At 35.8% G+C, this 71488-nt stretch overlaps 6 protein-coding genes, 1 long non-coding RNA gene and 1 other non-coding gene across 19 annotated transcripts in view; 3 read left to right on the top strand and 5 right to left on the bottom strand.

Moving 5' to 3' along the window:
- Positions 1 to 30926: 30926 nt before the first annotated feature.
- LOC112284332 (uncharacterized) lies at positions 30927 to 32477 on the bottom strand. Its single transcript, XM_024524044.3, has 2 exons — positions 31701 to 32477; positions 30927 to 31446 (listed from the first exon to the last, which is right to left on the bottom strand). The coding sequence occupies exons 1-2, from the start codon at positions 32295 to 32297 to the stop codon at positions 31192 to 31194; spliced, it is 852 nt and encodes a 283-aa protein (XP_024379812.1). The 5' UTR covers positions 32298 to 32477; the 3' UTR covers positions 30927 to 31191.
- A 4339-nt stretch (positions 32478 to 36816) lies between these two features.
- On the top strand, positions 36817 to 40742 carry LOC149988532 (uncharacterized). The gene is made up of 2 exons (XR_016504140.1): positions 36817 to 39942; positions 40142 to 40742. It is a non-coding gene; the product is annotated as an uncharacterized LOC149988532 (long non-coding RNA).
- A 961-nt stretch (positions 40743 to 41703) lies between these two features.
- Positions 41704 to 48282, top strand: LOC112285060 (uncharacterized). The gene is made up of 2 exons (XM_024525563.3): positions 41704 to 44556; positions 46975 to 48282. The coding sequence occupies exons 1-2, from the start codon at positions 44164 to 44166 to the stop codon at positions 47425 to 47427; spliced, it is 846 nt and encodes a 281-aa protein (XP_024381331.1). The 5' UTR covers positions 41704 to 44163; the 3' UTR covers positions 47428 to 48282.
- Positions 48283 to 51940: 3658 nt separating this feature from the next.
- Positions 51941 to 52013, bottom strand: TRNAE-UUC (transfer RNA glutamic acid (anticodon UUC)). The gene has a single exon. It is a non-coding gene; the product is annotated as a tRNA-Glu (tRNA).
- A 4086-nt stretch (positions 52014 to 56099) lies between these two features.
- LOC112284949 (uncharacterized) lies at positions 56100 to 60387 on the bottom strand. The gene is made up of 9 exons (XM_024525353.3): positions 60109 to 60387; positions 59458 to 59581; positions 58932 to 59044; positions 58581 to 58706; positions 58043 to 58163; positions 57432 to 57516; positions 56971 to 57084; positions 56696 to 56735; positions 56100 to 56500 (listed from the first exon to the last, which is right to left on the bottom strand). Exons 1-9 carry the CDS (start codon positions 60274 to 60276, stop codon positions 56348 to 56350), a joined length of 1044 nt encoding a protein of 347 aa, XP_024381121.1. The 5' UTR covers positions 60277 to 60387; the 3' UTR covers positions 56100 to 56347.
- A 1643-nt stretch (positions 60388 to 62030) lies between these two features.
- LOC112284950 (CASP-like protein UU5) lies at positions 62031 to 63953 on the bottom strand. The gene is made up of 3 exons (XM_024525354.3): positions 63244 to 63953; positions 62648 to 62777; positions 62031 to 62528 (listed from the first exon to the last, which is right to left on the bottom strand). The coding sequence occupies exons 1-3, from the start codon at positions 63525 to 63527 to the stop codon at positions 62298 to 62300; spliced, it is 645 nt and encodes a 214-aa protein (XP_024381122.1). The 5' UTR covers positions 63528 to 63953; the 3' UTR covers positions 62031 to 62297.
- Positions 63954 to 64529: 576 nt separating this feature from the next.
- On the bottom strand, positions 64530 to 67634 carry LOC112284952 (uncharacterized). 12 transcript variants are annotated; one of them, XM_024525355.3, is made up of 7 exons: positions 67505 to 67634; positions 66997 to 67111; positions 66562 to 66757; positions 66176 to 66287; positions 65750 to 65821; positions 65368 to 65591; positions 64530 to 65023 (listed from the first exon to the last, which is right to left on the bottom strand). In XM_024525355.3, the coding sequence occupies exons 3-7, from the start codon at positions 66669 to 66671 to the stop codon at positions 64915 to 64917; spliced, it is 627 nt and encodes a 208-aa protein (XP_024381123.1). In that variant the 5' UTR covers positions 66672 to 66757; positions 66997 to 67111; positions 67505 to 67634; the 3' UTR covers positions 64530 to 64914. The 12 variants fall into 12 exon arrangements, with proteins under 12 accessions (XP_024381123.1, XP_024381126.1, XP_024381130.1 ...); XM_024525358.2 differs by having other exon boundaries at positions 66997 to 67049; XM_024525362.3 differs by having other exon boundaries at positions 66997 to 67046.
- A 167-nt stretch (positions 67635 to 67801) lies between these two features.
- Positions 67802 to 71488, top strand: part of LOC112284948 (uncharacterized) — a 5972-nt gene continuing 2285 nt past the window's right edge. The window contains exons 1-8 of the mRNA XM_024525352.3: positions 67802 to 67967; positions 68324 to 68434; positions 68553 to 68667; positions 68869 to 69827; positions 70094 to 70225; positions 70502 to 70594; positions 71006 to 71126; positions 71300 to 71488. The exon at positions 71300 to 71488 is cut by the window's right edge and continues 135 nt beyond it. Coding sequence (XP_024381120.1) covers positions 67954 to 67967; positions 68324 to 68434; positions 68553 to 68667; positions 68869 to 69827; positions 70094 to 70225; positions 70502 to 70594; positions 71006 to 71126; positions 71300 to 71488 — 1734 coding nt within the window. The 5' untranslated portion in view covers positions 67802 to 67953. The remainder of the gene's footprint in view (positions 67968 to 68323; positions 68435 to 68552; positions 68668 to 68868; positions 69828 to 70093; positions 70226 to 70501; positions 70595 to 71005; positions 71127 to 71299) is intronic.

Raw genomic sequence — 71488 nt, 5'->3', positions numbered from 1 at the left:
AAACTTGCTTCTTTTGATGCTTCTCCCATTTGTTCTTTAGAATCCTCTAGTAATGGTCCAGCAACAGGCTTTACCTTCTTATCTGCAGTTTTATATCTCGCCTCTACTGTGACTTCCGGTGCTTGAAAAGATTCAAGCATGGTATAAACCTGTCTCGAATGAATCTCAACAATCTTATCATTATCCCCTAACCCAATAGATGTAATCAATTCCAATGAATCTTCCAGTCCATTTTCTTCATAAACACTCAAAATCCTCTCATCATCTTGCAATGTACCTATCTTGCGTAATTGTCCTTCAATATTATATAATCTTTTTCTTTCTTTTCTTTTAAAATCATCAACTTTTTTATACATGATATTTCCATTCTCCAATATACCAATAAAACTCGCATCAAAGGCACCTTCATCTCGTGAGAGTACCTCCTCTTTTGTACCTCCATAATCTCGCTTTACAGTGGTACCTCCCCAAAATCCTTAAATCCTTCAACAATCTTTGGCAATGGTTTCTCCCTCAACTATCTCGATTCCGTTCATGGTTAAAAGGCACTGTTAGAAATTGTACAGCTTTCCTCCCATCTTCGCTCCGTACCATTGCATAAGCAGAACCATCGTCAAGTACTTTTGTTTCCATCCGTGTTGCCGTGATATAAGGTTGTCCTAAAATCAATGGATAAGACGTTGTATCTTGAACGAAGAAATGTTGCTCCATCGCAACATCCCCAATCCGAATTTTGACATCTGGACATGCTCTATATAATTCGCCCTGTGTGTTACTACCTGCTCGTATTGCCCATCCATGTTCCATATCAATTGGCCATTTTTGCTTCTTATAAAGATCTTTAGACATGAGATTTATTTCAGAACCATGGTCGACCAAAGCAACTATTGGTTCTTCTATATCTCCTACCTTCACCAATATCTCAGTAGTTGCCCTTGCCCAATGCTTTCGAGTATAATGGCTCAAAGTTTCCATTTCCTTGTCACTAGAATCTTCGAAACGTACTCGCTGATTATACCCATTCTTTTCATTTGTTGGTTGCTTGTAACCAATATCAACCTCTTCTTCATCTCTACATATTCTTGCATCAATAGCATGACTCATTCCAGTTTCACCCATTAATTGCCTCTTTCGCTTAATGCTGTCAATGATAACATCATGAAACTCCTTCTTTGCAATTTCCAAGACTTCTTTCAATGTGAATTCCACCTTAGAGTTTAATATACGTTCTTCCAACACCCCTTTCAAATTTGTTGCCGCTTCAATGTCAGAAAGTAGCTTATAAGCAATTGATAGGCCCTTATCTTTTGTCTCCGTTGTTTTTTCTCCCAATGATGCTGAGGTATCCTTTACAAGCAATTCTTGTGAAGCTGCCTCCTGAGCCTTGTCTCCTCGAGTTTGCCTCTTAAAAGAATTTCCTTCTCTAGTATCATCAAAATTTCCTCGTCTTTTTTCTTCCATCAAAGCTTCATGTTGGCTCTTAGCAATATATGCATGAACTGAAAGAGACTCAACAGGATCCTCCCAACCTGTTCTACCTCATATTGTAGCTGGAGTTCTCAATAACACTTCTCGAGGTAATTTCTCTTCTTGCATTGTAGAAACGGTAGAAGCCCAAAACTCACTAGTTTCCGTACTTCCACCAATTTCATCATCTACTCTAGCACCATAACTTGCACTTTCTCGTGCTACTGTTTCATGCTCTTTTAAGTAATCTTGAACCAATGCTCTCATTCCTCCCTTGCCAAAATTGGTTTGAAGAAGATCCTCTCTATTTTTCAATGCTATCTTCCCATCTTTCCAGCAAATAATTCCCTGCCGTATCATATTATTAAATTCATTGCAATCTTTTCTAGTGTGTGAAGCATCATCACACCAAATGCATCTTTGTACATATCCTTATTTTGAAACATTCTTCAAATTATTTATAGAAGTATTCTCTTCAAGTCTTGCCAATTTGATTTGAAGATCTCGCATTCCTCGTATAATTTCTTCCATATCCATATCTGCTTTCTTTGACAAGGATGTCGAAGGTTGAATTGTAGGCATTGTTGGTGGTGTTGTACGTACTGGAGCTTTGGGTGCTTGTACTATTTTTGGAATATTGCTCCTATCCTTCCTCCTTTCTTTTTTTGTAAGCAACCCCACCGCATCTTCAACGTTCTTCCACTTCGTTGTCAATCCTTCATCTTCTTCTTTGTCTTCAAGAAGGGGTTCTAATTTCTCTTGCAATTCTCCATCAGCAGCTTGAAGAAATAGATCAACTTTATTCGGCTCCAATGTCAATTTTTCTACCTTCGATAATTGAGAGTATTGCCTCTCAAATTCCCTTAGTAGCTCTGTTGCTTGCAAATTCTTATTAGGCCGTTCAATCCATTCCAAAAACAGCTTCTTAGAAATGTGATCAGAATCTTCCAAGAAATATTCGTCTTTCAATGCATGTGAAAAATCCTCCCATGAATTCCCATAACGATCCGTAATCGATGTAATGTGGTCCCTTATCTCCGGTATCGTGGCAAGTCCAAATAGTGCAACCATTTTCTTCTCAGAAACCCGATTTAATTCCATTTCACGAACATAACATCTTAAATACCTTGAAATATTCCTCCCATCAAATTGATCAATTTTATTGACCACTGCTTGCAATGCTTTGGTTGCCAAAGCTTCTTTTTGATCATTGCTTTGCTGTTACTGCATTGACAATGAGAAGGCTTGAAACAAACTAGCGATAGACAGATCCATGTGCATACCTTGTCCTTTAGAACACTCCCTACCAGAAACTCCTCCCAAAAATCCTTCAAAATTTTTATTTTCGTTTTCCATAAAAATAAAGATAAAATCAACCGAAATCCAATACCTTCCACCTCAAGCTTTCACGTCGGGTTCACCACTTCTTGTCGTATTACGTGCTTTCCTGCTCGAAAACGCGCCGGGCGTCTGGCTGTAGAAGGTAGTATGGAGATTCGCCGATAGTCAAGCAGTCTATTAGTCTTTGACTGCTGGAATATAAACGACTGCAACAATGTACTGTAAATCTATATGAGTGCTCTTCGACTGCTTGTCGAAGTCCTTTTTGCCCCAGCCGGTAGGTCTCTAGACATTACAGAGAACCCCGAACAACCCAAACTGTTAATCTTCAATACCGCTTTGTACTTACGATCTTGTATCCACTGACTGTCTTGTTAGATTAACCCAATAAATTTCATTCACTCCGCATACTCAATCCTATAGATGCTCTTTTAATCCTTCAATCATAGACATAACTCGATTTCACAAAACAGTCAAGAGTATTCAAACCCACTTCATTAAAAATCCCAATTCACCATTACAATACAAACTTCAGCAGCGATTGCCTCAGTCTTCTCAAAACTCTACGAAGAAGAAAAATCCAAATTCTATGTCTTTCCTTCTCCGACCCGAAGCATGAAGCTCCCCTCTCTAATCCCCCCCTTCAAAACTATATCCCCGCTAACCTTATCCTCTGAATTTCTTCAATCTTCCGTCTTAGATCCGGAATTGGCTCCCACCGTTAAGCTTGGATCCGAAATTGGCTCTCGCCGTCAGAGCTTTCTCCTCCGTTTTTACCTTTAAGAAATCCATTTACCGAAAACAACGTTCCCTGAAACGACACAGAGAACAAGACAGCCTGAAACAGAATCGAACCCCGTAATCGGGACCACATTGAGTCGCCCGACCAATTCAGGTCCCATAATGGGAAAGATGCCTGTAATAACCTGGATGTTCCCGTAATTGGGTCAAATTGGTCCTCGCATCAGATTGGCTAAGACCCGTAGTAAGACCTGGATTTCCCGTAATTAGACTGCATTGGATTGACCGGCCAATTCAGGTCTCATATTGGATAAGAGGACCCGGATTGGATTCTCGAAATTGGATCCAATTGGCTCTTCGAACCCGTCGTGTGAATTGGCCCTTCTCTTCCTGCTGACTCCCGTTATTAGAATCGAATGGAGCATTTCAGTATGCCCCGGCTGACTGTAACGGAGCGACTGAACTTGACCACTCAGTATTTGCACTGGAGTTGGTCGATGCTCCCAATATTCAAGGTAACTGAATATTAATAAAATTCCCCTTTCTTTTTATTTTCACTATATACTCGTGTTACAACACGACAACGTGGCGATGTCTTATAGGACCTTTAAAATATTTTGACTTTATAAGACATATATCTTAACTTATAGAGCAAGTTTTCTATATGTATGCCACATAATTATCTTGTTTTAAAAGCTACTAATATGTGATTTTTGATTAACAATATTTTATATTTTTTGACAAAATCTTTATCTATAAAACATGTTAAGGCTCTTGAATCTAACAAAGCTAAGACTTTGTGATTTTTTGGTCCTAAATAAACTTTTATTATAAAATAAGGTAAAGGATTTGAGAAGAAAATATGACCTTTACTAAGAATTATACAAGATTCCAGCCACATGGTGCCTATTGTAAGTGAAGAAACTTGTTTTTTGATACATTGTCTTCTTTGGCAACCATACTTCTCATTTTGTGGTTACATCATTTCTTTGGACAATATTAAGTAGTTTGTTTAGCTTTTTTACAATATAAATATAAACCTTCTTAATATTGTTGAGTCTTTTTTTGTTCCATGAGGAATTTAAAATATACCATATCAATTTGTATTGGTTTTGGCCTTGATGAATAAGTTTTTAAAAACTTGGAAGCTATTGTCATTATTTGATTTGTTCCTCTTCAACCAAGTCTTTATTCTTGACATCTCTAAAATATTCAATTATTACATGTAATGGCTTAAGTAATAAATTATTTGAGAGATTTTACCTTTGGTATTGTAAATAATTAATCTTTGATATTATCCTTCAATCCATATCAAAATTGATTGATAAGGGCTTTGTCATTCCATTCCATGCTACAAGCGGGGTTTTGGAATTCATCAATATATATAGTGACTCATTGTGATTCTTATTGAAAAAGTAAGAGCTTGATCTCTGCTACTTTTTTTGATCACTTTCTCTAAATGTGGTCGTAAATACTTCTAAAAATAAATTCAAATCATAAAAGAGTCGTAAATATTTTTCTATTAAATATGCAAATCAAGAAAGAATACTTATTAATAGAAATGTGCCTATGAATCCAACTTGTGTAAATCCATTAAGATATTAGAAGAGATGTAATCTTAGATAGAACTTGACTTGTTGTAGAAATCTTTGAAATTTTGATCTTGTTCCATCAAACTTCTCAAGTATATTAATCCTTATCCTTGTTATACTTGTAGTAATAAAATTTCTTGGATTTGGTTGTGAAATCAATCTACTTACTTCCTCCAACTTCACAACTTTTTGATGTGGACTCTAAACTTCTTGCATAAGAGTAGGAATAGTACTTCCATGATTCATATTAGAAATACATAAAATTTCTACTCTTAGAATATTAATAAGCTCATAAAGATCTACATTAATTTCAAATCTATTCTCACTTTTGTTGAAAGTAGCATCCATAATCTTTTCTTCTATAGACAACTCAAAAAAATTCAAAATATTAAATTAGAAGAGGATAATCTACAACTTCTAATATCAAATGAAAATTTAAACAAAGAAGGATAATCCTTTATCTTTTAGGAAAAGATCAGTGTTAAAAAATAAGATTGTTTTAATAAAGGTAGATAGTCCACAACCTTCAAAATACAACAATAGAAGTGAGATAATCTATTCACTTTTAAAATAAGACAAAAATAATAAGTTATCACTCTTGTCAAACTATAAAAGACATGAATCTTGAAAAAAAAATCTTTTCTTACACTCTTGTGATACTGAAAAGAACTAGAAAGTCATTCAAAGATGATATAATATTGAACTAGAATGGCTATTCTTAAATATAAGAAGACTAATAAGTCTTGAAACAAGACTAAGGATTAAAAAGGCATTGACAAGAATAAAGAAGATTCTACTCTTGCCTCTATATATACTCTTAACTAAGAACTATGTCGTCGAGTGGAGAGAGTTTGCCTCAAGAAAGCGCTGGGCTTTTGGTTGCCACTAAATGCTCAATCAAGTCTAAGATATTAAAGTTCTAAGTTTATATATATAATTTCTTCTTTTGAGGCAATTATATCAAAACATAAGCCTAAGTACAAAAAAAAAATCCAAATATATGATAAAATATCTTAAAACCTTATATATTCTTATAGAATTTTTTTTTTTCAAACTTCAACACTTCATATCTCACGATCTAACCATCCAAACAAACTAAAATTTTAATAAAGTACTGATATACTTTCAACAACTATCAAATCAAATTTCAACTAAAAATTCATTACAAATCTTGAAATATTGCCAAAATCCTAACAATAGCTTCAAATCCTTGCTTACATACACTTACATACAATTTTCTTTATATCTCACAAACTAAATACTAAAATACCATGAAAATTTGATATATAGCTTTTTAACCTAATAATACATACTTATAGAAATTTTGAGCTAAAAATTCGTCCAAAAACTCAAGATATGGCTCCAACCATTACTATTAATAAAACAAGCCACTTATTATCTTTGAATTACATATGCTATTTTCAACGCCTTATAACTCCTTCATCTAAACTTAGAATTCATCAAATAATATTTGAAAAGTGTAGCCAAAAAAGTGTTCTCTCCAATCTTAATTGTCAATCCTTTGATGCTCTCCATAAATGTATGTTATGATCCAAAGAGTAATAGTAGATATGAAATTGACACCTTAACTTTGAATACTTATAATTTCTTCATAATAACTCCAAATCACACAAAATTTACACCCAAACCATATCCGAAAATTCAAACTTATTAATTTTAGCCTCTAAAGCTCAAATGACCTTGAAAAAAAAACTTTAATTCCTAATAAGGCCTCGAGCAGCCTCTTTGAAGCCTATTAGACATGACATTTAACCAATAGGAATGAAGATTTTCATCCAATGCCTTCATCCAACCATACCTTGCTTTCATCCTACTCAATAAACCTCCTAATGGTTTAGACTTTCATCTTTAGATTCCAACCTTCTCTTAAGCTTTATACTAAATATCTAAATCCTATATAATATAAACACTATAATCAAAATAGATAAACCTCCAAATAAATATTCTTAAATCAACTCTCTTTAAATTTACTTACTAACCACTCTAATTCACATCAAGACTTACAAACATAATATATGTTTTAATTAATTTTTATATATTTTAAACAACTATAGTACGATAATGTAGTAATGTCCTATTGAACCTTCAAATCATATTGAAATTCTAAGACATGTATCTTAACTTATAAGACAAATTTTTTATATATATCCCACATAGTTATCTTGTTTTGTAAGCTATCAATACGTGGTTAATTTATTGACCAAGTTTCTAATCTATCAATCAACTACAAATACATATAGAACTAAAGCAGTGTCTATGAAGCTCTTAGAAAGCTTCTCTAGAAGGTATTATAAAATTAACCTAATCTTATCTATTTTAACCTATTTCAACTAAATCATATGGATATTTACTAAAATATGTATGTATATCCAAGATAATATCTCATATTTGTTCAAAGGCAGCATATGATTCTTTGGATGTATTAATAAACCATTCTATCAATTTGTATTATCCACTGAAGCATTTCTAACTATTACCACTTGAGGACAAATATTTTAGCAACTATACTAGAAATCGTCATTTAATTTGTGATAAAAGATTTTATGTATGTCAAATAAGGCTATCTACTTAAAAATAAGGCTAAATAAATAGCTAGTACTAGGTGGCATGGCTCAAAAATAGAATATTTTTACAAGAAAAGGTAGTAAATAAAAACTACTTATCAATCATATAGAAGCATGCAAATTATATTCTTTTTATATAGGTAGAACTTATTAGAATTTCTTTAGATAATTTTGAGAGCAAGTGACCATAGACCTCATTACATATTTACTATAGATGCTTCATAATCACACAATGGTTATTATCTTTATAGAACAACTTTCAAAGTAACTTCAATTAGTTGTGATATGATCTGATATTGATGTTCCAAGATGTATACATGTCTTCTTTTATACTATCTTTTGTTACCATGGATTACCTTGTATCATCATTTCAGATCAAGATTTGTACTTTATAGAGAATTTTTGGTAGGCCCTATTTAAGCTACTGGACATATAACTTGCCATGTCTACAATCTTATATCCTCAAACAAATGGGTAAATAGAGCATGCAAATTAAACTTTAGAAGATATACTATGGACATTTGTGGCAATCTACGATAATAACTGGGATGAATATTTGACACCCTTGGAATTTACATACTATGATAGTATTTAAGAAAATACTAATCATTCACCATTCTTTCTTAACATTCTTTAGCATTTGATTATACTAGCAACTTTCTATTGTCATATCAACACTAACAACCCAAAAATGAAAGAATTTATACAGTAGCTTACAATTGCCTCACAAGAAGCATGGTACTGCCTCCTTATTGCATAGAATCAATAGAAATAATATGCGGATAACCACCAGCAATATAAGACCTTCCAATTGAGTAACCAGATATGATTCTCTAATGCCAACTTTTAACTTGCTACATTAATTCAAGTCCATAAGCTAGTACCTTAATAGCTTTGATATTTTTACATTTCTGTAGTAATTTTTGATGTTGCATATTGCCTCCGGCTTTTGCCACATATTTGGTTCCATCTAGTCTTCCATATTTTGTATTTCAAGGAGTTTCATACTAAACCAAAGTACTTTTTAGACCAACACCAACCACCACCACCATAACTATTGGTTGTGATTGATAACCAATAAGAATATGAAGTAGATAGAATTTTGGAACATTACTACTTTTTTTGTGGCAATGGATGTCTACAACTTCAATACAAGATCCTCTAGAAAGGGTGTCTCATTTACGATGCAACGTGGAAACTTGTACAAAACCTCATCTATTATTAAGAAACAATCTGGAGATACCATTAGAAGCAAAACAAAGACATTTTACATTAATGGAGGAGGATTAAATGTAATAAGGTATGAATAAGATAATTAAATTATTGATATATAAAAATAGATAATTAGAGCTATTTTTAGAAAGTTTTTAGAAATTTTTATAATTAGGACCAGATTGGTGGTTTATGTAGAGCTTACTATAAAACATCTTAGAAGAATTAAAGGCAATTATCTAAATAGGATTCATTTCTAGAATCTTTTAAAAGAGTAGTTATCTTGGTGGAATCCACCATTAGAGACATTCTAGAAAGTTCTAGGATAATTGAATAAAATATTAATAGGACTAATTGAGGCTATTTGGAGCATTTGACTAGGTATGGCTTTGATTCTTTTTTCTCAGTAAAGTTTGATTTTTATTTTTTTTCTAATTTTTTTATTCAATTTTCTTTTATTCTATTTTATTTTTCATGTTCTATTATATTTAAATCTATTCAAAAAAAAATTGGTCTATTTTTTTTTATTTTGTGATGGAATTTATATTGTTATAGACTAGAAGGATTTTAGATCTTTAAGACAATTTAGTCCCATTTCACAATGTGTCAAAAAAAAGTCTATTTTACTATAATAATGATTATGTAACTAGAATCTTATACAACACTTAGTAAAAGTACTACTTTTTTGGATCTCTCCTCTTGATTTATAATTGTGAGTCCTACCAATGCATCCTAATTGATGAACTAGTTTAAAGTATAATTTTAAATTATTTAATTATATAAATATTAAGATTAAAAAGTCTATTTGATTATTTAATTATTTATTATAATTTATAATTATTTATAAATTATGAATATCTTATTAGCAGAAAAATTATAAAAATAGAATCTTAGTAAGTCTTAGAGGCAATTATTTTAGTTAATTTAGTATTTTTACTTATCATTAAGTATTAAAGATTAATTATTGAGACCAATGTCTTTATTATCCTCTTATCTATATTTTTTATTTATAAAAATCCTATCAATGATTAATTAGTAGTTAAATGAAGTATAAAGATAACTTCATGTCTTTTTAGTAATTCTTTAAAAATTAAGATTTTTAATAGATGTAATTGATTTTATTACTATAAAAAATTATCAAGATAGGTAAAAAATTTCTTAAATAGATATTATTATTATAAAAATATCATATTATTTTTAAAAATATATTTAGAATTTATTTAGAATTTTTTAGGAATTTTTATAGAAGATTTCAAGTACTTGGTAAAACTGAGTTTTACAACTTGGGAGCCATTATGAAGAAATAAAGTAAGATTCGAAGGTCATACATAGTTCTTAGTCTAAAGAGGTGTATTTAAATACCATAGTGAAGTCAAAAATGCAAGAAAATAGGAAGACCAATAGCTAGTCTAGTCCTTATAGGAAGGGAAGTGTACAAGTTCTACATGGGTTGTAGCACCTTGAGTATAGATAGGAAGATAAGACTAAGGCCTTAAGGCCTCTTTAGACATCCCATATACAGTACTTGCGAGCCTTGGTGAAGCTCGAACTCTTGATCTCTTAAGCAAGTTATCTTTGAGGTAAAAATCATTCACTTAATTTATCTATTATTTACATTCTATCTTTCATCTATCATAACTCATTCATAGTAACTTGGATTTACAAGTTTTTTATGTCATTGGAAAGATAAAAAAAAATACATTTATCTAAAAATATAATTTTTACTTTTTACTTTATATTTAATTGAATAAAAATCTAGTAAATAGATTGTGACTAGTTTATAGTGTACAATTACTTAATTACACTTGTTTCACTACTTTTATGTTGTTCTTCTTTTGTTCTTTGTTCTTGCTACTTCCTTTTTAGACCACCAATTACAAGCAACTCTTAATTGAGGCCATCTTGTAATTTGAATTGAAGGAAGAATATTATCCTCACAATAATAGATATTTTTTTAAAACCAAAAAAAATCCAAAGTCTTTACTTTAATATATTTAGGAGCCTTAGCTTATTTTATAAATAAAAAATTTCTAAAAATAGAAATTATATTTAGTCAAAAAAATAAATCTATGAATGTACAAATCATTTATTATTTTTAAAGATGTTACCCATAGAAATATTTTTTTAGATATAATAATTAATAAACATAATAGCTTAATAACATTTAATATTATTAAATTTACTTCTAAACTATATATTTTAAGATTTTTATAGCTACATAAGTATAATCTTAAAATAGATTAGATCTCATGTAACTTTTACTTTTTCTATAGCAAAATTCAAGCTTCTATTATCTAAATAGAAAGTAAAAAATTTAAATTCTTATTAACAGATATAAGAACTTTTATGCATACTATAAAAAAATCATCTTTTTTTATTTATGCTACATCCATTTTTTATAGTAAAAAGATTTGAAGTAGCATTTGAAGCCAATATCAAGATTATAAAGATATTTTTGAAAAAAAAAAATGCAAATATTTTTCTAGAATATCATCCTTATGATTTTTCAATTGGACTTCAAAAAAGAGCTCAAATATTATTTAGATCAATCTATAGCTTATCACAAAATGAATTGGTTACATTTAAGCAATACATTGATAAGAACATAGCTAAGTTCTTTATATGTCATTCAAAATCTCTAGCATAAGCTCCTATCTTGTTTGTGAAGATAAAAAATAAATTATTATAGATGTAAGTTGATTATCAAAGACTCAACAAGATCACTATCAAGAATAGGTATCTTTTATTTTTAATATGAAGATTTTATGATTAATTGAATTAAATAAAGATCTATTTCAAAATAAATTTACAAAGAGTATTCAACTTAGTATGCATTAAAAAAAGAGATGAAATAAAGACTTATTTTTTAATTATACATGGAAATTTTGAATATAATATTATATTCTTTTGACTTACAAATATACCAGTTATTTTTTATATTTAATAAATATTTTTTTAAAGAATTTTTAGATAATTTTGTTGCTTGTTATTTACACAAAACTCTAATCTACTCTAAAAACACAAAAAAACATGAATTTTATGTTTATTATGTGTTATAAAAACTTGAAGATGCATAACTATATATTAAAATGGAAAAGTATATATTTTACACAACTTAAATTAACTTTATAGAATAGGTCATTTTAAATAATGGCCTTATGATGGATTATAAGAAAGTTCAAAATATTATAGATTAGAAGATTCTAAGAATTATAAGAAATATATAATATTTTTTAGAATTTTCTAATTAATATTGGATATTTATTGAGAAATTTTTTCAAATTGTAGTTTCGATTATAAATTTAATTTGTAAAAGAAAACTTGAATTGAATAAAGAAATTAAAGATTTATTTTAAAGGTTTAAAGATTGATTTTAATTTTACACTAATTTTGTATTGTGTTAATTTTCAAAAGTATTTTTTATAGAAAAAAATGCATTGGACTTTGCCTTAGATGTGATATTCTTACAAATGGAAATAAATGACAAATTTCATCCAATAGCTTTTCATTCAAGAAAATTTTCATCAACCAAGATCAATTAGAAGTTCTACCAAAAAATAACTTCTTGTAATTTTAGATTCATTTTAAGAACAGTACTATTATCTAAAAAAATGCTTCAAGTCCTATTACTATATATATTTGGATTACAAAAATGAAGGTATTTCATATCAAGACATATTTTAAATCATTTCCAAATATATTAAAATATGTCTTTGTTAAGATTTGAATTCAAGATCACTTATCAATTAAAAATAATGATAAGATTTATTAAATATATTTTTTAGATGTTCTTATCTTACACTAAAAGAAGAAGATGTAATTTTTGATTAATAACAAAAAATTCTTTTGAAGCTAGAGCAATTTCATTTTCAAGTAGTGAAATAAAAATTGACTATTGATTTAACTTTTTTTAAGTAAGTAATATCAAGTATGTCCTCAAATCTTTTTGTTTGTAATATTAAAAAAAAAAAAAAACAAACAAACAAATAAACAAATAAACAATCTTCTAAATCTCATGATACTTCAAAATTTGAATTTAAGAATAATTTTTTCTTCTTTTTTGAAAAATACTTGTATATAATAAGATCTTAGAGCTAATTACAAAAGATTTTGGTAGCTTCAAATATGAAAGGTAAATTAAGACTTTATACAATCATATGATATTTATTTAAAATCAAAAACACCTCGTCAAAAATATCATAGATATTCACAACTATTATTTATATTAAAAAAATCATTGTCTTCTATTTCTATAGATTTTATCATGAATCTTCTAATTTTATATTCTTATAATTTTGTATTTATGATAATAGGTTATTTCACTAAGATATCATATTTTATACCATCTATAAAAACTATCAAAAGTAAAAAAAAAAAAAAAAAAAAAAAACAGCAAATATTCTTTCACAATATTTATTGCTATTAAAGATTTTTAAAGGATATTATATCAAATAAAAAAACTTAATTTGTACCAAGGTTTTAAAAAAGATTTTTTAAAATATCAAAAGTAGAAATAAAACTAACTTTAGCTTTTCATCTTTAAATAATAGATAAATAAAATGAATAAATTAAATTTTGAATTAATATTTGAAATATAATATCAACAACTATTAAGATGATTGAATAACTATTTTATTGTTGGCAAAGTTTGCTTCCAATAACACAATATATTCTTCTATCTTCTATCTTTGTTTGAAATTTTCCATATATTTGTGGTATTAAGAAGATAAAAAATATAAAATAAAATAAATAAAATAAAATAAAAAAATCAATAGATTCAATTAAAGAGCTATTATTTGTTGAATTATTGGATAATATATTGACATTTTCACATGTCTTTACGTCAACATAATAAAAATGAAAATCCTTAAGAATAACATATTTTTTTTCAAATGGAGAATGAAATATAATATGTTTGGTATCACGACCTTAGAAGAGACTCTCAACGTTTGATAATATTATTAGAGATAGAAACTATCTCTGATAGTGTTATAAATATTTTATTTGAAAGAAGTTACAAAGGCGTCAACAATGATCAAATATTAAGGTAGTCTTTATGCCATAATATGAAATATAATCAAGAGCAAAGAAGACCTATCAAATACCTTCAAAGAAAACAAAGATCAAAGTATGTAGTAAATATAATTTGTTGCAACTTGAACTTTTTTAATATATAAGTACCAAACTTTTTAGAACTTGTTCCTAGAAAAAATGATAATATCACAAATATACATGATCACCTAGATAAAAAGTGTTAGATATGAAGTAAATGTAGATAGATTGAATAATATCTTATAGAAAAGCTTCATAGATGCAGATTTGATTTTATATAATTTTGTTGTTCATTGATAGGTTGGAAACTTAATCAAAAATTTAACAATGTAGTGTACATGTAGAAAATTTATCTTATAAGTTAGACATGTATTGGAGGTTCTATAGGTCCCAATTTATACTACTTAATACTCAATAAGAAAGATACTATTATGCTCTTATATGTAGAAATTTGTTTTGATAATTAGAGATAATCTTAAAGAAATTAATCAAATCTTTTAACACTTATTAAATACCTTTGATATGACAAAATTAAACAATATAAAATTCTACTTTAGAAATAAAATAGAATATAAAAATTATAGACTATTACTTCATTAAAAAAAAATATTATATTGTTGTTCTAGATATTTAAGTTAGAAAACTATAAACTTTTATCTATTCAAATGTATACAAACAACAATCTTATTATAAAAATGAAAGAAAAACTAATAAACAAATAGTTACATCAAGTCCTAACTAAATATTTGATCTATACCAAAATTATAAGAATTGATATTGTTTATATAGTAGGATGTATCAATAGATTTATTATTACTGCATAGGAATCTCAATCTATTGTAGCTAAAAAAATTATTATATCTAGTTGGAATTTCAAACTTTGGCTTGTTCTTTTCCGAGAATAGAGAAATAGAACTCACAACATTTACTGATGCCAACTATAAAAGATCTATTTTTGGAATAGTGTACAAACTCAAAGATATTGTGATTGATTGGAGTTCAAAGCAGTAATTAAAAATAGATCTTAATATGACAAAAATTGAGTACAAGATATAATATAAAGCTGCTTTGAATATAACATATCTTCAATTCTTGCTTTGAAAGTTATAAATATTGAAGTAAAAGTAAAATTTAAATAATTTACCTTGTAGAAGATATTATCTTAAATAAGTTGCTAATAGTCAAAGGGTTGATTCTTAGTGTATAGAAAGGACATCCTACGAATATAGGACAAGGTAAAGGACCAAGAGTCAAAGTCAAGAGAATAAAGTATGAATTAGGAAATATCGAAAGACTAAGTAAGAGTAATTAGTATTTAGCATAGGATACTTTTGTGGTTAATAAGATGCCAAAGGATCCAAGGTCCATAGAATATCCTTGAGGTACCGTAGATACCAAAGTATCTTAGGACCTAGGATCATGTGTATAAAAGTCAAAGAGTAGAAGTTATCTTATAAGATAGCAACCACAACCTATAAATATTGGGTGTTGGAAGTAAAAGACATCTTACTCCATTCTCTCTTTGTGTGCAACCTTGCTGATGTTATGTGTTGTGACTTCAAAGTTCTATTTCTTTAATAGGTTATGGGCCCACTCACCTTTCGATGTGAGTTTTGAAGTTCTTTGAAGTTTTTTTTGTTGTTATGACGAGTAGATCTTATGGTTGTTGCTGATGTTAGAGTTTGGTATCTTCTAAATCTCTTTTTGCATCTAGTTGTTGATGTAGTTATGCTCTTACTTGTTGTTAAATACATTCATGGTCTTAAAAATTATTATACACTTTAGAATGTTCTTTTAGAACACTAGTGGTGTGTTTCTTTGCTGATCTACTTTATTGATACACTAACATTGAACTTTCATATGCTTAAGTTCCTAATAGATCTTCTTATAGTCAAAATAGGTGTTATGAGACATTAGAGGTGATAAAAGAGTGGAAAAGCTTGTAAGAGAGGTTTTGATAGTGTGTAAGACTTGTAAGAAGTCTTATAAGTGAAGTTGAAAGTGATCAAAGAATGAAATCACTAGTTTACTTACAACACTTTTTTGTTGATTTTTAGAGTTCTATTTCTCTTTTTTTGATTTTTTTTATACACCTCTTTTTTAGACATTGCTTCAAGTAAGGGTGAGGATTTGAGAGTGATTGAAAAGTTTAGAGGTGACAACTTCTACCATTGGAAGAAGAAAATGGAGCTTTTGTTGGCTTTATTCGACCTTTGAGACATTGTTGATGAAAGTAAAGAGCATCCTAGTGATAATACTAATATCAACATGAAGAAGGAGTAAAAATGACATGAAAAGAAGGCTTTTGGCATGATTACAACAAATCTTGATGATGCCAACTTTTCACATGTAATTGCTTGCAATAAACCAGCAAAAGCATGGAAGATTCTTTACAACATCTATGAGAGTAGAAACCTTGTTAATATTCTATAGAGAAGGATGAAGTTCTTAATGGTAAAGATGGAAGAAAGAAATGACCTCATGGCTTATGTCAACAAGGTCAAAGTACTTGTAAATCAACTAGCAATTGTTGATACGCCAGTTGATGATAGAAAAATTATGTTGACATTGCTCATGAGCTGTTCCGAGTCCTACAACTACCTCATTGTGGCATTGGAGTCTATCAACATGAAGGAGCTTACCATGAATTATGTCACATCAAGACTTGTATATGAAGTAATCAAGACGATAGAAAAAGAGCTTCAAAGTAATGATTCAGTTCTATTCTCAAGACAAGGCAAAGGTAGTTTTTTACTCCAACGTGATAATTTAAAAAGTAACATAAGGAATTGCTATATTTGTAGAAAATTAGATCATTTTGCTAGAAATTGCTACAAGGCTAAGAGATGAGATAGGAAAAATGTAAACAATCCTAGTGATAGTTTTGGTGGAGATGATTATGCTTTCATGGCAAGTGAAGGAGCCTCCATGGCTGCCATGTCTAAGTGGATTATAGATTCGGATGCCACTAAGCACATAACAACATACAAGTATTCATTTGACACTTATGAAGCAATTCCAGCCACAAAAGTATGGTTGGGAGATAATGGCATGGTGTAAGCCATTGGAATTTGCTCTATTATCGTGGAGATTGTGGTGAAGGACCAAATCAAGAGGATCACATTGAAGGAAGTCTTACATGTACCAAAGATGAAGAAGAACCTTCTTTCGGTGAGTAAACTTGTATCACATGGTTGTAAAGTTCAATTTGACATGAATGGATGTTTTGTGAAGACATTGAATGGACAACATGTTGCCAAAGGCCTTAGAGATGGCAACCTCTATTTCATCAATTGTAAGAAGGTGAATAGAATTGAAGTGGCAGCATATGCTAATTTTCCATAAAATCAAGACAAGTTTGGCATTTGGCATCAACGACTTGGTCATTTGAATGCCAAAAGCATGAAGGAGCTTTAATCTATGGTAAGTGGCTTGGATCTTGGTCAATTTAGCTACAATACTATGATACTTTCTTGTGAAGGTTGTATCTAAGGCAAACAACAAAAGATTTCATTACTAAGTGGAATTGTAACACATAGTCATAATGAGTGAAGTCTTCCTTGAGAATGTTCCGAATACCTGGCTGTAGAAGGAAGAATAAAAATTACAATAACAAAATCTTAATTCTAATAGAATACTAATAATGCTCTAATTAGACTATAATAATGGTAAACAAACGTAATCAAATTCAAAAAAACTCAAAGAAATTTCAAACAAATAATAAAATTCTTAAAGAAATATTAGAATGGATACAAATATTACTCAAATATATGTCAATTCAACCTTAATTTAATTCTAGTTAAAATCCAATTGAATTTCACTCAAACTTTAGACCAAACCTAATTAAATCTTAAACCCTAATAAATCCTAAACCCTAAGTCACATCCTAAACAAATCTTAAATTAAACCCTAAATCAAATCCTATTTCAAATCCTAAACCCTAAACCAAATCCTAAATCAAATCCTAAACCAAATCCTAAACCCTAATCCAAACTCTAATCCAATTCTAAACCCTAATTCAAACCCTAAACTCTAAACCAAACCTTAAATCAAACCCTAATCCAAACTTTAAATCAAATCCTAACCAAACCCTAAACCCTAATCCAAACTCTAATCCAAACCCTAAATCTAACCCTAACCAAATCCTAATCCAAATCCTAAATCAAATCCTAAATCAAACCCTAACCAAACCCTAATCAAATCCTAACCCACCCTAATCCAAACCCTAAATTCTAAATCAAACCATAAATCGAACCGTAGCCAAATCCTAATCCAAATCCTAGTAATTCCTATGACAGATTTAAATCTCAATATCTAATGAATAAACCATTGATCTCAATTCAAAATTTGCATACTTCTTTAAAATCAAGTTTAAAATAAGTAAAAAAAAATTTGAAAAGGATCGGAGTTACCAAATTGACGATAACCTCAAAAATGTGTTTGGGTGTTAGCTGGCCTTCTTCTCCAATCTTGATGCCAACCTTTCAGAGCCAATTTCTCCTCTTTGCACCGTTCGATTGGTTTCAAATTTCTCACGGATATAGAAAAACAAGTCTAATATCCTCTCACATAATTTTTACTCCAATCCAACTAGTAGATTGCATGAAATCTTAAAAACCCTCGCTAGACCTAAAATTCTACTTTCTGAGACCTTGACCCGCTTAAACCTCAATATCTCTCACTTCAACCATTAGATCGAGCTCAAATTCACAAAATTTATTTAATACAACATGAACCCAAAAAATTTCACCCATAGATCTGCAACAAAACTCTCGAAATCACTCAAAACATAAATCCTATTTTATTTCATAAAATCCAAGTCATCCAAAACAAACCTCCACTTTACAAAGCTCTTACAAAGTCATATCAACTCCAAATCACCGAAAATCAATGCCCATAGAAACCCTATCCAATCTTCTATCAAATTCCACTCTCTGATTTGCCAAAGAGTCCTGGAATCATCGTCGAGACTCGGTTTTGTGCCTCAGGGTCTGATTTCGACCCTGGTTCATAACCGGCCCTCTCCGGATATCAACTTTCGTCTTCTTGAGGTAATTTTTACTAATTTGCACTCCTAACTCCTCCCTAAATATGTTTATATCCTTTATTTTTCTAATCTACCTTGTTTTGCCTTATTTATGGCCTTATAAAGTAAATAGAAGCATAATTTGTAAAAAGGCAGCATTAACACCTTTAATTTTTCTACCTTTTTACTAATATCTATTTTTCCAAGATAATTTGCTATAATATTTTTGAAGTGAGATCCTCAAAACATGATATATTTTTTCACCCTTTCACCTACTAGTCATATTACATCATGACATCCACTCCCCCCCTGAATCTGTGCATCCTCCGGCATGCACCAACAATTCTTCAATATGTTGATGTGGAATGTTCTTCATCTTGGTACAATTCTTGATTTTTAGTATGCTCTTCTATTCCAATCTCGATATTTTGTATTGAAGTTTGTTCTTCATCAAAAAAAATGTCTTCATCTCTTTGTTTAAATAACTTGATTCATTTGCCTACTATGAGTACCTTCAATTCTGTACCATCAAGTTCTTGTAATGAATATGTTCCATTGTTGTGTGCCTTTTTGACAATATATGGTCCAATCCATCTCTTTGCAAATTTCTTCATAGTGCTATGTTGATTGTCTAAGCTACTATCATAAACTAATATCCAATCACCATCTTCAATAGCCTTAGGTCGTAATCGGTGCTTTTTATCAAATCTTTCTTTATTCTTTTCTCTTCCTTCTTTCAATTTTTTTATTGCTATTTTAATATCATTGGGCCTTCTTTCTAGTTGTTGAATCCGTAATGCTAAAAATTCTTCTCTATTGAGATCATTTTTCCAAGGCAATACACTCCATGTATGTACTACATCTTCTATTGGCATTATTGGCTTTTGTCCATATATTAATTCAGAAGGCATATAACCTGTTACCGAACTATGAGTTGTATGATCTGCCCACAATACAAATGGTAGTAGTCTAGGCCATTCATGTGCTTTGCCATTACATGCCTTTACTAATGCCTTAACAATAGGTGAATGCCCACGCTCACTTTTTCTATTACCTTCTGGGTTATATGCTGTTGTCAAAGAAAGTTTAATTCTTATTCTACTAAAAAAAACTCATGCTTCTTTTGTATCCAATTCACCCCTATCCACCGTAATTTTTTCAATACATCTATAATGACAAATAACTTCTTCTAATAGAAATCAACATACACCTTTAGTATCCTTTGTTTTTAATGCTCGCCCTTCAATCATATTCGATAAATCTTCTCATGCAAGTACCAAATACTTCATTTGCCCAAGTTCCATAGGCATTGCTACTAAATCCACCACCCACTTATAATGTAAAGCCAAAGGATATGTTGGATGTAACCCATCTCGATGCCGAATATTTGAATACACTTGGCAAGTCTCACAAGTTTCTACAAATTTTTCTATGTCGTTTTACATTCCTTTCTGCCAATATTTTTCCTTTAACTTAGTGAATGTTGCCCAAATACCTTGATGCCCTGCCCATAAATTTTCATGAAATTCTTTTTAATCCTTTGTTGAGCTTTTAAACCACATATCACCCTTTGTGGTACTTCTCCTCTCTTTTTTGGATGATTCCATAAATATCCATCATGTAAAAAATATCCATAGGCTTTCTTACAAATTTTCTTAAATTTTTGATCTGTCCAACCTTTTTGTCATTTTAATGTGCTCAAATACTCTCCAACATCTTTCCATTCATTTTCATATAAATCTTTTAAAAATGATTCCAATGGTTTATTAAAATATATACCTTTTTCCTTTGATAACGCATTGGTATAAAATTTTGTACCCACATCATCTTCTAAATCAATCATCTTTTCTTCATCATTATACCTTGCTCTCGATAACATATCTGCAACTAAATTTTCTTTCCCTACAATATGTTTAAATTCAGGATTCATAGATTTGATATATACTATCTACCTCAACATAGCAATATCAGGAGTTGAACAACTTGTAATCATGCCTAACAAAAGTAGATAATCTGTTTCTATAACTATTGATGCTCCAATCAAGTACTCTTTTTTATTTTTCATAGCTATTACTATACCCCATAATTCTCTTTTGATTTGCGCATATGCCTTTTGCCTGGAATTCAATACCTTTACTCCAAATCTTACTACATATCTATTTTCTTGTTCATCATCTTGCCCAACTGCCCAACCTATTCCAATTGGACTTGCATCAACTGTTAATACCACTGGCCTTCCACCTTCATAATTTACTTTCTTCAAAGTTGAAGATGAAGAAAGAAGTTCTTTCAATTTTTTCATAGCTTTCCGTTGTTTTTCTTTCTATTAAAATTTTTGATTCTTTCTTAACAACTCATACAATGGATCTGCTATATGTGTAAAGTGAGGTATCCATATATGATAGAAAATACATGCTGCTAAAAATCTTCTCACTTCCGTTGTATTTGTACATTCTTTCATCTTTTTAATAATATCAATCTTTTCTATACTTGGCTTATATCAATATGAACCACATATGTAACCTACCACCAAAATTTCTTTTACTCCAAATATTGATTTTGTCCCCGATAAGGTTAAATGAACTTCTTCCAATCTTTTCAAAATCTTCTCACAATCTTCAATATGATCTGCCACAAACTTCCTACATCCCTTTGAATCTAAAGTTTCATCCTTTTTTTCTTCTTCACATCCCTTAATAGGTACATCATCCAAAAAAGGTATTGTTATTCTTGAAATAAAATCTCTTAATACCTTATGCATTCCATTCATCATATGTGCTACAAAATTTGTAGCCCCTTGTGGTAATGTGCACATTCTAACCAATCCTAATGGTGTCTTCATAGTTGTCAAATCCCTACTTTGTATTGTCAATTGAAATTGATCATAATCTGAATAAAGATCATCCATTGAGTAGATAGCTCTTCCAGCAAATGCTTCTGTAAATTCATCCACAATTGGACTTGAACCCATATTTCTAATAGTCACTTTATTTATGGATTGCATATCTTGTATAAATCTCATTGTTCCATTTTTCTTTGGTACTGTAAACCATCGATTAGAATAAGGTGCTATAGATGGTTCCAAAATTCCCATTTTAATCTTTTCATTGAGTAAAACTATTAACTTAGATAAATGCACTCTTGGTACTGGAATTGGTCGCAAATTCCATGGTTCATAAGAAATAATAAAAATAACCATGGATGCTACAATATTTGGATCAACACACCTAATTTCATGTACTTCACATGCAAAAGCTTTTCTATGACGTGAAAGCATATCCCTAAAATATTTTTCTTCACATTTTGTCAAAAATCCATCACCTCCAACATTTAATCCATCTAATGTAACATCCGTAAATTTATGCCCTATCTTCCTTGGATCTCTTAGATTTGGTTGTGTCGATGCTCCACTTATCATTTCTTCACAATCAGATGGTGGTGGCAAAGCCACTAGTTTGACCTTCTTTGCTACTGATTTATACTTAGTTTCAACATATACCTCTTGGCGACTTAAATTTTCTTTAAATCCTTGAATTTTATCATAAAATTCTTTAGAACACACATTAATAATTATATTCTCTACTTGTAACCCACATTGTAATAGATAATTTAATTCCTCCATAGTATTTGCAAAACTTACTTCTTCATATGCTCTTGAAATAAATTCATTTTCAACCGATTCTCCATTTTCTTTCAAATTTTTCTCAATATTTTTAATATAACATCTGTCCCTCTTTTTCATTTTGTCAATAGTCTTAAAAGTCAATACACAATCTTGTGTCATCCCAATAAGTCTGATAGATAATAATTCTACTTTTAAATTAAGCGGGACCTTTTTTTTCTCTAATACATTGCAACCCCGTCTTACAATGGTGTGTGGTAAAAACCCTCAAGGTCTTCAAATTTCTCATTTGATATTAGTTTCTCTCTCAACTTATCACGATTTTTCACATGATTAACACAAACAGTTAAAAATTGAACTGCTTTCATCCCATCTTGGCTTCTTATTCTTACATAAGCTGAACCATCATCCATTACTTTTTTTTCCATTCGTGTGGAAGTAATATATGGTTGTCCTAATATAATAGGGTATATAGATATGTCTTGCACAAAGAAATTCTGTTCATGAATAACATCTCTAATTGTCACTTTGATATTTGGACATGCTCCATATAAATCTCCCTTTGAATTATTCGCAGCTCTTATCATCCACCCATGTTCAGTATCAATAGGCCATTTTTCCTTGTTATATAATTCCTTTGACATCAAATTGATTTCAGAACCATGATTAATTAATGCTACAACTGGTTCTTCTAAATTTCCCAATTTTATTAAAGTCTCCGTTGTAGCCCTTATCCAATGGCTTCTAGAATAATGGCTAGAAGCTTGAATGACATCTTCTTTTTTTGCAAACCTTACTCACAAGACATCTCCAAAATTTTGTATTTCATCTTCTTCATCTTCATTTCTTTCCATTGTTCTTGTTCCTTGTGCATTCAATGTCATAGATTCTCCTATAGATTGTCGTTTTCTCTTTATTGTATCAATAATAACTTCATGAAACTCACGCTTTGCAATTCCTAGAATTTCACCAATTGTGAATTCAACCTTTCCACTTAAAATCCGCTCCTCTAATATCTTCTTCAAATCTGTAGCTGCTTCAATATCTAATTGTAATTTATAAGTAGGAGCCTTTACTTTTTCTTTTCCAATTTCCCTTTCTTTTGTAGAAATGTTCTCCATTGTCTCTTCATGAATAGAATTCTTTTGTTGTCATGCTTTTTCCCCCCTTGTAGTTCTTTTTGAGGGCCCTTCATTATTTTCATCTCTCTTTCGTTTTTCTTCTATTAATGCTTCATATTGACTTCTTGCAATATAAGCAGGTACAGATAATCTATCTACTGGATCATCCCACCCAATAATTTATCGAATGTTATTACCAATACGTTTTAAATCATCTCTAGTAAAATTTCTCCTTTCAGCATATCTCATTGCACTTGTCCACAAAGAACTAGATTCTTTTGGAAACTCAAGATTTATACTTAAACATCTACTAGGATCTGCTTCCACCCAATATGTTGATGCTTCATTGCTTGAGATTGTCTGTACTTTAAAAGTATCTCCAATAAATAACTTCATTCCTCCTTTACCAAAATTTGTTTTCAATTTTTCTCCATTTTCTTTTGAGTGTATCATACCATTTCTAAAAAAAAATAACTCCTTTACGTAATGCCTCTGTAAATTCTTCACATTCCTTCCTCGAATGATCTATGCTATCACACCACATGTATCTATGTACTATATCCTCCATTGGCCTTGGTCTTTGTTTTGTTGATATTCTTGATGATTGACTTTTCTCTTCAAGTTTTATAAATTTTATTTACAAATCTCTCATCCCACGTATGATTTCATCAATTCCCGTTTCTTCTTTCTTTGTTGTAGCCATTGAAGGTTGAATCAAAGATGTCGGATGGATTCTAGACACCTTTACCTTAGATGCTTGTAATAGTCTTTGATCACTCTTCATATCTTTTCTCCTTTCTCTTTTTGTCAATGTCCTTATAGCATCCTCTACCTTTTTCTAATTTGTTGTCAATCCTTCATCTTCTTCTTTATCTTCAAGCATGAATTCCAACTTCTCTTGCAACTTTCCATCAACTGCTTGAAGAAAAAGCTCCACCTTACTTGGATCCAATAATTATCTTTCTTTCTTTGATAAAGAAGAATATTGCTTTTCAAACTCCCTTAATAATTCTATTGCTAGAAGATACTTCTCTGGCTTTTCAATCCATTCAAAAAAAAGACCTTTTTGTAACCCTATCACTATCTTCTAAGAAAAACTCATCCTTTAAAGCTTGAAAAAATTTCTCCCATGAACCTCCAAAGTGTTGTATAAGAAACTTAACTTGATTTCTTATCTCTCGTACAGAGGCTAATTCAAATAATTGAACCATCTCACTTTCTGAAATACGCTTCAATTTCATTTCTTTTACATAACATCTTAAATATTTTGTAATATCCTTTCCTTCAAATTGATCATTCTTGTCCATGACTACTTGTAATGCTTTGTTAGCCATACTCTCTTTGCGATCTTTAACCTGTTGTTCTTGTTGTTGCATGAATAAGATCAAAGCTTCAAACATGCTTGCAGAGTTAGGATCAAAATGCATACCTTGTCCTCCAAATGAAGCTCTTCTTCCAACTCCACTTGAAGCACTATCCAAATTGCTTCTTTCCATTCTCTTTTAATTCCTTCTCCAAAATTCAAATAATAAAAATAATAATAAATTCCTTCTACCTCAAGCATTTCACGTTGGGTTCACCAAATATGTCGTAATGTGTGAAGTCTTGCTTGAGAATGCTCCGGGCACCTGGCTGTAGAAGGAAGAATAAAAATTGCAATAACAAAATCTTAATTCTAATAGAATACTAACAATGCTCTAATTAGACTATAATAATGGTAAACAAATGTAATCAAATTCAAAACAACTCAAAGAAATTTCAAACAAACAATAAAAATTTTTAAAAAATATTAGAATGAACATAATATTACTCAAATATATGTCAATTCAACCTTAATTTAATTCTAGTTAAAATCCAATTGAATTTCACTCAAACTTTAGACCAAACCTAATTAAATCTTAAATCCTAATAAATCCTAAATCCTAAGTCAAATCCTAAACAAACCTTAAATTAAACTCTAAATCAAATCCTATTTCAAATCCTAAACTCTAAATCAAATCCTAAATAAAATCCTAAAATAAACCCTAAATCCTAATCCAAACTCTAATCCAACCCTAAATCCTAATCTAAATCCTAAATCCTAAACCAAACCTTAAATCAAATCTTAATTCAAATCCTAAATCAAACCCTAATCCAAATCTTAAATCAAACCCTAACCAAATCCTAAATCCTAATCCAAATCCTAATCCAACCCTAAATCCTAACCAAACCCTAAATCTTAATCCAAATCCTAAATCAAATCCTAACCAAATCCTAATCCAAACCCTAAATCAAACCCTTACCAAACTCTAAATCCTAATCCAAATTCTAATCCAAACCCTAAATCAAATCCTAACCAAACTCTAATTAAATCCTAATCCAAATCCTAAACTCTAAATCATGAACCCAAAAAATTTCACCCGTAGATCTGCAATAAAACTCTCAAAATCACTCAAAACAGTAACCCTATTTTATTTCATAAAACCCAAGTCATCCGAAACAAACCTCCACTTTGCAAAGCTCTTACAAAGTCATATCAACTCCAAATCACCGAAAATCAATGCCCATAGAAATCCTATCCAATCTTCTATCAAATTCCACTCTCTGATCTCCCAAAGAGTCCCGAAGTCGTCGTTAAGACTCGGTTTTGTGCCTCAGGGTCTGATTTCGACCCTAGTTCATAACCGGCCCTCTCCCGGTATCAACTTTTTTCTTCTTGAGGTAATTTTTACTAATTTGCACTCCTAACTCCTCCCTAAATATGTCTATATCCTTTATTTTTCTAATCTACCTTGTTTTGCCTTATTTATGGCCTTATAAAATAAATAGAAGCATAATTTGTAAAAAAGCAGCATTAGCACCTTTAATTTTTCTACCTTTTTACTAATATCTATTTTTCCAAGATAATTTGCTATAATATTTTTGAAGTGAGATCCTCAAAACATGATATATTTCTTCACCCTTTCACCTACTAGTCATATTACATCACGACAACGTACAAGCAAATTGTTGGACATGATTCATTCTAATGTTTGTGGACCAATGAAGACACCATCATTTAGAGAAGTAAGGTACTTTGTCACTTTTATTGATGATTTATCAAGAAAGGTGTAGATATACATCATTAAAGCCAAGAGTGAGTATTTTTCAAGGTTTAAAGAATTCAAAGCACTAGTAGAGAAGTAATGTGAATGCAATATGAAAGTGTTGCATACAGACAATAGAAGTGAATACATGTCAAAGCATTTTGATGATTTTTTGAGAAATCAAGGCATTGCAAGACAAACTTCTATTCCTTACATTCTACAACAAAATGAGGTTGCTGAAAGAGTAAATTATACTATTGTGGAGATGACAAGGAGTAGGCTTTATGTACAAAATCTTGAGCATGAATATTGAGCAAAAGCTATGGTCAATGCAGTGTATACAAGGAATAGATGTCCAATAAGTGCACTCACATCAATGACTCCATAAGAAGCTTGCAGTGGCAAGAAATCTTGTGTTTTATACATGAAGATCTTTGGATGCATTACTTATGTAAAGAAACCAGATTGCATGAGGTCCAAACTTGATGCAAAATGAAAAAAATGTATATTTTTTGGATATTGTAAAGGTACCAACACATATAGACTCATGTATTTAAAAACCAAGAAAATCATTAAAAGTCATGATGTAGAGTTTTTGGAGCACAAGAGTGCTTATGAGTACTTGGAGATGTGTCCAAGTGGAAATAATGGTGTGTTTGTGGACACATCTTTAAACCCAACAATGAAAGAAGAAAAAGAAGATGATGATGATGATGATGATGATGATGATAATAGAGAAGATGGTAGAATTTCACATCAAAATGAAGAATCAAAGAAGATAGATCATGAGGTGCCTACAATTGCTAAAACTAGTAATGAAGACAATCAAGATGTTGAAGATGATGATGGTGATGAAGAGTACCAATCTTTAAATGTGAAGAGAGAAGTTTTAAGAGAAAAGAAGATTGCAAGAGCTATTGGAGTGCATGAAGGTGAATCTTCACCAAGTGAAAGGAGATGTTCTTTAAGAAATCGAAAACAACTTGGTGCATGGTGGAAGAACCACATATTTCCTCAAGTAAGTGAAGAACATGTCAATGTTGTACTCCTTACTGATCCATTGAATTTATATGATGTAATGAAGTCCACGGATGTTATGAAGTGGGAGAATGCTATGGAAGAAGAGTACAAATCACTCATGGACAATAGAACATGGAAATTGATTCAACTTTCTCTAAATTAATCTTCAATTGATTATAAGTGGATGTTTAGAACCAAAAAAGATGCAATGGATAATGTTGTGAGATACAAGGCTAGGTTGGTTGTCAAAAGATATTCACAAGTTGTTGGAATTGATTTCAATGAGACATTTGCTTCCGTGGCCAAATTCACCACCATTAGAACCATTGTGGCAATTAAGACAGCAATGGATTTGGAGATGCATCAAATAGATGTAAAGATAAATTTCTTAAATGGAAAGTTGGAAGAAGACATTTACATAGATCAACCTCAAGGATTTGTTGAAAATGGCAAACAAGACCTTATTTTGAAGTTGAAAAAATCTTTGTATGGACTCAAACGATCTCCAAAAGCATGGTACCAACATATTGATACATTCTTTGTGAATGAAGGATTTGTAAGGAGTGAAGCTGATCATTCATCGTATGTCATGTAATCAAATGAGTTCGTATTGATTGTCATCCTCTATGTTGATGATTTGATCATCTCAACCAATGCTATGAAGATGATGGATTGATTAAAGATAAAGTTAGAAAAAAAGTATGACATGAATAATTTGAAAGAGCTTCACTATTCTTTAGAAGTGGAGTTTGTGAGAGATCATGCTAAGAAGACCATTACAATGAGCCAAAGTAAGTACATTAAAGAGGTATTGAAACAATTCAACATGGAGGAGTATAAGCTTATTGGAACACCTTTAGAGGCCAATTTGAAGTTAATGAAGCTCACGGAAGAAGAGTTTGCTAAAGTTGAAGGAAAAATGCAAGATGTTTCATATAAGGTAGTATTGGACTCACTAATATATGCAATGGTTTGCATAAGGATGGATCTTGTATATGTGGTGAGTGTTTTGAGACAATACATATCAAAGGCTGGACCAATCCATTGGACAACTATCAAAAGGATCATGAGGTACTTAAAAGATATTTTGAACTTCAAATTATATCTTGGAGGTAATAACATTACTATGCATAGTTATTGTAATACGGATTGGACTAGAGATGCAAATGATAGAAGGTCAACAATGGGATATGTAATCTTTTTTGGAATCGGAGGAATTTCATGGAATTGCAAAAGAAAAACAACAATTGCAAGGTCAACAATGGAGGCAGAGTACATGGTAGCAAGCCATGGTGCAATGGAGGCAATATGGCTAAGATAAATTTTGAAGGACATTGGAGATGTGCAAATGGAAGCAACTCCATTGAAGTGTGAGAACCAAGGATATCTTGCATTTGCAAAGAATCCAAAGCATCATTCAAGGACCAAACACATTGACATTCAACATCACTTCATAAGAAAGAAGATTGAAATGAGAGTGATTGATATGAAATATTATGCAATAGAAGATATGCTTCCTAATTTATTGATGAAGGCATTAGTAAAGGATAGACATCACATATTAAAAAAGGTATTAGGATTGAAAGTCTTTTGACCAATAGCAAAGTGGGAGTATTGAAGTAAAAATGAAAGTAAAATAAGTTACCTTGTAGAAGATATTATCTTAAGTAAGTTGCTAATGGTCAAAAAGTTGATTCTTGGTATGTAGAAAAGGCATGCTATGGATATAGGACGTGGTCAAGAACTAAGAGTCAAAGTTAAGAAGATAAAGTATGAACTAGGGAATGTTCAAAGACTAGGTAAGAGTAATTAGTGTTTGGCATAAGATACCTTTGTGGTTAGTAAGATGCCAAAGGATCTAAAGTCCATAAGATACCCTCAAGATACGTCAAATACCAAAAGATTTTAGGACCTAGGATCATGTATGTAAAAGTCAAAGAGTGGAAGTTGTCTTGTAGGGCAATAACCACAACCTATAAGTATTGGGTGTTGGAAGTGAGAGACATCTTACTCCATATTCTCTTTGTGTGCAACCTTCTTGATGCTATGTGTTGTGACTTCAAAGTTTTATTTCATTAATAACAAATCATTGAAAAAAAACCATCACAAATACTAAGCAACAATTAAAATTTTATGAAATTAATATATAATTTGATATTATATTTAAAAACAAAACACATTAAAATACAACACCAATTTATTTGAAAGAAAAGCAAAGATGGATACATTCAACTTAACTATGTTTGTACCTCTTAGCAAAAGATTAATACACTTACTAAGACACTTAAAAATCATAGCTTCTAGAGACTTCTAAAAATCCTTGGTATATAAAAAATTCTAAGTTTGGAAATCAAAGAAACTTAGCTCTAATCCATTCATTCAAGTATCAAAGAGCTATGAATCTAGAGCCTCTTTCCATTAGTTTTGTGCTTAATATCAAGAGTTCTAGGATTCACCTTGTTGAACCTATTATTCCATCACTTTAAGACCACCAAAACAAAATCAAAATCAAAATCAAAAATCCAAATAGGCATCATTGTACTTCATCTCTTAAAAATGTGACTTTGTTTGCTTACACCTAAATGGATCAGAAGAGGTAAAACTTTCAATAACTTGAGAAGTAGCCCAGAAAGTAAGGCCGAGCCTTTTCTGAGCAATGAGATAATTCGATTGTAGCAGCTCCCGATGTGATATGAATGAACCTTTTCAAAGTGTTGATTCACAGATTGCTGTATCACTTAATACTCATCATTAATGAAGCCCTTTGTATTGTTAATCTTTTGGTTCGATCAGATGTCCAAGGCAATGGGGACATAGCTTTGGATGCATAATTTGTTTTAGAAAGAATTTGTTTGATGTCCGCAAACCGGTTTAGATTTCAACCTTCATCATCGAACATCGTCGATATTCATTTAGCCTTCAGCGCATCCTTGCGCCATCTACAAATCTACCTGAGGATATGTGTCGACTTTCTTGCAAAGTCTAAATATACAGTGTATTCTTCCAGAGAAGTCAGTGATATTGACACTATGTAACTTGCACAGGGCAACTGTTTTTGTGTATAACACAACTACCATGAAGATGTGAAATCCCACTGTTCAAGTGGTATTGTATAAGGTATAGTGAATGCACAACAGGACGCTAGCTAGTGAAACTCATATTTACGGTCAACCGTGCTAATATTTCCAGATGTATATTCAGTCACCTTGCTAAACCCATGTCGAGTATTTACAGTATAGACTTTAAATTCTCGATTTGTTACTACTCTCATCCGCTCAAATTGCTCTACATCATTTATATACTAACAAACAAGAAACATGAGTAGCGACATTAATTGTCGGGGAAAATCACTTCTTCTTGTCCTCCTCAACGGGGTTGTCCTTCCTCAGAAGCGATGGAACTGGTAGCTTCGATGGAAGATGGATTCCAGCACTGGTCTTCTCCTGCTTAGGGTGCTCCTGCTTGTACTCTGCTCTGTCCTGGAAGTAGCTCTCAAAGGCTCGCGGCAAGAACATAGGTATCAGGAATCCGAATGTGTTGATGGTGTAGTAGATAGCATTGGCTGCCGACAGAACACGACCAAACCAAATCCAGTACTCGTCCTGCAAAATCATAGAATTGCAATTCAGTTTTCCTTGAAACAAATTCAGTTCTGCTTGACACAATTTCTATCTCCTTACAGGTTTTAACGTATTCCAACAAACGATCCATGACACAGAGACCCGATTATGAAGCAACAATCAGCGAGAACACGGCAACCACAACGGAGTTCAGTACACTAATTCACCAAATTAGTGAGTAGATTCAGATAATCAAATATGAGAAATTAGGCGCAAAAGCATCGCGGATCCAATACCTGGATGCGGACGTCGTTGGTGATGTTGGTGGTGAACCAGGTAGAAATGACCCACCCATTCAGCGAAAACAATCGGCGTATGCTGTAGAGAATGGGCAACAGAGCGCGAACCGGCACCGAGAAGATGTTCAACCCAGAGATGAGATTCTCGCTCAGCACCTGAAACGAGAGCAGGAACAAGTGTGGGGTAGCGGCACGGACCGCATCCTGGTCATTGCGTGCAAACCCACCCAAAACATACGCCAAGGGCAGGAACAGCCCTATCACAGTCCCTAGAATCACGTACACCTGAAACAATCGGTTGCCCCGGAACACCTGCAACGACTCCGGGTTGCCGTAATTGGGAAATACCAGGCTATTCAACAAGAAGGCATAAATCGTCAAAAAAACCGGGAAGACGAGGTCCACGATGGGCACCAGCCCAGACGCCGAGAAAACGATGATGAACGCGACGAGCTGCAGCTCAATCACGCGCAACGAACCCATAATCCCGCCCAGCCCGGCGGTATCACCCGCCCGCCGATCATACTTCTCCCCTCGCGTCTCGGCATCGTGCTTCGGAATCCGTGGTCCCGTCGCCAACGTCGCCCCCGACATGTTCCCCTAAACCAAACCTTGCAAACTTCACAATGCCCCAGAAAACAAGCAAGCAAGCGCCCCCAGCGAACTATTTCTGAACTAGATTTTCGCGCTGGATTTAGACCAATGGCACGAATTGAGGTAGAGTTCGGCGCAAGCGGATTAGGTGCGAGATGTTGTAGCGGGGATCCGATCGAAGATAAAAGACTGCAGCTTCTAATCTATGGGGAAGCATGGACATGCCCGACTGCGGGAGTGAGTGTGCGGATTCAGGGTCCCACTTCCAGCTGGATTGTTTCGGTATTGCCACGTTTGCATCAGGGCTGGGTCGGTCATTGGGGTTCGGGTTTCGCCACGTGCGTTTTGTGTTACAGGTGGCAGCCACGAGGTGTGAGCATTGACGTCTTGAAGCGACGGGACTCAGTCGTGGGCGAAGAAGCTTTTCTAGAAATTGCCGACGTGGATTGGTCTGAAATTGGACCCTGCGTATTGATTTATTTAAGGATTTATTTATTTGTTTATATGTGAATAGTTGATTGGGATTTGGATTTGATAATGACTTGGAAGTAGCTTTGAAATAGTAATTGATATATTTTATATATATATATATATATATATATATATGAGAATGTTAAATAGAACCAAGTTATTACTAAATTAACCCATCCATCCTAACCATCATAAATAAATAAAAATGATCTCTAAATTCATTTCTCCAGTATTGGATTTGCAACCAATAAAAACCAACCACATTAATTATGATTACCATATTCTTGTATAAATATTAATTACCATATATATATATATATATATATATACATAACAATTCATATGAAATTATTAGTTTTTATTTGATAAAATGACGTAACTTTACTTTGAAGGAAACACAATATTTACCAGGTCAATATAAACAAAAACTGGCTATACATGCGAATTTAGATAATAACATTCTCAGCTGTGAAATGTGAAAGAAAAAGGAATAAATAAATAAATATTGACTATAGAATATAGACATAATTGGATCAAAGAGAAACTTAAGTACACAAACACTTATTAAAATCATTTGAAAGAGCCATGATAATTGTTATGAATGATTCTTCACTTCGTTTTTTTATTTTTCAAACAGTGAATTGAAATTTCAAAGTATATATATATATATATATATATGTAGTAGTACGTGTTTTTGGTACAGACATTGGCTATAATTTCTTTGAGATTTTTCTAGATATTCTTAATACCTCCTCAAAACATCACAAAATACTTTTTAAAATAATTGCAAAATTTGGTCAACATTCAAAATTCATACAAGCATCATCTTTGAAAGTAATTTGACAATTTATCAACTGTTTGTATTGATAACATATTGATAGACCAAAATATTTGAATGTGTAAGAAAAAACTTAATTCAAAAGTTCAAAGAATAAAAAATGGATAAAAAGTTTATGAGAGATAATTAAAGTAAAAATATGTAATTTTTTTAAAAGCACATAGATTTTTTAAATGTGTATTATATGAGGTTCAATCACAATTATTATTTTTTTGATTAAGTGATTTCATTTTTGAATTTACAATTTTTTAATTATTACATTTATTATTTCTTAGTTTACTAATGATTTTTTAGGTAATGATTTTTATATTGAGTATGGTTTTTTACTATCATGGTGCATGGCTATGCTTTTACAATTGGGATTTGAACCACCAACATCTTTGATACAGTTTCAACATACCCAAATAGAACATACCAAATTCTAATAATTTAAGATTATAACAGACAAAAAAAATCATTTAATATTAAAATCAACCACTTCATTAATACTAAACATCAATTTTTTTTATTGCAAATTTTATTTTATGAAAAAAATTGTTGATAATTGCATATTTTAAAATTCGATTTGGTGAACAAAATAGCAACTTTTTGAGAAACTTAATATAGAGTTATTGTTAAAAACGTGGAATGTAGTATTTTTTAAAAAAATTACAGAAAAAAAAATAAGGCTTATATTATGACTAAAAATATATATTATTATTACAAAAGATTGATTTCAATACCAAGACACATAGATGAGACATCAAATACTATACGTTGATAAATAAGTATTAAATTTACCTAAATTAAGGTTTATGAGGCAAAAGTATAAGTCTTTGAGGTTTAATAAATACTTACACTTGATCAAAGAACCCTTCAAATTCCGGCTTTATTCAATCACATACTTTTAATAAGATTCAGTTTCATTATTTAGCTAGAAACAAAAACATATCAATGATGATTTTGTTAATAAAGTACTAGTCCTTTAAACAATTACTTCATTAAGCTGATATGCTTGCAATATTTTAAGATTACAAATTATGAATCTATTTAGTTGTATATTTAATTATTTTAAATAGCAGATATCCATATTTTCTAGTAAGTTCAGTAATTGAAAAGTTTTTTTGTTTTTTTGTTTATTTTTTATTTTTATTTATTTGACAATGCTTTGTATGTTGTGTGACCAAAGATGTGACATCAATTCCGTCTTTCTGATAGTTTCAAAGTATCTAACAGCTTTAAACTAAATTCAATAGGACGATTAATTTACTTTTTAAAAAAATCGAAAATAAAAAATATTATAAGTCTTTATCCAAAATAAAAATAAAATAAAATACAATGTGAGAACTATATACATGTCTAAGCTATATACTTAGTTTGTGATTGGAAGTAATTTGATTAAAAAGAGTAATTATATATTTCAAATTGATCTTGTTAGTTTAAATCAAAATAGTTGAAGCTTTCCAATCCTATGAATCAATGGTAAGTAAGGTTAAAATTAAAATTATTTCATTTTAATCCTTGCATTAAATTAATCAAATAAGCTCTGAATCATTTTACACAATGAACATTAAACACAATACATGTGACATATTGTAACCAAAACAATATAATTCAATTGTATTAATTTATTTATATTAACATGTGAAATAGTGTCATTGAAGTGGAAGGAAGCTATTATAACCCCTATCATCCTTCGTACTTTCATTCATTCATCCACCGATTCTTGATCCATAACCATCCTACCTTTTATCATCCAACAACAAGACGAGTGCCAATTGGAACCCTCCTCAATCCACCTCCAAACCCTAAATTAAAATGAAAAATAAAATAAACCCTTAAAATTTGAATGTCATGTGTTATGGAAAAAGTGGCTTGATGTGAGCAAAAAGCCAACAACAAAAGGGCCAGGAACTGCTGAAAGGGCGGCCATTCAAAGGGTTGCAAAGGGCAAGGCACATATCCATCTATATTAAGAACACCCCTAGAGAAACAAAATACAAACCCCCTTAAAATAATACCCTATCTAATAATCAATATGAAAGATCTTGAATTTATAAACGTATATGTAAATGAGCCCCCTCCCTCCCCCTACTTCTTTTAACCCCACTTGAAAAGTCATCCATCGTGTGGAGGTGCGATTCCCCACCGCCTATCCCATTATATATATATATATATGTTGTGACGTGGAACCCATTAGGGGAAAAAAAACAAAACAAATAATCATGTCGATCTCAATTGTGGATTATTTTTAAAACAAGAGGGAATATAATCAACGTACCCAATTGGACGAAGCCGCCACCTACTCATCCGGCGGACATATCCATGTCCCGTGTCTATTTCCGCCTCTTTTTCAAAACATGATAATAATAATAATAATAATAAATATATATTGATTGCTGTGAGAGTGAGATCCACGGTTATGGGTGCTTTTCCGGCGGTGACCACTACCGCGTCCCGCAGTACCGATGGGTGGCGCAACTGCGCAGTTCCTGCGCCGTTTCCGAATTCTGGGAGGCGAAATGCGCGGGAAAGGGAGTTGCGTGACGTGGCATCGGCGTTGATGCGTCAGCGCTTCGAGCCCGAAGCATCTTGGAGTAGTAGCAGGCCTTGACTTATCGAACAAAGGCACCACAAAGTATAAAGTAATCGTATCAAACTTATCCCCCATCCCATTGCAATGTCCACCCCATTGAAATGATCAAATAATTAAAATATTGCTTTGTCCACCCCAATATTTTAATTATTTGATCATCTCGTTAATCTATTTCCATATTTTTTGTTGAATTTTGATTATTTATCCAATTAAAATATATTTTCCTTGATTTTATCTATTAAAAATAAGTTTCATACAAGACTGTAGAAATACATATATGTATATACATATTTGTGTGTGTGTGTGTGTATGTGTGAGTATATGTATTGATGTGTGAGCTCCAACTTTGAAACTCAGTACTTAGTAATGCAGTTGGTAACTTAGTTGGTGACTTAGGATCCCGAAGAATACAGTCCTAGATGAAAGGAGCATATGTGATGGACGGATGATTGAGCTTGTGGATGAATGAGAATGGAAGGTTCTGGAGAGTTCCTGAGGGTGGTGGTAGTTGTTGATTCAAGAGGGTTCGCAGACTTGGGAACAAGTTCCCAAATGAAGGAGAGGAGGGGGGCAATCAGACATCTTCAGACAAACCCAGAGCAGCTACACCTTAAACCAGACCCTGCGTACAACAAAGCCTAACTTCATTAATTAAAATTAAAATAAATATATATTATTAGAAGTGCATACATACATACATCTATATATATATATATATATATATATAATTTTTTTGTGGACAATGTCTTCGGCGTTCAATTTAGAAACTTTGAGGTTGTGTTATAAAAAACGAATAATATGTTCTATTATTATAAGATGTATTATTGCAAATAATAATTGTAATGTATAGTTTGGCATCATCTTTACGTTTCTCTTTCGATTCTTTTTATTATCAGGAGCCTCCTTTGTCTATAGGGTAAAATTCAAACAAAATGATTCATTATATAAATATATAAAACTAACAGGATGTAGGGTTTTTTTAATATTTTTCATGTTGTTATAGAAACGAAAAAGCAAAGGGCTAAGTTGATTCCAATGTTTTGAAGATAACAATAAGAAGGTACATTCAATTATTTGACTGCTGTGAATTTACAAGTAAAACAACCATTTAAAATAAGCATTAATTTAACTTCTCATACACTAGTCCGTGGGTGTTAGAGCATGAAATTTGTGTGCAATCGTAATAACAATTGGCCAAATCAATCAAAGTATTATTAGTATCTGGAAATTAGTTTTATCATGTCAGATGATGAACACGTTCCATCTTTTTTAATAAGTCTCTTAATTTTGTTGTATATAAGTCCAATTTTGATAGACCTCCCAGCACTGAGTCCATTTTGAGTATTAAATTAATTAATACATGAGTTTGAAAATAATATGAAAATATGCTGCCTTATTAATACCGCAAAAAAATCTAGGAACTTCAATTATAGAAAAGGTTATGATATTGATATGAGTGACTATATATAATTATATACAATTATTTTTATATCAAAAAGCACATAACTGAATAAAAACGAGCTTATTATTTATACATTTTTTTTTTTCCTAAAACAAATGTATATATTCTATAACAAAAACATTTTATTCATAAACAAGGCTTCAATTTATAGGTTATACTTTGAAAGCTGTTATTACTTCTTTAAAACTGATGTAGGTTACGTTTGTTCTATTTTCTTTAGTAATACTGAAAAATTTAAAGATTTAATGACGTCTTTATGTGTTTCTAATTTGTTTACAATAAAAAACTTCAATGCACAAATAAAATAAAATATGTAGCTGGATAATAATATTTTGGTATTTTTCTTTATTTATAAAATAATATAATATAATATAACATAATATTGATATTCCGAAGTAAGTTATTAAGTGAATATTATTTTGGTTTCAATCTCATGTGTTAACCATTCATTTTGTGATTGAAAACAAGTACTTTGATTGAAACTTGAAAATAAATTAATAGGTATTAAGATGATTAGAGTAGATTGGGAGGTAATATAAAAAGTAAAACATAAAATAATGCAGAATTTGTACATTATACATTGGTGATAACTACTATATTTTTATTTCTCTATGCATTTTAATAAATAATGTCAATGATTTCAATTCATAGTACACAATTAATATGTTACATGTTAAAAGCCTCATTTTGAAAAAATTTCTTAATTTTTTTTATTAGTAAAACTGTTAAAATTCGTAAAGAACATACATACATACAAATATAAAGAACAAAGACAAAAAGAAAAAATAGTCTGTCAAAAGACAATGCCAATTACATGGATTAATTTTATAAGTTATATTCTCACTGTATTCCAGAGCTATAAATAGATATACATGTAAATAAAAAAATAAAAAAATAAAAAATTGTAACTGATTAATTTGTAAAATTTCTTAATTAGATTTGTGCTAATTTCTCAAAAAAAAAAAAAAAAACAAAACAAAACAAAACAAAAAATTACTTTTTTACAAAGTTTTTAAATAACTTTTTGAGGATGTGATTGCCAGAAAATATTCCTTACCAGTATATTGAACAATAAATCATTATATTGTTTTTTGAACATCAAAAAATTTGAAATTTTCAATAATTTCTTCGTTGAATTTAGACAACTATAAACCATTTAAAACTCTTTTGAGTTTTATGTCACGTTTTAGCATATCCCAAAATACTCATGTTTTTTATTCTCTATCTAGCATGCTTGTATTTGCATCTTTATTTCTTTTCGTTTCAAATTAAACTATTTACAAAATTTAAATTTTAATCAATATCAGATACAATGCAAACTATTTTCTGTCATAATTAGTGCTTTGGCTTTCTCAAAATTAATAAGTATAAATGTTTTACTTATCAGGAAGATAGCAAAGATTTAAAATACATCATATGTGTCTTATAGAGTTTATAAATAGTACAATATGTGGTCTTTTTAATGTCTCTCTTTTCAAAATACACATTTGATAACATTCCAACTTAAAATTTATGCATCTTAAGTATCTTACAACCTAATAATTTGTGGAAAATATGAGTTATATAAAATAGATACTATTATGTAGATTTTTTTATAAAAAATAAATAAATACAAGAAAATCAATCTTTTAATTTTCTTAAAGATACATTACATGCCATATTTTATCAATACAAAATAAGTCATTTCTTAGGCATCTTCATGAAATTTAATATTCATAAAGTGATAACATTTATTTTATTTTAACATTTTATTAACCATGATAAGATGCATTGATATATTTTAATTTTAAAAGTATGTGTATGAATATTTTATTTTTATATTTTCTCTCTCTCTTTTTATTTATTTATTGCATTGGTTTGTATAAATAGAAAAACTATGTTAAGTTATATGACCAAGATTTTTTAAAATATGTTTGTTTGTAGGTGAATACATTAAGCATTACAGTTATCCCCTTTTAAATAATTCGATTCTCCCATCTTCATGCTATAGACTAGATCTTGTAATTATATTACTCTTATTTAAGTAAAAAAATACAGATTAACCAAATGCTGAAATATAATTATTTTATGCATCATACTTTTTGATGGATATTTTAATAAAACAAAATAAGAATGGGTGAATTTTTTAAGCCACATTGTATAATGTACTTGATCAACATAGTGTACTTCAGTTGGTTGTGGACTTTTTGATTATCAAAGCTCCTCAGCTTAGCTTTAGTAGCTGCCCCAAAGCACAACTTTCCTCAACAGACATATATAGTGTCAATTTTGACAATTTACATTTTTATACTGAGAAAAAGTAAGTCACACAAATATATATATATATATATATATATACATAATCATCTAGTGGGTGTCATGCAACACAAACCCATCCCAAAAATGTAATTATTAAATCAAAATCAACTGTCAAAGACTAAATCATGTCAAAGGTTGAATAAATTGAATATAATGGGTGAAGAAATGATTGTCTCTGAGTTGCTTGAAATTTGGACCAGGTGCTATTATCAAGTTCAGGGGAGCTAACAATCAAAGAAGCTGCAAACAAATACAACTAATATTCCCAACAAGTCCATGGCTCACAATATCTTTTTTGATGTTTGAACCCCTCCCTCTCTGCATATATATATATATATATATATACACACACACACACACACACACACATTTAGGTATTCATTAACTAACAAAAAAAAAAGCAAACAATCAAGTTAATAAATTAATAATAAAAATAAACCAACAAGGACAAGGATGAAGAGGAAGAGGAGGCAGGCAGACAGGCGTGAAACGCTTGTATGATGATGAGGCAACAGCAGGCAGCATTCTCCCCCCCTTTCTGGAGTCCCAGTACAATTCTTCTGCTCCCTTTAAGACATAGCAAGCAGGGGGCCACATCTTCCTTCACACACACCCCCTCCCCCACTCCCCATTTTTCCATCATTTTCTTCACAAATCTGAAACTCATAGCAGGTAAAATTATACAGTGAAAAGCTATGCTGTGAAAGGGGAGTGTGATGAGAATGCAATTGGACAATATGGTGCAGAAAAACCATGCGTGTTGTAAGAAAAGAACAAAAATAAAAACCCCATATCTGATTATATCCGTGATTATATTAGCATCCACCTAATCAACCCCAGCCAGATGAACTGAACCACTGCGCTGATATAGCGGATTGTGTAATTATGACTTTTGGGGAGGGGGGGGGGAGGGGGTCAGGAAGGACAAATTAATTAGGGTGGCAGAAGCCATGTTTTCTCTCTCCAATCTCGGGCATCTTTCTGGGTCAGGGCTTCGTCCTGAGAGGAGCTTCCCATTCTGTGCTCTGCCGAGGCTGCTGATTGTGTGCAGTTCCTGAATCAAAGGATGTAATTGTTCCTTCGTTATCTCTACTGCCGAGGATTTGGTTGAGAGTATATTTTTAACAAAAAAGTGTGGTGGGGGATGGTTTGTTTGTTTTATTATATCTTTCATTGATTACACACATGTCGAGTGGATGAGAGAGGCTGTGTTTATTTGGAAGAGTGGACGATGTGCTCATCCATGCTCTCCTTAAGGGAAGGAGTACACATCTGGGAAGACTTGAGAAGCCTCAGGAACTCATACAGCCCCCCCCCCCTCCCCCAAAGATCAGGATCTAACATCATGTCTGCATAATGGGCAATTATTACCGTTGCTGTTGTTGATTGCGTGATTTGATCCCATACATGAATCCGATTTTGTATTGCATCAAGCAACCTCTCACAAGTCCTTGTGCTCCTTGATTTTCTCAACCTGGTCCCCCCGGAACTTGTCGTGGTGGATTCACAGCCCCTTGAAACCACCTCAACAACCGTGGTAAAAGAAAAAAGAACCCGCCGTCGAATCCTTCAACCGTGTGCACCACAAAGTGCTACCCCAACACACACACACACTCACACACACTCACACTCACAGAGAGTGTAAGCAAAAGACTCCCTAGCGACTAGGTAGGCTCACATCACACCCCTGACGGATTTCAGAACTAGTTAAGAAGCGACGTGAGCCCAATCATTTCCGGGTCAAAATTAGACACGAAGGTGGGTGGGATACAACAACAGTGCAGTCTAGGAGTGCAGTGTTGAGGTTGAAGTGCTATCGGTAATGGTCGCTGTAAAGAATGGGGTGGGGTGGGTCTGCAAAGCAAATTTCTGTTGTATTTAATGGCTTGATGTTGTTGCCAGTTTGGGTGCGTCAAAAACAACCCATCGCATCCCCTGCTAACCTGTCCGCAGGAACCAGGGGGCAAAAAGCCTGGGTCCCGTATTCTACGCCTTACGATCAGCGAACCAGGAGTTGTACAGTCCAAGGCCAGTGCAGCGGTGACTGAAGGAACTGCGCGGTCGGACACGACCACCGGCGCCGTTTGTTGGTCGCTCACAATCGCCACGCCCGGGTCGGGATGGTCCGCGCGGGCGGGCGGGGGCGGAGGAAGGAGGGGGCTTTGGGGTCACAACCGCCGCAGGGAAGAAATGCTGGAGGAGGCACAGCGGAGTGGGGGAATGCAGCAGGCAGGCAGCCTTCCGTGGGGTCCACCACAGTCTTCATCCCTTAGTGGTGTCCTCTCCGGAGCCCGCCTCCGCCCTCACTGTAACTCTGTCTGTGTTGCTTTTCTTTTTCTCATATGTGTCGTGTTGCACTCAAGGCTCTTGTAGCGTTGCGCACAGTTTGGTATAATTCCGGTGGATCGGTGACGGCTCGGTATGGTCCTGTTAGGGGGACGGGCGGGCGGGGCCGTGGCAGGGTACGCGTGGAAATTGCTTGCAGGTCATGTAGTGAGGGTAGATTGGACGTAGTCGTAGCGTTTCTAACTGGGGCGTGTGAGTGCTGGGGGTAGCTTCATCACAAGTAAGCTTCTTCTTATCATCCCCATGTCAGTTTTGTCCAACTAGCGCTTGTTCGAAACAGACCTGAGCCGACGGCTATTTACTGGTCGAGTTTTGGATCTACGCTATCAGGGCTTGTTTCTCAGTAGTTGATGGACAATTCCTGATTGTTGTTGAGAAGTGGGGTCTCTTCAAGGTTCCTGTCAAGTGAAGGACGGAGGATTTGAGGTTATTGTAGCGAGAACGGTGTCGAGTTCTGTGGTGATCACACCAAAAGGATCGCATGTGATTAAGCTGCCGCGCAAGACGTGTACGTGAAGTGACCGAAACATGTACTTGAGTCGGTGGAATATGTGTCCCATCGTGTTTGGCGAACTATCCTGTTCCGATACCGTCGGAAGCTACCTCTCAGTGCCTTGATAAAAGCCTTCGATACGTATCCGACGATTTCATGCGTCACCAATAGGACAAGTTTTTGAATTCGGATTTATGTCAACCAGTGGCGGCTTTCTAATCCCCGTTTAATTAAGTGAGGTTAACTAGTCTCGTTTTGTGCATCAGCTTAATATTTTGATAACTTCGTTACGACCCCAAATGCTGTAATGATCATGCACAACAAATCGTGAAGCTTCATCGCACACGTCAAGTACGTTGCACCATTGGAAGCATCCGCTTCGAGACAGTTACCTTCAGACCCTACACGCCAGTGCATACTACTGATTGGTCACCAGACGCCTATCTAACGAGCACAGGAAGACTCATGAGTTCATGTAGTGATTGGTATCTCATGTCTAATATTATTTGAATGCGACCTGTTTCTACCAGCTTAACAAAAGTGAGGGTTTCCACCAAGAGTCTTTCAAGCATGACCGAAAAAAGAAGAAAAAGTGCTTTATTTGATTGTGAATCATATTGTAGACGTTATTGGTCGTGACCTTCACAGGTGGGGTGGATTCCTGAAGCTGTAACGACACGCCTGGGATTGCCTGTGGACACCATAAAAATTGCATTGGCTTTCACTAGGGTTCCACTTAACTAGATACGTGCCTCCAGAATTGGTTCCTACTCCCCTCGAGTTAACAGCGATCAGCCACGAGCTAGATGGTTTGCTTGCAAAGCGTTTCACCTCAGTGGTGTCATGAGTTACAAGAGCAGGCTCGGTGTCAAGCCTGCATATCATCCCCATCCCCGTAGCCTTTGCCACCGTCGAGTTATCTTTCTCCGACAGTGGATGCTAGGACGCTGGGTTGTTCAAAGGCAGCTCATCAGTGGCATGATCCCCAGGTCATTCAATCAGTAGTACGTTCGTGTTTGTGGAAAAAGAGGGTGCAAGAGGGGGGAATCACGTTGGCGTCTCTGGGAAAAGACGAAGCGAGGGGACGAAGTTTTTGGTTCCTGGGGAAAGTGGTAAGGGTAGTCAGTTGAAGCAGTCGGCAGGTAGAGAGTTTTGCGAGTTAGTGAACAGCAGTGACAGAAAAACTGAGGCAACAACCATCGAAGGGAGCTGGAGGAGGGCTGGGATTCGACTCATGGGTTGGAAGAATTACCAGAACCATCACTCATAGAATAAGGAGGCTGTTACAGGGACTGTGATCAGTTGGGAATTTAGGGTGCAGGCAGACTGGAATCTCAAGCGGACAGTTCAGGCCAGAAATAGAGGACGTTCGAGGAGTAGCACATGCGTGGAGGCTTGAGTAATTTTGAATCCGTAACAACAGGCTTAGTTAGGTCGCGTTCCTCTTGGGGCGGAAGCTCATCGACGTTTGGGGAAGGATCCGGCAGGTACGCTACCTCCATGAGCAGTGGTGCCCCATGCGGGGCCTGCAAATTTCTAAGAAGGAAGTGCGTTCGTGGTTGCATCTTCGCTCCTTATTTCGGAGCGGAACAAGGTGCAGCCAGGTTCGCAGCTGTCCACAAAATTTTCGGCGCCAGCAACGTCGCGAAGCTCTTGCTACACATCCCAGTGCCAAGGCGATGCGATGCAGTCCTCACTATCAGTTATGAAGCTCAAGCCCGTCTCTCGGATCCTGTTTACGGTTGCGTGGCCACCATCTTCGCCCTTCAGCAGCAGGTTCATAGTTGCGCTCATAATCCTAATCCAGTTTATTGTGTTGCAAATCTTTGGTGCGGGAATGGGTCCACAAGGGAGGCTTGCACACTTCTAAGACTTACCATCGCTGGATGACCGGAAGCTGAATTGTCAGGGTTTCCCTCCATGATTGAGGAACTGACCTTGCGACTTCGAGCTTTTGTGAATCGACCCTTAGTAGAATGCTTGGGGGTTACTCCAGTTACATTCGCATGACACGATTAGCGATAAATAACCACCTGACTTTTAACTTCAATCCTCTCTCTATCGTTACATTCATTCCCTTAAACCTGACTTCATGCAATCGATTACCAGATACTCGGGTTAACAAGATTTAGAACCTTAAAGCAGAGGTCTCTCCACTTAGTTCGCGATTAAACTTGCAGACAACTTCCCACCTTCGATGTCCCATACGTTTGAAAGTAAACTGAAAATGCTTTCGGAACGTTTCAGAAGCTTTATTTCTCAGAAGTAACTTCGGTGCGCTTCTAATCTAACAAGCTCATGTTCTTCCTCTAGACACACCTCAAATTCTTTCCGAAGGATTTTGGAGGCAGATTTTTCAATTTGTCACATTTGTATCGATTTAACTAAGACTAACTAGGAATTGTTGTATGGTCACTGGCTTATATCCCTCTGACCATCTAACAACCCAATGCGATTAACCATTTACAGACTGTTATTTGTCGGTATTCTCTGAAACATATAGATCTCTTACACCTTAAATTCCGAATCACAGAGAATTTCTTTTACGTTTCGAATTATATCCAAGTCAGTGGCTGAAGCCGCTCTAGTGCCTTGTTGCTGTGTCTATCGGTAGAAGAACCGTTATTTCCAAAAGTTATTCCTAAGTTCGTTCAAACGCCATCTGAAAGGTGGGTCCTAATGAGTCTCGTGTGCGCATGTAGACTTGGAGCTGCAGCATTGCTATTGCTCGACAATGCGATGCTATTGGTGTGCTCCAACACTGATTTGAGCATCTGAAAGTCATTGTGAGATAACTAACCGGTTGATAGATCCACTATTTTAACGGAAGTTGTCTTAGGTGTCACTAATTGAGGACCCCTGCGCGCAAGGTTCAATAAACAGCATCACTGTTGAATCACTGAGATATTGTTTATTTGAGAAGTGTTAAGTCTATCCTAGTCATAGGTACTTTGAATGAGTGGTTGGATCACCGCTTCGTAGTCAACGCTATTTGTTTCGATTTCGATCCCTCAACTGGACACCGTTGAAGTTAGCAATGTCACGTAACTGGCACAAGGCTGTAGTCCACAGTGAAACAACCTAGTCCATGCTGTTTTATTCGAGAATACTGTAAAAGAAGTTTGTCGTTCCAGATTTTCGCTTGTGCTAGGCTTGAGGTGTGCGGCTGGAAAACTAGTAACATGGGGTCATTAGATATAGTATCTCATCTCGGTAGTGTCGTGACACGTGTTACTTCTGGTCACGACACTACCACTGAGCACAAAAAATAATTTTTTTGCTGTATTTACTTTAAGAGGGTCGACCAAAAAATCAAATTGGGAGAACATAGAGGGGTGAGAAAACACTGACTTCGGTATACTAAATTTCGGAGCTGTTCTAGGATTTAGAGGACTTCCTTTTACAGGCTGACAGTGATGTATTGTTAGTTGGAGGCTTTAGAATAGGAACTTCAGGCTTGGTTGCTTTTGAAAGTAGTCCCTTTTATTTCGGCACCATAGGTTATACTCAATTCATGAACTCTTCAGGGTGTCGAAAGCTCGGTGAAATCCTTAGATTTTCACTTGCGAACCTAGGGAATTAACTGAATGCTGTAACCCAATCGAGGAGGCTGACAACTTGTGGACCTTGAATCTAATAAGTTGGAACACAATTATAATGCTTAATTCATGTCTAGATTGGTTCATTGGGTATATTCAGAGTATTCCAGATTGAATCACATATTGTAGAGGTCCAAGAGATGCTGATCACAGGTTCGATTTCAGTTGTACATTTCGTATCTATTTTCATGGATGTGACAATCCAACAGTAGAATTCTGAGAAACGTAGAAGTTGTATTATGTTTAAATCATTAGTAAGCGTATTCTCTTAAGTTTCAAATCTTCAGTAGGCACGAGTTGTTAGCACCATCATAGCTCATCGAGGAAAACCTTTTCTTTTAATATATAAAAAGTGTGATCGTTTTATTCGACAACATTACAGGTCGTAGCCCTACTATCAAAGAATACAGGCGATGTAGATCGAGTTCGATCAATGAGTTCACAGCGTGCAACCGAGTGTCGAAAAATTGGGTTAGATTTCAGTGTGGTTTTTGCCTGTAAATGAAATCCTTAACAGCTCTATTCAGGCACCATCCTAATTAGTCTTAGTACCTGATGCGTAAGTACTGATTTCTTGAAGTTTGTACACGTGCAGGTAGCAAGCTTACAAGCGGAGCTGGCGATGGTGCAAGCTCAACTCGTCAACAGACAAGCAGTGGTTCATCAAATTCACCAGCACCAGCAGCAACATCATCAGCACCATCACCATCTGCAGCAACAACACGAACAGATTAGCACCATGTCTCCAGGACATGTCCCCTCGTCGGCGTATATGCAGCAACACGAGCACTCTCAGCTATCACCCTCAGACATCTCCATGTCGATACCGAGTGGGTCAGGATCTGTCAAAGAAGAAGGTAACAGCTTTCTCGGAATGCAGCACTACGGTGATTTGGGACTGGGCTCCAGCAGCCTCGAACCAATGTCCGGAAATCAACACAGCCTTCTGGAAAATATACACAAGCCACGTGGAGGCGGCGAAAATATTGAGCAGACGGATCATGAAGGGGACCTCCAAGCCTTAGCTCTACTCCTCCGACGAAAATAGTTTTGAAAATGCAAGTTTAATTTGCAAGCCAGTGTTTTCCTGACATCCATGTGTCTGGGTGCACTTTTACCAGCACACATTCACGTTCATCTTCTCAAAACAAAGTTAAAAAAATTTCTTTCGCTACTACTAGGCGCTAGCTCTATTCATCTACAGAAGCGGCCTTAGTTGTGTATCATGTTACATGGAACCTTCACTTTGGTAAATGTGAAGTGGGCAGTGCAGCGACTCCTTTGGTGCCACGAATCGACCGAAAGTAGAAGCTGAAATGTCTATTTAGTTTATGAACACCATTTCAGTTGATTCCTCGATGCAGCAGCCAGGATGAAGCAGAAAAGTTTTTTTTTTAATTTTTTATTCAGGTACGATCAGTCCAAGAAATGTGAGAATTCCAGTGCGGCAGATATGAGGTAGTCCACCACCAAAGTATCATAATGATAAGCTAATAGGTTTACTAGTGAAGGTTAACACGAGGCACTCGTAATAACAGTTTCTAGTTGCCTGCATGAGGTAGAATTAATCCACCCTGTCAGAATCGGGCTAGAGATAAATCAGGGACGGAGGTCCAGCTTAGAGATCAAAATAGAGGGTGATCGGGGTAAAAGATCCATCTGACATTGAGATCGACGTCTACCGATCCACACGTTACAAGTAGTCACTAGGTGTCACGCGTGAGTGGCTACTGACAGGCGAATGTGATAGGGCAGCAGTTTGGATTGTTTCTCTTAGAGCTAGTTCTATCCGAGTTCTTATGTGGAAGGTATTAGCTTAAAACAAACGATACATGCCTGCGTACTGGAGCATTCCCTTGTTCTCTCAATCACAAGTCTTTTACTTAGATTTAGTTGTTTCATTCATCTCGTGCAAAATTATAGTCTCCGGGGTCATATTTGTGATTCTATGTTCAGAGTTTTTATTCTTACTATGCGTTCCGTTTAGGAACCCAACCCATTATGTCTGATTTGCGTCTGTCTGTTAGTCGATGTGACACGATCGAATAGTGCGTTTGCAAGGAGACTGCGTACTGAGGACTGCTTCTAAAAACATCGTACTTAGAAACAAATTGGTACCAGGTAGATTCAGACTTATCTACCTGTTCCTGAGAGCTATCGCTGTCTCGTAAATATCAAAGATTTGTGTAGGGTTTCTGACATACCAGTGATTTAACTTTTATTCCGATGCGGACTAATGGACAGTGTTACTAAGTATCATATTCACCGCGTGTGCTGCGCTTATTTTTGCACAAGTACACATACGGACCAAGGCAAGATGGCTCTGCTAGGTCTTTTAAGAACAATGTACACATGATGGTACAGTTGATCTGATTGTGGGGGATTCATTTCAAAAGTAATATCCATCCAGGACGGCCTCCATCTATCATTGAAAGCTCGTTTTCAAATTGACATGCTCACTGCTCGAAGTATGAAGTGGCAGCCATCTGAAAATCTGGTTGTTGAGGAAGAGGAGTCAACCAAATGGATATATTGCAGCTTATTTAACATGTAGGCAGTGAACATGACACAGTAACAGCCTAAAATTTACTTCAGACGGTTTCCAGACAACAGCATGCAGTTCTGGAACTGTGATGCTGTTTAGCTAAAGCATCAGTATCCTCAACACACACGAGCAGTAGTCCTAGCTGAACTCCGATGAATTAGGATGTGTGATTAACGCTGCCCTTCAGCTACACTGGTTTACTGGTGATGTGTCATGGTTAACTTACCAGTACCTGTTAACGAGGCCTAACCGATTAAACTTAGACATGCCGCTTTTACGCGTTCAGGCGTGCACGGCCTCTAATTGCCGATTAATAAATCAATTCTCAGTAACGGAAGTGGCGTCACAACACCTTACAAAGCAAGTCTCAATCCACATGACGCTTAGTGATCAAGAGAGATATACAGTACATGAACAGTTGACGACGCTCGAATGGTACGCAAGTCCGAACTTAGAAAACAAAATGTGAATTTATAATTTAAACTGATTAGGTCAAAGTCGCCGAGCATGCGTGAAGTATTTACATGCGAGGATGTGATCAACCCGATTGGATCCAGTGGTGATGTACAGCGTGTTACTTGGCAACTCAAATAAGAAATAGTCTCGCTTCTAGAACTTCCTCCTAGCTCTGAAAACAAATTATACATATTCCAGGACATGGTTCTGACGGTACGTCTCAAGCTCATAGAAAAGATTCGAGCACTTTTCATAAATGTGCGTACTCGGCGATGTACTTACAAGCTTGCTTAGAATACATATAAACAGCAGGGTCATGAGTTGAGGGAAAAAATTATTTTTACTGCGGCGTAACCATCCACATTGAATTATCATGTCTCATGACATGTCATGCATGCTTCCGGAGTCTTCGGGATGTGTCTCCCGAGTTTACCCGGTACGCCAGGATAGTGCCCGAGTTTCAAGCCGAAGCAACTGCAGGCACTCTGAAGTTGTTCTATCAATGCTGTAAAGATGGTACCATGGTGTAAACGATCCAGACCAGTTCCTAGCTGCTTAGTTGGTTTCTGCTGATCACGTAACTGTACATCACAGTCGCCCCAGTCATGTCTCTTCATGCTCACTCCACTCTTCGGAACCCCTCATGTGCACCCTTCAAGATGGAATCTGACTCTTATGTAAACAAAACTCGAGTTTAACGGAGGAGTCTCTTTTTAAAAATTCATTTTCATCTCAAAATAATGGACACTCATAATGTTTGAAACCACCATAGTACTACACGAACCTTTGAAACGCCTTTACGCTTTTATGGGTCCCAAATGTGTTGTCTTGTACCCGCTTAAGAATGTTATACACCACTGCTGAAATCAGGCCATTCAGAGGAAAAAACAAATCGTTTTGCGTTTCATGATCTGGAGCGAACTCCGTTAGAGGGAGCACAGAGAGCGAGAGAGAGTGAGCAAGAGATATACAGTCCCACTGCATGTGCCACCTTGCAGTCACTAAACATGGCCGCCGGTCAAAGTGTCTGCACACAATAGTTTACTTTTTTCCACCTAACCAACCAAACTTCTGCTGGTAGAGCTAACCATGCGGAATCCTAGGCTCGGCCATCGCTTGCATTACCTTCTCGATCATGATGAATCCATAGAAGTAGGAGGCGAAGCATTCTTAATCGGATGACCGGGACCCATCGATGCGCTATAAGCAGCTTGGGACACCATAGCCTGATGGCCACGGAGCTCAGTCATTCATTAACCTCGCAATGTTATAAAACCAAAAGTTCTATTCCTAAAAATAACATACCATGCTTCCCGAACTTCAGGCCGAATAATCCACCCACCAATCGGGAGAGCACCACTACTTGTTCATCACAGGGACCAGTTCCAGCTTGGAATTGGAACTTGGGAACTTTTAAAAGGCGTCAACATTTTCCCCCCACAAAAAGTGTGTACTGTAGCTGCAGGACGATGCAGACCGGTGGGTCACCGATGCATCATCGCGTGGTCATTCATGCGTTACCCGCGTCTATAAATGGCTCGCTCCTCTACAGGATCCAGCAATGGGTCCGTGGTCTGATTCCCACTCTGCAGTGTAAACGGAATGTGGCACAGTGCACACTCGAGGCATCCACTCAACGTACCCCTCAGCTGCGTCCTCTTGAAGGTAGAGCCTGGAGCTCATTCTCAATCATTTGCGGCTTCCAAACTATCCATAGGACCAGAGAGAGTTTGAAAAGTAGGCCAAGGTCGCAATCGCCGCAGCATCTGAAGTGCGGGACCATCGCAGAAGTGTGCTGTGATCCACGTCCCGTGGCTCTTCTTCTTTTCAACTTTCGGGATAATCCACATCCTTGTTGTATCAGATCCTCCACTGTGCAGTCCCCTCGTCAAAATTTATATGTAAATGTATGAATTTGTGTGTGTGTGTGTGTCTGTGTGTTGGTCGCTCTTCGACTCTGTTTCATTCACCGAGCCTTTGAGCAACTCTTTCTCGGCGCTGAGCCGTACTACCGCTCGATACCGCCCGCTCGCGTCTGAGTGCGTCTTTTCGCGGCTTTCCACGGCTTTGGGCGGCGTTGGTCGAACCTTTCCACTAGGAGTCATGGCCCATGTGCGCGTGATGATATTTATTTTATGCATAAATATTTTTAAAAACATTAAGTTCTTGGTTTTTTGAAAAAACTTATTTCAGGTGGGAGACCACGTAAAGTTTTACGTGCTCTAGTTTGTGAAACACAGTTGAAATAATATGATTCTAAAAAGCCCTAAAATAATGAAATTCGTATAAACTAAAAGCCTATTCAACCTTCATTAATGTTATGAAACTTTCATTAAATATTTTATTTTAATTACATCAATGAGAATATTCTTTCGCAATGCATCCTCCTCTCGCAAACATTTGGAGGTTCATAATGGGGTACGAATGAAGTCAGAGAATAGCATTTAAGAAATAAATAAATGAGGTGAATTGGACAATTCATAAATGGAAGGTTGGGAAAAAGAGGACGGAGAGTGGTAGTCAGAAACACATTTATAAAGAGCATCTACTATTAAAAAGGCTCCGTAACCGGGACTCGAACCCGGGTCGACTGGGTGAAAGCCAGTTATCCTAACCATCTAGACTATTACGGATGTGATGTTTAAAATGTATGATCTTAAAATATTATACTTTATTTTCTTTTAATAATCTGTAATTAGTCAATCATTTTCTTGAGCATACGAATGATATGAAGGATTTGATCAAATAAAAATAAGAAAAATATAATATTTATTTATTTATTTATTTTTCATCCTCATACTTTAGATTCTTTCACAAATTTTGGATTCGTTTTCATTTCTACCAAGTATCTAAGGGGTAACAATAATGTTTTCCATTACTTTAGTTCTTTTATATTATTAAACAGTAATTGGTAAGTTTTTTTTTTTTTTTTTTTTTTTTTTTTTTTTCCCCTCATAAGCCATTTAAAAAAACTTAAGCTACTACTTTAATTCATAAAAATTAACAAAAATCTAATAAAAAATTTATTTAAAGATTTAAAATTTTAAAATTTTTTAACTCTATTTTTTTATAATTTTATATATTTATTTGCTACTTTTAATAATTGACACTTTAAATTAAATATACAAACATGCAATAATTCTAATCATATTCTTAATGACTTGCATTCTTAAATTTTTTGATTGTTACTCTTTAGAGTCTATCTTGAAACTTAAACTATAGATGTTTTAAAACTTGTGTGCAACATTTACTACAGTGAACATAATCATAATTTTAAAATAAACTTAAATTGGCATTGTATCAAATAAAAAAATAACATTGTAAACACATCAAACTATGTATTTGAATAAAAATTAAACACACACACACACTTTTTATATCTATCTATCTACCTACAAATAAATAAAAGAACACTTTTCAATTCATACCATAACATTTGGGTACCTTGTTAGGTGTGAGTATCAACTTTTGGACACTGATATTCAAATCCACACAGTAATTTTAAATATAAATTTCCATTTCATGTGGTCAAAATAGTGGTGCTGTTGAGATCAAAAGATTTACTTGAATAGGGTGCAACATGAAAACACTTTCATGACATGGTTATTTATCAACTTTTGAAGTACAACACCACCAGATCATCATCCCCTGTCTTTTCCAGTCTGAGCAACGTACTACGTGGGCACCAAAACTCAGATGCCAAGTACAACTTATGTCCCCCAAATTCAACCACATATTCAGGCACTGCCAGTCCATGCCACTCAAACAAGCACGCTGTTGAGATCAGTTTTCACATCATATCCAGCTTAGCACTTCACACAATTGAAACCAAGCTTAGCCGTGTTAGCTCAGAAAGTGCCACAAATCAGAAATAGAATAATGTGTTTTACATTTTGATTACAAAGTGATAATGAAAGAATGTTCAAAAGGCCTGTCCATCTGGAACCACCCCAAAAACTCTAAATCTTTGTTTCATACCCACCAGTTCACACCTCTTTTCTCACCACATTTACTTAAAGTGGAGTGAGGATCAGGTTTGCGCTCATCACTTTAGTTTTATCCTTGACCCATCTCAGCTAGACTCGTGAACTACCTGTATCTGTACCCGTGCCCCTATTAAAATAAACATGATTCGCCCAACCGCTACATTAACCTGCTACTAGTAGTATTAGACCAAACATCCAGAGCCTCCATTGTAATTGTGCCAATGGCAATAGACCTGAAACATATATACAGAACGAACCTACTGGTGCCAATGAGCTGCAATACCAACCTGGTGTTACCGTCTTCACACATCTTGTACTTTAGTATACTATCCCACACCTCGTGGGACGACACTTGATCATCTACATGGATGTCTACAAATCACCCACCTTTGTGTCTGGCGGGGAGAAACTGGTACAACTCAATGCAGAAACTTCGACACTTCTAACAACCGCATCCAGATGCTTGATGTGGCCTGCTGGCGTTCACATCGACTGTGTCTGGGAGGTAACTGCAACCATTTGCCCACGTTATGTCTAGTCGGATCACAATCCTCAGTTCCACCCCATGTAGGCAATCCACCTAATTCACAAAAGTAATGGATACTGATCATGATCAGAGCAACTCACATTTCCTCCTCCGTCTCGTTCTTCAATGCGTACTGGCAACACACTGAAATGCAGCATCGACGTTGAAGTCTTCCTTGGCTGATGTCTAAAAGTAAGGGACACCAAACTTCGCACATAACACTTTGGCCTTCTTCTCAGAGACCTTCTCAGTCCACAAAACCAGAAAGAAGATATGAATTTTGCAGGAAAGGATGAAAGCTTCTCTAAGTACAGTGGCCATGGACCATTGGAGGGATGCATTATGAGCTATCCGAAATCTCTTGAATAGATGTGTAAATTGAATCGGACGTAAGAATAGAATAATCTTATAACTCGACTATTGTCACCATGCACGTCCACTTTGTGGACGAAGACAAAAGGGAAGTTCTCTACATCAGATGGGCTTGCCTGTGCCACTCAAGGTCAGCATCAAACACAACGCTCCATACAAAATGAAGCACAATATTTTTAAAACCAAATAGAAGAACGATGCGCTAGTAACAGGCATCAGCATACAGAATTATCGCCGACAAAATTATGATCAAGGGCAAACATGTGCAAAGATACATAAGCGTAATAGAAACACGTAACAAGAAATCTTAAGGCTGCTACCATTGACTACCAACCCAAAACGAGACCTTACTTGAACCAGAAACTCATCCCTCCGATGGTCCAGGTTATCGAAAGACTTCATGACATTAACGTCGTAAACAAGAACACAACAATCTGCACCTCAGTAGAAGGCAACACCGAGACTCTGAAACCGCTCCTATCCAGCCGTGTCCCAAATCGGTTGATTAAGGAGCGGTGTAGAATTGACCAGAGCGAGTGAGCAAATAACAAAATTAAGTACATGGGTTTCAAAACACAAAAACCATGTGGGACCCGCAACACTCTGTCAAAATATTGACCATGAATGACAACCGTCATTCTGGTTTGCGTACAAAATTCCACTTCACACTCGCACACAAACGATGATGCCTCTCAAGTTGAGTCCAATCTGAGATGACAACTCAAATGAGCTATCACTGACCTGCATAGTGACAATCCTATCTTCGACTTGCACTTCTTTTGTCAAGCAATCTGCTCCAATGGTGGCCTTACATTGATTGCTCAACTTTTTATTAACATATTGATTCATCAGCGATGTCTTTCCAACCCTGCCAGGTCAACAGGGGAAATGAAATGTTCTCCAAGAGACGCATTCAAAAACAGAAAACAAAGCTCTGCATGCTCTAACCTACAAGTTTATGCCTACAGTGCACACACAAGGAGGGCGAACGTGATACCCGCTGTCACCTTCAACAAGGTGCGCTTGCGACCCGACATTGTAGCTTCACTTCTCCCCCTCCTTCTGCCCTTTACGTTCTTTCCTCCACCTTCACGTTTGCCCTTAAGTACTATCGAACCCAGAAAAGTACCAGTGAGAAAGCCACCCTCCTCGCCCTTCAAAATCAAACCCAACGCTGATTCTCAAATGAAATCCCCAAGACATGCAAGTCTTTGCCGACTTCCATAGAATTTTCCAACAATCAGACTCCTGAGAGCGGTCGACTTAGATCCGCGATCGCTTGGAGTTCCACATAGCTTTCGATGAAATGGAATTGGCTAACGATGAGAGTGAACACCATCTCGCGAATCGACACGAGCCCCTTCCTTCAAGAATTTTCTCGCACCCCAATTCCCTCAGCTTTGATTCTCTTCTAATCTCTGATTTGGCGCCTGTTGGTTCTCCCATATCTTGCGAATATTTGATAAATAATCTCTAGAACGGGTATGAGGATTCCTGAGCTTTCGAGGCCCCAGCTGTAATCAGGTTGGACTTCCACACTTTTGTTGACTGTCATAACACGATCCCATTGAAAGAGGAACGAGGGAATTTGAAAGGAAACAAGATCTGTGAAAGGTGAAGATTGTTTCGATGCCTGTACACATATCGAATTTCGCATCATCCACCCAACTACTTTCCATCTGCAAGAATGTTGTATTTGGTAAAAACAACACGGACGCGTTAAGAGGATTGTTAGAATTCTGAAACATTTGAGAAATTATAGACCAATATGATCTGCTATAAACTCTCAAAGCCGTGTTGAAGTGCAGCGGTACCAAACCCAGAATCACTTCATATGGATAAAAGAATGCTTAATTAAGATGAGAAGTTTCTACATCTAGAGTAGAAATGTTTACATTCGAGCCGAGATACAGGACGGACGAGTCCTAGTTTGGGTGCAGATCCTACAACTGCTGAACAATATTACGTTGGTCACTCCTCACTAGGATTGTCTACATGTCTCCTCTTGCATATGACTAGAGGGCTCCTCAAGAGAATGTGACGAGAAAAGCAGGTGCTGTTATTCTTTGCACAGAGATGTCAACTAACTCAAAAACCAGTTCCGCACATAATCAATTGGCCGCTCCAAGACTGGTGCAAAGCGATGAATCAAAGGATTGACTTTCGCGCCTATTCTTGACCAGATTTGATGATGATACAAAGAAGTGTTTGGTGCTCTATAGTAGAGCTTCAATAACTGAAAAGACATCCAGGCGCCACATATACAACTCGTAAGACAGAAACAAAGCCTTGAGACTCGACCAAAAACCAAAACTGTCCACTCATGAATTCAAAATTAAAAAGAACAGTTACAAAAGGCTTCCACGAGTATCCAACAACTTGGAACGTGTCACAACTATGAACATAGGGATTGAAAATAGTGGGTGCCAACCTGCCAGTAGATCAACGCTTGAACAATATTACGTTGAGGCCTGCATATAGTACACGACATTCCATTAGCAATTGTTCTGATAATAAATTAAAACATAACTAGAAGTTTTCAATTCAATATTAAGGATAAAGAAATCAATCATGTTTAAGTACCCTTCCTCATTAAAGAAGAACTGATCTCAGAAACAAGGACTGGACCATACTTTTCACCGCAGCAAAAATTCTCATTGAACAGAACTTTTGATTATATATCAGTTTTAAAGCCAAGGAGCTTACGTAAGTATCATAAAAATCAACTGGAAACCAATTCCAATCTCTGCATTGGCACTTATCATGTGCAACATTGTCCGGTTATTTGCCAGCAGGTCACAAGCCCTCTTAAGAAATCTCCTGTCATACACAACAAACATGATTTCACGTCAGCCAGGAGTAGAACTCGATAAAACCCTGCTCGTGATACAATGCAGCACAAAACTAATGATGAAGACTAGAAGATGGTTCAGACATGTTCGAACTTAAGAAAAGTACACTATCATCACAATGTTGACCACTCCTACCCCAACCAAGAGAGGGGAATAAATAAAATAAAATAAAATAAAGTACACATTTCCTTTTATTAATATAAACATAAGCATCAAGCTCCCTCCGATAAAACAAGTTTATAAATAAATAAAAATAAAAATAAATGAAAAAACATCCCAAAATTTCAAAACAAAAATAAAAATGTAAAAGACTACTTGTAAAGCTGCGTGTTGTTAAAATTTCCGCGCAAGAACATCACTGCTTGCTCCAAAGACCGGCAAAGAACAGGGATCACCGCAACTGCGTACACCAGGGATATTTGTGTAGGTCAGATACGATAAGTTAAAATCATTCAACTAAAAGTCCCCCAGTACACTGAATCTGTAAGCCTATTTAAAAACCAAGTCCGACAAATAAATAATAAAAATCACAAACTTGTCCTTTGAAATAAAGCAGAATTTTGAACCTCAGTACTACTCACATTTGTTTTTTCAAGTTGAACAAGTAACTAACTTATCTTGGAAAGAATTCCAATAGCTTTTCTAAATTAAGACATTGAACACATCGATGTGGTAACCGGTAACCTAGATAATTTCTTACAGCTACGAGTTACCACCTCAATCCATATACATGCACTCTCTCAACACATAGACTCTTTTACACCTCATTTGTATCACCACAGAGAAATCCTACTTAGAAGCAAGTTATTGTATGCCTTAATGACCAGCCAATGCTTGTTTAATACAAGCCTTCACTTTTATCGATCATATACATCAAGCAATGAGGGGGATAAACAAGGGAATATTGGGAAGATAGGAATACTTACACTTGACGGGGTACATGGACGAGAAAAATATAACAGAGAACATAAATGACAAGAAATCTTTGGAAGGAACAATAATCTGCATCCACTGCTGCAGTGCTTCTAAAGTCCAGGCACGGGGTCTCTGTACACACGTACAAAAACCTCACCTTTCGTAAGATAAAATCAGACTACGATGTGTACAAACTATATATCATGACCCAAAAAAAAAGAAAAAGAAAACGTGGTGGAAATACGACCTCTAAATTGAATCATTCTAAACCTTAAACTACTCTAATAAATAGTCATGACAGAAAATTTCGTTCATCCTTAACAACATCAATGTCACAATTTGATGAAGAGCTGAACTAACGACAAAAATCCTGGAGCAAATAGCATCCAAAGTAAACGCAGAACACATGCAATTTTTTCTGTCTTGACTTTGATAAGTTAAGTATCGCACTGCAATGTGTTACACTGTCTCCTAATCTGCTGATGTTTTTTCATGTGAACGCATCAAAATTTATCATGAAAGCTTGAGGTCTGAAAAAATTGACTATACCCGATGGTTTAGGTAAAGAGAGTGAGCACACGCAACAGCAGAGCCTGCTAATGAGAAGCGGTATCCTCGATCAGAAATACCTCGCGGTGAAAATGGAAACATAGCCAGAATAGCCATTACCGCAACCTGCAGTGGATCACAAAACGTTAGTTCGTCGTAATCAAACAGGGATGGATTCTCTCAACATTAAGGAACATGTTCATCGTATTCAGAGCCTTATCAAATTAGAAGATCCATCCTCACACGAGTTGTTAAGGCTGATACATGCATATATTTATAGAGCCAATGTTCTCACAGTTTTACAGATCCCTGGTTGGCAGAAGAAAGCAATGCAATCCAAATAAAACGTACCCATGCATTGTTGAGAAACTGAAAAGATTTCTGGTCAAGTTGAAGAGTGCCATCAGCTCTAGGTGCAGCGCGTGGAGGAGGTCGTGGCGGGATGTTCTCAGCCGCGCTGCGAGCTACGATCATAATGCATAATTGTTAGATCTCATCACGTAAGTGTGCTCTTTTCAGTTTCTGAACATGCCAACAACACATTTCACTCCTAAAACTGTGAACCAAACACCTATTGAGACAATGTATAAACAAAAAATGGTTTGGGTGCAAAACTATTCCCTCGGGATTACAATAAATTAGTCTCAAACATGGATCTTTCATGAAATTCCCGAACCTTAGACATGTTATTCCATTTTCATATTAATTAATTCCTTAGAAGTTATTGTGAGCAAACTAAAAAATATTAAAGTTTATAATAAGAAGTATTAAAAAAATCAGCGAACATGTGATAGTTGAAACAACTACGTAACAGTGTCCTCGAAAAACTTAGAGAATACGAATCCCCCGTCTTCGATCATAAAAATATGAAGCGCACCTGTGCTTGCCCCTGCAGCAGCTGGACGTTGATGAACCGATATATTTGGACCAGACGGAAATGCAGAACTAGCTGAGGAGCTGTTTTTCACGCTTGAAAGAGAGTCCACTTCAAGCTCTGGATCCTGTACCAGCGAATAAATCTTATCAGTTACCTTGGGCGATGCTCAAATTGTAGATACGACTTACAACGCCCAAAATTTGAAATCCTATCAACTAGAAGCCTGACATAGCATGTCAAAAATGGCCCCGGACCTTGGAACGTGCTTTGATTAATCAAAAACCACTACAAAAGCTTGGAAACTAATCAACACATTCATAATTATATTTTCAAATTTCCAACCTCGACATTCTTCAAGTAGTCAAGTCTTCTATTTAAAATAAATATAAAATAAAATGAAATGCTACATGAAAAGACGAAAAGCATCGAATAGAATAAATGCAATCAAAGCCAATAAGTGTTCTCTATGCAACTTTTCTTCGATTGACCCTCGATCCCTCACAAAAACACTTGCAGAGCCTAAACTTCTAACTCCTGATCAATAAAAATAAAAATAAATAAATAAATAAAATCAACAAACAAAGAGTGTGGTATTCCTCAGCATCCTTCAGACCGCCATGAAAATAAGCACTCAAAGGGAAGTGCACGTACGATGTACCGCTGGTAAAATTTGAGCTGGTAGTGACGCCGGACTTCAGGCCGGGCACTCATTTGTGGCGGAATCAGCACATTGTTCCAGTAATTAGACCACCGGGAATCACTGTCAAAGTCGTACGCCTCCGCCGCTGCGCGCTTCTCCACCTGGTTTGCTCCCACCATAGCTGTCCCACACACTATCCTCCGATGTCCGTTTATAAAGATGCAGTTTACATTGAGACAGACAAAGGCAAAATTGACACTTCCTCCGCACTTGAAAACTGAAACACAGGCAAAACGGAAACCACACTGGAAGCCAACCCTAATGGAGTTGCGTAGGCTCGTCGCATAGAACCTTCACGACAGTTCTGGAGAACGTACACCAGAACCTGTCTTGTCCTTCTCTGGATGGTTCCTCTGGAGATGTCGGATGAATATGTGGAATTCGTCTCCTTCCTCACTTGGACGTGCCTATAACTGTGTCGATGGTCCGTCCACCGTAGCTCAGCGAGATTCCGCATGACTTACTCACATAGTCTTTGGTGATTGCCCATTTTTACGTTTAACTGTGTTTTTCTGTATTAAATAGTTTCTAGTGACACGATTTATTTATTTAAGTTACATTTTGTTTTTATGAGAATACCACATTTTGAATTCGATTGATATGCTTAATTGGAGCTAGAAACATAACTTGATAATTATCTAACGTCACCTCTAATTTTTGCTTTCCACTGATACAGTACACACAAGTTTTTCATAGATAATAGAATAGTTTTTGCAAATCTGTGGCCATGGTCAGGACCTTCGGATTGATAAACCCATGCAATCCCAAGAGTCATGGACGTGTGAGAATTCCAAATCCAGCTTCCCAGTCGAGGATTGATGGTTCGTCTTGGGATCTCCGTCAACGATGGCGAATAACAACTCCAAGGAACCCATGTAGAGGTGGTTAAGTTTTCTTGCGTTGGGGGGAGGGGGGGGGGGGGGTAACCCGTTTCAGCACCGAGAGAATGCCAATGGCGTGCGTGCAGTGTGATCAGATGGACAAGCGATCAGTGGAGGATCTAGACGAATTGTGAAGCGACGTTGCGTCCACGGTGTTCTGGGAGAAGAAATGGCCAACTCAGAAGGGGATGCTGCTCTCTGAAGATGTTGATATTTGCAGTCGGCGCGTTGCTGTTGAGGCACAGTCCTCGATCATGGTGTGCAATTGTTTAACCATGAGCACTTGGAGCAAACGTGGGTCTTGAAATCAGTTGTTGCCTTGATTTTAACTCTTTGCTGCTGGTTTTGTACATGATAGTGGTACAAGTGTCTCCCAGAAGTGCAACGAAAGCATATATACTTTGTTCTTTCACTTACATCAGCAGTAGAGTAAAAGTGAATTATGAGTTAGGACGTTTTGTAACGTGCAAAGAAGCTCAACCTTGTACCGTTTGGTTTCTTACTTTAAATAACTTTCAAAAAATGAATGAAAAGAAAAAGAAGAAAAAGTGTGAAATCAATCAAAGGATTAAGTCAGCGCTTGAAGCAAAGTTTTAACTTCACACCACCAACTCCAGCTCTCAAGTCTCGCACCTGCCAAACGCGTTCCAGCACTCGTTTATATTTCCGCATGATTTTAACACCAGTGCCGATTCAAAGTTTGTAGATTAGCTCATTGGTCTTTGTGGCAAACAACTTAAGCAACACTTGAGAATGTCGTGCTCCATAAAAGCAGCTCATTTATTTCTCTTTCTAGTGAGATATTACCAGGTGGCTCAAAAGAGAACAAATCTTTTGACACCGTTGTTTGTGCAAGGAGGAGAAAGTTCTATTCATATATATATATATATATATATATATATATATATCCTCTTCATACCATATCGTCGAGGAAAATGGATTGAAAAGTCATAGTGTAAACTGATTTTGGAGAAGGCTATATGCACGATGCGTAAGTGACAACCTTTCGATTCATATAGAAAACATATGAAAACCAGCCTGCTGTAAAAATTGTAACAATAATATATACTTCCTGCAAAACTCTCCGCTAAGTTCTTATTCGATTGCTCTAAGATGATTTTAAAATCTTCTACAACACATACATTACAGCAGGAATAAATGAAATAAACCAAACCTTTTGTACCCTAGCGGAGCATGTCTGTTCACAAAAATAGACTACGCGCTTGCTTTTCCTAGCTAAAACTAAGTTCGTCAGGAGATCAAAGAATGAGGTAAGGGGCTAAACTGTACACTCCAAGAAGTGAGGATATCACCATACAGAAGAACGACAGGAAGGTAAAAGCTACAGAGGCTTGTGCATGTGAGCAAAAGCTTGTGATTTTTCCGTCTATGCATCCATTCCCATAGGCGTCAGTAACTCCTCCGCGATTGATTATCAGAGCAACTGAAGCTCCAGCAGCGCCTGCGGCCATAAGGAGGAATGCAGACAACTGCGAAAACGAGGACATCATTCCACACTCAATACAACAATAGTTGAACAATTGGTTAATTATTAAGCAAGAGTAACTCTAAAAAAATTGAAACGCAGAAAAAGGGGAGGACAATTCACCTGATCGCATCCGAATGTGATGAACAAGTAGATCTTCTTAGGAGTGCTTCCAGACACCAGAAGCAGGACGCTCATGATGATTTGCCCAATAGTGTAAAAGACTACAAGCACGTTTACTGCCAGTACAAAACTGTAGAAATCCCAAAAAGTTAAGACACGAAGTTATTCAATGCTTCGAGTAGAGTCTAGCATTTGAAGACAACATTCAAGGTTGAGATTGTTAGAATTCAGCAGCATTAATGTGTTGCATTCAGTGACAATTCCTACTCAAGCCCCAAACCAAAAATCTGTAGGAATAAAAGCACGCAGGAGATGATCCTCAAGTCTACGCTGTACAAAAGACCTATCGTATGATGCTAGGAGTTGCGGCAGAAAAATAACCAAGCCAACGGGTCCACCCAGGGCAACTAATTATTTTCCTGCGGAGTCAGACAACTCGCATTCTAAGAATGTTGCGAATCCTCACTACTCCTGATCCCATGCTAACCCCTCAAATTCTACAATCTAAACACTCGTGCTAAGAATGCGGCTTCCCGATGCTGACTGATCCGCAGAACTAGTTTTCATGAGTCATAAGTGGAGACCAGAATTCTCACCTGTACGAGGTGAAGGTACTATAAACCGCACCGTTTTGGTCCGCAGATGCCATCAAGCTAAAGGCAATCACACTGAGAACGAACTCCGCAACCCGCAGTCCCAAGCTGAAAGCTGACATGTGGTTAATGTTCTTCTTAACGGCCTGAAACGCGGGGCTTGGGGTTTGAGTATAGTGCCCTCCTTCGGGAACGACTGCGGCGCTACTCGCACCTGGAGCCCCTTGCTCCATCGCGTCCTGAATCTTACCCCCTCCCGGCGCAGAATCCTGCGCTACTGTGGACATTGCTCCTCGTCCCAAACCCCCGCCCTTCTCTGATTCAGATTGAGCCCACAAATCCTCTCAAACACGTCGTCGTGTCCCCGTGAAGCAAGCTATTCGAAACACAACCACAAAACCACTACCAACCCGAAGTCCAAAAATAGCTCCGGAGTAGTTCAAAAACTGCTCCTGGTTCAACTGCTCGGTGAAATGTCTCACAGAACCTGAATTCGGCAGCAGACGACAGTGACGAATTTCACGGATCCTGAACAGGGCGCATTCATCTCCTAATCAATGTCGCGATGATGGATCACTCACGCACAGGCAAAGCGACGTTGACACCCCCAACACGCAGTAACGGGAGACAAATCCAGAAGACGGGGATGAGAAGGATCCAGATCCAAAGAGAGGAAGGGCAAGTCCCCTGCGTCGCAACTCCAAATCTCAACTGTTGAGAGTTGTGAGTATTGAGTTACGATGAGATCCAGTGATTGGGCTTCCTCGTTGGGCCCGCATTCCACCGACACCGCGTGCCATGACGCGGGGGCCACTCCTCTTCGACGTCAGCCTTGTTGGGTTGGTTTGCCTCGGGAAGGGGGAGGGGGTGGGTTTGGAACATTCACTATGGTATTCATCTGGGACCCTCCCTATTCGTCCGGAATGTCCCAAAACTATATCATTCCATGCAAGAAAGTGGATTCTATCTTTGGGTCGAAAAATAACATCAACTAGGTTGTTGGACTTTCTAATTTTAGACGTGGAATTTCAACATTTTTTTAGTAGACATGTGGCTTTGTGAGTGAATGATAAAAACCTGTAAACCTAATTCACACATTGATATCGGACATAGTAGCAAGAATTGATTGTTTCTTAACGTTACTTAATGGAATTGGCAAATTCATTACAATTTCATAACCATGACAGTATATGGCATTTGATTTAAGTATTGATGTGGCAATGTACCAATATTCATGTATATTACAAATCACAATAATATCACTTCAAAACATGAACACAACGTTGTAGTATTGAGAATTCATGATTCTTATTTATTTTAAAAAAGGTTATCTTATTTTTGCTTTTTAATTTTATTTTGTGGTTGCTAGTGCTATATGCAGTTCAACAGTATATTCTGAGCACTAGCAAAATGCCGCCATTTCACATACCTCACACACTATTTGAATATAAAGAAGCCATATTCACATACATACACACTTACAACTCTATCAAACACTACAGTTTACCACAATTGCTAGCCTATCTCCGTCGTCCCTCACACCAGCTTCCGAAGAAGCCTTGACAGACAATTGGGCACTCAACATAGGTTTCTACAAACAATAGCAAACTAAAGAGATTACAAACTTTTAAATTTATTCCTAAAAGAAACACCTGACTCCAGAGTTGTCCAACGTTACATCTGGCTATCCCCAGCAAATGAATAATTACGCCTTCGCAATGTTGGCTGCGACTCAAAAGGCTGCTGCAAATACAGTTTTGTTGGATCGGATGGGTCGATATACCTGCACAAATTATGTGTGAGTAATACCCATAACGTGTCTACGCAACAAATTGATTTCAGTGGGAAAAGAATAAAATACGCTTCAATGAAATCATGAAAAAAGACGGGACTTGTTTTGAACAGGTAGGAAAAGACGTGCCTTGGTTGACGACCATCAATATTATTTTCAGACCAAAAAAATTTTGCAAAAAGTATTGTTACACCAACAACAAATAAACCAACATATTTTTTAAGAAAATCCTCTAGCGATGAGCAGGAGACTGAGAGCCATAACAGTGCATTTGTTCCTTTATGTGCAAAGAAAGAGGTCACCAAATCCATCCAAATTGTGATATTTAGACTTACGCGTGTCGCATCATTTCATCAACTGGCGCTGGTGCAGCGGGCATAGGATCGATAGGTGGAGCAGAGGGTTGCGATTGCGGTTCGTCCACCATCCTTTGAGCTGCCCTAACACTCTTAATCAGATTCATAAAAAGAGGAATGAAAGTACCCGTTCCACCTTCCTTGAAATTAATTTTGAATGAATGTGGACTATATAAAGCTCTGTTGGCTCCCTCTGGAATCACCTGATAGAATACATACATTTTTAGTGCTGGATAACACAAGGAAACACCCTTGACACCTAACATCAAAAATTTGGCATCCATGACATCAAGGTTCACGCGGTGAAAACTCTACATGTGCAAATCCGTGCCAACGTGATCAACACAAAGGAAGCACGTACCGGATGGACTTTGCCAGCAAGATTGTTGCAAAAAAAGATGGGTTGATTAAATTTTTCTTCATGAATATAGACCTGCATAACAAAAATGATCAAATCTCTAGCATCCTTGTTGAGAAGATGAACTTAAGTATTTAACTTATAAAGCTTCATCCCTCTATCACAACTAACTGAATAGGTCAAAGAGAATCAAACACCAGAACTTCAACAGCATGTGCTCAAATTACTGAAAAAATAATCTAAACTCTGCGGATTTCATTGTAATGGACTCAACTCAGTCTGCTAATATGCTTTTGAATTTGCTATCTATCACATCGATGATTTATGCCTAGAATTTGGCAGTTCCTACTGAAAATCGTTGCATACATTCAAATAAAAAAGGTGACAGGAAAAAAAATACACAGCCAAAGAAGATGAATATTGACATACCAGAGGCATATCAAAAGCTTGAACATTATCCACGGGCTTGTCAAGTACACAAACAATGCGATAGTTCGACAAATAAGCTGCTCCCCTTCCTGAAACTTTACTTCCAGGAGCCCTGCATTTACATTTCCAAGGATTTAATTTCGTGCAGTGATACCTCAGAACAGTCATGAATACACAATACTCAAAAATAGTTTGACACAGCATACCGTCCCGATATCTACTTCCATGCTGTAGAACAAAGTAAGGAAAAAAAATTCTAAAACACCGTCTCCTAAGGAAAAGCAATTACAATGCATTAATTCCCGATATTAAAATAAAGCTAGGATCAGGATCCAGACAATCCGATAACAGAAAACTTTTGAAAGAAGTAAAACGTAGGCGCGCACTCTGCAACTTTGTCGACTTCGAAATTCACAGCGTCTCGCCGCAGTACAAACAATTCATCAACAAATGGCACAGGCGTGCCATTGTCGTAGAGCTGCGGATTCAACGCCATCTTCCCTTAATCCCTGTTCGCCTACTGCTCTCTTGACTAAGTTACAGAATCGGGGGCTCGATATGTGAACGACTTCCGATCAAACCCTGAAAATCACATAAACTAAAATTTGAGATCCACAAGAAAAATCGAGTTCCAACCTCACCAATTGCACCAAACCCAAAGAATTATGCACCAAACGCAAAACCAATCAACCGCACAACCATCCTAGAAAGATGATACAAATTCCAAAATCTGCCCCGGCTTGGGATCAACACAAATTGCACCAACATCCACTACTATACAAGAAAATGTTAACGAAAGTCTCATCCCCTAAGCAACTCACCTCAAATCTGCACATAAACCCAGCCGCATAATCCACAGAGACGCAGACACCTGCTGCTACAGCGAAATGAACACCCTCATCCGTAACCCTACATCTTGGATTTTCAACACCACACCTAAAAACCAACAGCTCCTAGCAACCCTCAGAATTCGAAGTCCAAGGATCTACCGACCACGAATTCGAGGGCAAACTTACGAAATAAGCAACAGGAAACAAGCAAACAACACTCAAGGCGCTGACAGTGCAGCTTAAGCAAACGCTGCTCACCCACGCTTTCACGCTGAATAAAAAATATCCTTTCAACCAGCACAAATCCCAAAAGTAAATACCGCGACACTTCAGAAAAAAGGATCATGTAGTGCACAGAACACTCAAAAAAATCACAAGCTCGCGAGGATTGCCAAAACCCAATTGCCACACGACCCTCGTCCAATTCACACACCCTAAGAGAACAATGTCAGAAATTAGAAGAAATCCGCTGAAATCAGCACAGGATTCAGAGACTAACGTATCCTAGAAGTGATGCACGCACTGTGACGCCAGAATGAGGAGAGTCCACACATGAATATACATAAATGTGGTGGGGATTGTTGGTCGGTGTCAGAAATGCCCCACCGTCAAAGCTCCGAACGCAACCTGCGAAGAGAGACAGAGAAGTGCCTGAAGAAGCTTCTTCTTCTTCACCCTGTTATCATCCATCCACCCGTCCATCTTCCTCACACCATCCACGCTTCATACATCCAGAAGCTTCTTTTCCTTCATTCATCAAGTGTTTTGTGAACTGCCCTGAGTGTGTGTTGTGAAGGCCCTCAGTTTCGCAACGGCCATCAGAGCTGGGCTGATGCTGGCTGGTAACTTTGGAGAGTGTGGGGGTTTTGGGACAGAGTTTTTCGTTACTACTGTTGTCTCTGGATTCCTATTCTTCTTCTTCTTCTTCTTCTTCTTCTGACAATTCATATGGCGTCTACGGGGTGAGATGGTGAACCACGCGAGGAATTCTAACTGTCTAAGAAAATAGGGTTAGGGTTCAGGGTTTAAGGATTTGAGAATGTGGGTGTGAATTAGGATTGCTGGAGTTTTGCAGGGAATTCCATAGGGTTTTGGAGTGGTTTCTAGGGAGTTCTAGTTTAGAAACCTTTGAGGCATTCAGGAGCTGTTTCTGAGAACCGAGTTTTAGGGGTTGGTGAGCATGAATTTTTGGGAGATTGAATTATCTGAGAGACTAGTATCTTGTTGAAATGATGTCGGGTTTTGTTTTTTGGTGGCTTGAATCCGAGATTTGAACAAGTTTTGTGGTTGCTAATAATTGGCTTCATCGTTTATTTAGATCGTCTCGAATTTGTGTTAAAAATTTGCCGCGGCATGTGACTGAGGAGCGGCTGAGGGAGCACTTTGCGGCGAAAGGGGAGGTTACGGATGCAAAAATTATTAGGACTCGGTTAGTTGCGGAATTGGTTACGGCAGCTTTCTAGTCTCTTTTTGTTTCAGTCGCCTACGGTTTCATCATTGTGCGCCTACGATTTTTCTCATTGAGGGTGCAATGCCTATTGATGCAGGGATGGAAGGACGCGGCAGTTTGGTTTTGTTGGATACCGTACTGAGGAGGAAGCAAAGGATGCTGCAAAGTATTTCCATCGCTCTTTTTTTGATACCAGCAGACTCACATGCGAGGTCTGTCAATTGTATCCTTAATTTTTCGTGGTACTACTTTTAGAATTTGTGATGTGTTGCAAGTACTTCTTTGGACTATGACAGACATTTTGGTAAGTGTATGTTGTCTCCAAAGGCTACACGTTTACATGTTTCACAAGTTTGTTTTAATTTTTCTCTGAGCTCTTGGTAGTCTTGTTAAGTCTCCGTTTGATTTCACAGTTGGCACAAGCAGTTGGGGATCCAAATCTCCCGAGGCCGTGGAGCAGACATTCGGAGGGAAGTTCAAAATTCAAGCCCAAAAGCGATGACGTTGTGGAGAATCCAACGACCTCTGCGAAAGATACTGGAAAGTTCAAGAAAAATCAGGATTTCAGAAGTAAAACAGCTGACAGTGAACTTGAAAATGATCCTCAGCTGCAAGAGTTTTTGGAAGTAATGCAACCTCGGAGCAAATCAAAATTATGGGCAAATGATACGAAGATTGCTTCTAATGGATCCGATTCAGCATCAAAGCATGGTAAACAGAAACAGGGTAGCAAGAAAGAAAAGAAAGCCAGTGTAGAGATGAAGACCGTGGAAACTTTCTCCAGGCGAGTTCCAATAAACAAGGGTAAAGGAGTTGAGAAGCTGACTCAAATGCATGTTCGATTTGATGATAGTGATTCCGAAGAAAGTGATGAAGACGAACTGTACGAGGAGGCTCCTGTGTTGGATAATACTGAGAGTCGGGAAGGAGCTGCAGACAAAGAAGATGTCGATGAGGATGGCGTTAATCCTATTCAAGATCCAGTCCTGAAAGATGAAACTTTGACAGACTTGGATTACCTGAAAAGTCGTACAAAAAGTGGTGCATGGAGTGATGATGATGACGATGATGATGCTAGTGACAAAGACGCGGCGTTGGATGACGCAAATGACCTTACCACTTCTTCTAAAGAAGACGATGATGAAGACGGGGAAGAGGAAGACGAGAGTGAAGTAGAAGACGAAGAGATGAACGACGCGGCTGATAACGTTGTAATCGCTGAGATTGATAGGGACGATGGTAAAAATGGCTTGGACCATATTGAACAATCTGCTGAGGGCGACGCACATGTAGCGCCAGTTTTGGCTGAAGAGCAAGAAAGCGTTTCCGAAACTGGTCGACTCTTTGTCCGTAATCTTCCGTATACAGCAACGTAAGTCATCTTGTTGCAAAGTACTACGTTCTCCACTTTCCTTGTACTGCCCATACGATTGAGTAATCTCTTAGTGATAGTATCTGGGCTCCGATTATTGCAACCATCAAATATCCTTCTTCCAAGCTAGTTCTAGTGCTATGTTTTCACATGCTGTGGTTTTCTCATTTAGCTCTGGCTTCCTTACGAAGAGGTTGAGATTGAAGAGGTTGCCTTATTTCTCATTTTTTGTGTTAATAATTATTACCTGCGTGGCCCTATTTCAGGGAAGAAGAACTAGCTGAACTCTTTGGCAAGTTCGGGGAGCTCTCAGAAGTGCATTTGGTATTAGATAAAACAACTAAACGATCGAAGGCAATGGCGTTTGTTCTGTATATGATTCCTGAATGTGCCGTAAGGTATTGTATTGCTTGCCTTGCGCCCTCTTTTATGAAAGGCAGTGGTATTTCTAAATTTAAAGAGTGTTTATACCTAGTCTGATTGAAGCATTTTTGTACTCATTCACTGATTTCTGTTCATTTTAGTTTTTGAATTTCGCGAATTTTGCATTGTTGATCACAGCTGCAGTCATCATTGGGTTTGATTGCCAAGTTCTATAATTTCTTTTTCACAGATTGATGTTTTTACCTCTTTTGTTTCGTTAATTTTCGTTTTTGTTTCATTTGGGAGTTCAGAGCAATGGAGCAGCTGGATAAATCCATCTTTCAAGGGCGATTAATTCACATACTGCCCGCCAGGCGACCTCCTCCTCCTCCAGAGACAGAAAAGTATGCAGATTCATCGTACTTTTTGCGTTGGTTAACGCATACAATTGTAGTTCACAGTGTTTTAGAGTGTTTTTAAGTGGCTATCGAGAGCTATGCGTGTAAGTTCTAGACTTTGGATGTACACGGTCGATCGGGTTCATCTGGTGTTGTGTTTTTTGGATAACATAGATCGTGTTTACGCGTGGTTTGCAGATAGCAGTGCTTACATTTGGAGATTTCTTCTTATATTTTGTATGCATGTATGAATTGGTTCAGTTTCCTGGGTTTTTTTTCGGATAAAAGCGAGATTTTCTCTTAGCATGATTTTCGCCCAGAGCACAGTGTGCAGATACTCAACACCTAGTCGTAATGGAAATCGTACGGGTATCAGTGTTCTTACACTTGAGAATTGGTTATTTGGTGTGAAATCAGGACTACTAGCATGGGACCTGGATCTACAAAGTTTAAGCAAGAGAAAGAATCTCAGAGAAAAGCAGCAGAGCTCAGTGGAAACACAAAGGCGTGGAACCCCCTATTCATGCGTCCAGACACGGTAATTGTACCGTTTATCATGTTTTGCTATAATATAATGCTGCAGTAACTGTATCATATTAAGGCAATGTGGTGCCTCTCAATGTCTTCTGAATTTTGCGCTCTTTTTCCTTTTCGAATCAAATCGTTTTGCAGTCTTCTTACCTATATGTTGTGACACTTACTGTCTGGCAGATAGCCGAGAATGTTGCTCGACAATACAATATGACTAAAAGCGAGTTTCTAGATCCCAATGCAGACGACTTAGCAGTTCGAATGGCATTGGGAGAAACCCACATCATAGCGGAGACAAAACGGGCACTTAGTGATGAGGGCGTAAACGTTGAGGTCCTGGAAGATGTTGCATCAGGAAAGGAGATAAAA

Source organism: Physcomitrium patens, chromosome 7, assembly GCF_059467195.1.
Source record: "Physcomitrium patens ecotype Gransden chromosome 7, ASM5946719v1, whole genome shotgun sequence".
Lineage (NCBI taxonomy): Eukaryota > Viridiplantae > Streptophyta > Bryopsida > Funariales > Funariaceae > Physcomitrium > Physcomitrium patens.
Note: the sequence above shows the minus strand (reverse complement) of the source record. Positions and strands in the feature narration are given on the sequence as shown.

What these genes read in the sequence shown, in the direction of transcription:
- LOC112284332 (XM_024524044.3), bottom strand. Translation starts at nt 32,297, where the DNA reads ATGTCGGGGGCGACGTTGGCGACGGGACCACGGATTCCGAAGCACGAT. An exon ending in CCAACGACGTCCGCATCCAG is followed by an intron (nt 31,447 to 31,700) that starts GTATTGGATCCG and finishes ATGATTTTGCAG; the next exon opens with GACGAGTACTGGATTTGGTT.
- LOC112285060 (XM_024525563.3), top strand. Translation starts at nt 44,164, where the DNA reads ATGCGTGGAGGCTTGAGTAATTTTGAATCCGTAACAACAGGCTTAGTT. An exon ending in TCTTCGCCCTTCAGCAGCAG is followed by an intron (nt 44,557 to 46,974) that starts GTTCATAGTTGC and finishes GTACACGTGCAG; the next exon opens with GTAGCAAGCTTACAAGCGGA.
- LOC112284949 (XM_024525353.3), bottom strand. Translation starts at nt 60,276, where the DNA reads ATGGTGGGAGCAAACCAGGTGGAGAAGCGCGCAGCGGCGGAGGCGTAC. An exon ending in AATTTTACCAGCGGTACATC is followed by an intron (nt 59,582 to 60,108) that starts GTACGTGCACTT and finishes TCGCTGGTACAG; the next exon opens with GATCCAGAGCTTGAAGTGGA. An exon ending in TGCTGCAGGGGCAAGCACAG is followed by an intron (nt 59,045 to 59,457) that starts GTGCGCTTCATA and finishes TTATGATCGTAG; the next exon opens with CTCGCAGCGCGGCTGAGAAC.
- LOC112284950 (XM_024525354.3), bottom strand. Translation starts at nt 63,527, where the DNA reads ATGTCCACAGTAGCGCAGGATTCTGCGCCGGGAGGGGGTAAGATTCAG. An exon ending in AGTACCTTCACCTCGTACAG is followed by an intron (nt 62,778 to 63,243) that starts GTGAGAATTCTG and finishes GGATTTCTACAG; the next exon opens with TTTTGTACTGGCAGTAAACG. An exon ending in TCACATTCGGATGCGATCAG is followed by an intron (nt 62,529 to 62,647) that starts GTGAATTGTCCT and finishes TCGTTTTCGCAG; the next exon opens with TTGTCTGCATTCCTCCTTAT.
- LOC112284952 (XM_024525355.3), bottom strand. Translation starts at nt 66,671, where the DNA reads ATGGCGTTGAATCCGCAGCTCTACGACAATGGCACGCCTGTGCCATTT. An exon ending in GAAGTCGACAAAGTTGCAGA is followed by an intron (nt 66,288 to 66,561) that starts GTGCGCGCCTAC and finishes ATGTAAATGCAG; the next exon opens with GGCTCCTGGAAGTAAAGTTT. An exon ending in AAGCTTTTGATATGCCTCTG is followed by an intron (nt 65,822 to 66,175) that starts GTATGTCAATAT and finishes TTTGTTATGCAG; the next exon opens with GTCTATATTCATGAAGAAAA.